Source organism: Lepisosteus platostomus, chromosome 5, assembly GCF_059453375.1.
Source record: "Lepisosteus platostomus isolate fLepPlt1 chromosome 5, fLepPlt1.hap1, whole genome shotgun sequence".
NCBI classification, from domain to species: domain Eukaryota; kingdom Metazoa; phylum Chordata; class Actinopteri; order Semionotiformes; family Lepisosteidae; genus Lepisosteus; species Lepisosteus platostomus.
In genome coordinates this window covers 61,215,069-61,286,925 of record NC_142615.1, presented here as the reverse complement: position 1 = coordinate 61,286,925, position 71,857 = coordinate 61,215,069, and the positions used below count along the sequence as shown (strand labels likewise).

The 71,857-nt window shown below is 42.3% G+C and overlaps 3 protein-coding genes and 2 non-coding genes across 5 annotated transcripts; 3 read left to right on the top strand and 2 right to left on the bottom strand.

Annotated features, from left to right (window-relative positions):
• Positions 1-22,684: 22,684 nt before the first annotated feature.
• Positions 22,685-37,407, top strand: LOC148670589 (uncharacterized). The gene is made up of 3 exons (XM_088632489.1): positions 22,685-23,072; positions 36,206-37,234; positions 37,319-37,407. The coding sequence occupies exons 1-3, from the start codon at positions 22,685-22,687 to the stop codon at positions 37,405-37,407; spliced, it is 1,506 nt and encodes a 501-aa protein (XP_088488615.1).
• A 9,179-nt stretch (positions 37,408-46,586) lies between these two features.
• On the top strand, positions 46,587-49,699 carry LOC148670588 (uncharacterized). The gene is made up of 4 exons (XM_088632968.1): positions 46,587-46,698; positions 47,329-47,523; positions 48,631-48,837; positions 49,028-49,699. The coding sequence occupies exons 1-4, from the start codon at positions 46,615-46,617 to the stop codon at positions 49,697-49,699; spliced, it is 1,158 nt and encodes a 385-aa protein (XP_088489094.1). The 5' UTR covers positions 46,587-46,614.
• A 3,489-nt stretch (positions 49,700-53,188) lies between these two features.
• trnai-uau (transfer RNA isoleucine (anticodon UAU)) lies at positions 53,189-53,282 on the bottom strand. Its single transcript has 2 exons — positions 53,245-53,282; positions 53,189-53,224 (listed from the first exon to the last, which is right to left on the bottom strand). It is a non-coding gene; the product is annotated as a tRNA-Ile (tRNA).
• Positions 53,283-54,293: 1,011 nt separating this feature from the next.
• Positions 54,294-54,366, top strand: trnat-ugu (transfer RNA threonine (anticodon UGU)). The gene has a single exon. It is a non-coding gene; the product is annotated as a tRNA-Thr (tRNA).
• Positions 54,367-67,942: 13,576 nt separating this feature from the next.
• Positions 67,943-70,844, bottom strand: LOC148670585 (uncharacterized). Its single transcript, XM_088632541.1, has 7 exons — positions 70,310-70,844; positions 69,968-70,102; positions 69,716-69,850; positions 69,406-69,471; positions 68,403-68,494; positions 68,157-68,281; positions 67,943-68,055 (listed from the first exon to the last, which is right to left on the bottom strand). Exons 1-7 carry the CDS (start codon positions 70,835-70,837, stop codon positions 67,943-67,945), a joined length of 1,194 nt encoding a protein of 397 aa, XP_088488667.1. The 5' UTR covers positions 70,838-70,844.
• Positions 70,845-71,857: the final 1,013 nt, after the last annotated feature.

Below are 71,857 nucleotides of genomic sequence, written 5' to 3'. Positions count from 1 at the left end.
GAGTCTTCTTCAGGTGTGAGAAAGACAGGGCAGTATGCAAGGATTATTATCCTTTTATCTTTGCTGACTGCAGTTTATCTTTGATGACAGCATCAAAGACGTTAAGGAATTTTTAGACCTAATAAACAGACACTTTTTTTTTAACACCCTTATTTACTGTTAGCAAAAGAGCTGACACGTATTATGTGTGGAAAAAAGTTGCTAAACACCTCGACCTGCTGCCCCCTCTGAAAGACACAGTCACTCATAGAATTATTGAAATGGCGGATTATATCAAAAGTACACTGGTAGAGTGCGTTAAGATGAGCAGATGCTTTTCATTGCAATTAGGTGAGTCTGTAATCGATTTGGCCAATTCGCTCATTTATGTTAGATATGAGTTTGAGGGTATGTCCCATGAGGACTTTCTGTTCTGTAAACCGCTACCATCAGGAACAGGAAAGCAAGAGCAATGAAAAGCTGCACAGCGCTGTGAAAGAAAATACAGAGAAGTGAAAGGCAGTCCTTTCTCTAAGGAGGTAGAATCAAACCCCGGTCTCCCACATGACAGGCAGGGATACTCACCACTATACTAACAAGGAAGACATCGCTCTCTCTGACCCCAGGCATCGTGTCTTGACCCACCGTGCTGGAAGCCGACGCGTACTGTGATTCCTTTACGGAGCAGAAATGACAACCGAGGAGCCGAGAGATCATTTCAGCATTTCATGTCTGAACGGAAAACACAACCGACCAACTCGGAATGACTTGCTTTTGACGCTTTTCAAAGCGTTCTTTGTGCACAACGACTGTGCCGCCTAGCAGATACAAATGGGTTGTACAACTTCGAACTAGCAAATGCAAGAGGGCTAAGCCCCCTCTCTTTTAGCCCAGGTTCGATCTGTCTCCCAGAATCACCAGGGCGCACGCACACACACACACCCATGCCGTTGAAGTGCTCTGCTTCATTTCTAAGGGCAAATCAACATTCACTCCTACCCTGTGAAAAGAAAAGACAGCATCCCCAGCAACAACAGCTCACATCTCTGCACAGGAGCTAAGCTGCCCTCATCTCCTCTGCTCTGCGGCTCCTGCGGAGTGGAGTCCTGCCTGGAGCCGTGTTTGCAGGCGGCGGCTCCCCGCGCCCTGTCTGTGCGTCGTGTCCAAGAGCTCCTGGGAGGAAGAGAGAGCCCTCCCACTCGGGGGCTTTTCCACGGTCTGTGTGAGGAGGGGCGGGTGTGTCCAGTAGCTTATCGAGCATGTTGTGTATCTTAATAAAGAACCTTTCTTATATGATTTAGACTATTTTATTAACTACACAAATCACGCTCTCACACCATATGTTCCCGCCTTCTACTCTCTCGTTCTGTTGTCTCGCGATGTCTATTCACTATACTACATCCCTTCCTTTGTTATTTTTAAAGTCTATAACTTTACCATACAATTGTAACAATTTTATATCAACTCACAGTAAACGGTTATTAACTATTACAACAAAATGTATATAAAACCTTTCATTTCTATTCAATACATTCATCTTTTTTTACAACAATTTCTATGCGTACCAACTGAAATTTTAGTTCAATTTCTACTTAAGTCACTTCTAAATATCACCTCATTTCTAGCAGTCTAAGCAACAACTACATAGATAACACAAACAAAATAGGGCAATTTAACATTTGGAGAGCTATGCAAGTCCTGTATTTTTAAATGTCTCTGTAATGAGCCAGTTTCCTGATAACCCTGCCACTAATGGTTGTTACTTTACTTCTGGGTAAAGTTACTGGCTCTCCTACAGATGTACTCTCCACTGTCTGAGGACTCGGCAATCGTCAGAAAGTCCTGTATTCTCAGCATTTTCTGTTTCTGCAGATTCAAAATCAAGATCCAATGGAGGAGCGTGTCAAAGATGTTTTACATTTCTCATTATTTTTGAGCCATCTTCAACATTCACTAACTCAAAAGAGTTACAAGAGGTGTTTCTCAATAATACATAGCGAGTGTCTTTGAACTTGGCATCCAATTTACCGGTGTCTAGGCCAGCCACAAACACTACGTCACCGACCTTGAAGTTATGATCCCTTGCTCGATGTGTCTGGTCTGCATATAATTTCATTTTGTGTGCATACTCCTCATGATGTCTATGGATATCTTTTGTCTTTTGAATGTCCCTTGGCTCTTCTTCTTTCTTTTCCACGTTTGGTAGTTTAGTCCGGATATCACGCCCAAAGATAAGATTAGCTGGGGTTTCTCCAGATGCCCTGTGTGGTGTTGATCTATAAGTCAGCAGAATCTTAGGGAGTTCCTCTCTCTCTCTTTTCCTTCTGTCACAGCTGCTCCTAAGGCCTTTTTCAGATATCTGTGAAATCTTTCAATTTTGCCATTACTTCTCGGATAGTAAGGTGATGCACGGATGTGTTTAATTCCACAATTAGTCAGAAATGATTCAAACAACTGTCCTATGAATTGCCTGCCATTATCTGTTACTACCTCTAGTTGATAACCAAATCGTGCAAAGATGTTAATCAGCTCTCTAATAACTGTGGCTGAAGATATGTCTGATACAACAACCGCCTCAGGTTAAGAAGTATAATAGTCTATGACAGTCAATATGTATTCATTCTGAATGGGACCTACCAGGGAAATACCCAATTTTGTCCAAGGCCTTGGTGGTAATTCAAGTGGTTGGAGAGGTTGATCCTCCTGCAATGGCTGATTCAACACACAAGTGGAACAATTCCTAATTAGTCTTTCAACATCACTGTCCATGTTGGGCCAGTAAAAGTTGCTTCTCAGGTACTGTTTTGTACGAACTACACCCTGATGTGTCTCATGTGCTATTTTCAGTGCTTGTCTGATTTTTGTTTTCGGTAACACAATCCTCTGTCCTCTTAAAAGCAGTCCATCATATGTAGATAACTCCAACCTACACCTGTGGTATGGCTGCAGTTCGTCTGGAATTGGATAAGGCCATTGTCCTTTTTCCACTATGGACATCAACAATATCAATGTGTCATCTTCATTTGTTGCTTGTTTAAGTTCCTCAAGTGTCAGTGCATGCAGTGCATAAGAGCTGATTGAAAGCACTCCATCAACATAGGTGTCTACATAACCAGTGTCTTCTGTGTCTGGTAAAGGAAGACGTGACAATGAGTCTGGGACATTGGTTTTCCCTACCTTGTGTTCAATTTTGTAATCATAAGGCCATAATCTCAATCCAAGTCTTTGTATCCTGGGTGGTAACAATGTTGCCTTTTTGGGATTGAACATATAAATGAGGGGTTTATGATCTGTTTGAAGTGTGAACTTGCCTCCCCATAAATATGTCCTAAAATGTTCCACTGCCCAAACACAACCCAAGGCTTCACGCTCTATTTGTGAGTAATGCCTTTCTGTTGGGGTAAGTGAGCGACTTGCATATGCCACTGGTTTGTTCTGTCCATCTTCTTGTCTTTGTAGCAATACTGCTCCAAGTCCTACAGGATTCGCGTCACTGATCACTACTGGTGGTGCATCTAGTTTGAAGTATGCCAGACATGGTTCAGTTACAAGTGCTCTTTTCAACTCGACAATGGCTTTCTCAGTTTCCGATGTCCATTCCCACTTCTGTCCTTTCCTCGTTAGTTTTCTAAGGGTTCTGATATATCTGCATAATTAGGAATTAATTTAATCAAAAATCCACAATTGCCTAAGAACGAGTGCAGAAGCGCAACATTCTCAGGTCTCGGTGCACTGCAAACAGCTCTCACCTTTTTCTGGTCTGGTTTTATTCCTTCTGCAGTGACCAAATGTCCCAGTATCTCGATCTCTTTTAGGCCAAAGATGCACTTATCTTTATTTAAAGTTAAGCCTCTGTCTTGGAATCTTTGGAATACTTGCCTGAGCCTCTGTTCAAGTTGTTCTTCATTTTCCGCATGTACTACCACATCATCCATATACCATAAAACACCTGGCATTTCACACAACATCGAGTCCATAGCCTTCTGATAGGCCTCTGGGGCACTAGACAAGCCATAAGGAACTACTCTGAAATGGTAACAACCCCTGTGTGTAGTAAGGTGTCTTGATGCCAGGGCCAACTCAACTTGCCAGAATCCTTTTCAAACATCTAACTTTGCAAAAACTTTGGCTCCTTGCACTGCTTGCAATATGCTGTCAACCGTTGGTACTAGATGTCTCTCTCTGATTACTGCTTTATTCACTTCTCACAGATCCACACACAGTCTCACATCCTTGGTGTCTTTTTAGGTATTGTAGTGGCAATGCTTGTTAGTAAGACAAAATTAAGTGTTGCTTTGCTTTCCCAAATGAGGCCTCATCTCTCTGTTCATCTCTGTGGTGCAGCCACAGAGAAACTATCCATGCAGGCTGATTTAAACATGTTTTCTTTTGATAAGGGATAGCTCCCAAATGGGGATGCACTTAGCTAAGCCTGGCTATCATGATCAATGGTCATCCATTGGCGTCTATCTGTCTAGGGAGTGCCAGATGGACATCTGGACTCCATTCCTAAGTGTCAGGAGTAAGTGACTCATATCTCACCTTGATCAACCAATCAGGGACTGGTAGGGCCGAGTAACCCACGTGGGACTCTGATGCCCATGGAACTTTCAGCCAATGAACGAGCTGAAGTTCCTCCAGGTAAAAACAGGCAACACAGAGGGCCTGAGAGAATTCTGTGGAATTTTCTAAAGGGAATTCAAAGGAGAATTCCAGGGCAGGACGGCCCAGGAGCAGAAGGCTCCCAAGGGCAGGACATTCTCGCAGAGCGCCTCCTGACCATCCTGAGTCTCAGCCCGGACAACCACGGAACGGCCAGTGTGTCCAAGTGCCAGAACTTTCCTTTGTTCTAAGAGTCTAGAGCGGAGATTGCCAGAGAGTAACCAGAGGATCCACCCGAGGTTAGCACCAGCAGCAAGCCTCGTGGACAGGTCGGAACTGTGGACAGCTGAATCACTATTCAGAACTAGCGCTTCATCAGGAACGAACCGGTCCTCTTCCTGACTTGCTGGGACCCACAGTCATCTTTTCTCCTGTGCACAAACTGTGGTAGTTAAAGCCAACACTAACTAGCCGGTAAGTGAGCATCTCCAGCGCACCATCGCAAGCCGCACAGCACAGCCTGGCACCGAGCCAGAGAGCGCGGATTGGACAGCAACAGCCTGCAACTGTTTCTTTGTGCCCGCAGGAGATCTGAATCACCAGAGATTGGATGAGTATTCAACTTCAATGCATTACAGCTCGAGAATTCAATTGTTATCCTAACCAGTTGATATCAATTTAATTCCTAAGAGTTATGTACTTGTTTTCAGTATCTAATGTAGAAGTTGTAACCAAGTTCAATGACGAAACAGTCTAAATGAATGATATACTGAACGTATGTCCTCTTGATATATGTAACTCTTTGTAACTGACTGAATATATACCTTTTGTATTCTGATAACCCTCTCGATAAGATCTGTTAGGTTTATATGCATATTCTATGTATTAATAAATGTATCCTCGTGTATTAGTACCTGTGTGTGTGCGTTGTTTGAGTTATATCGCATGGTTGGATTCTAAGGCCATCAAAAGTATCATTTTGTGATTTACTGCTACAATTAATAATTGTCCCAGTAAATGCCCAAACCCTACAGAACTGGTGCCTTCAGAGAGCACATTACAGTATTATCAGAATATTTTAGATCCATCTGCACCTTGATTCACTTGTTCAATAATTCCATCATCCAGGATTTTATCTAACTCCTGATTAACAGCTTCTATCACTGGATAGGGTACTCGTCTCAGACTTTGAGCTACTGGCAAAACTTTCTCATCTACTGTAACCTTGATCTGTCCTAAACCTTTAAAGAGTGACTCATATTCCTGTGCTAACTGCTGAAACCTCTCTGAGGACTGGTCAACCACATTGACAGTGTCTCCTACATTCAGAATCTTCAGATCAAAACATGCTTTTCTTCTCAACAACTGTTCTACATTTCCTTCAATTCCATAGGCTTTGTCCTTTATTACATTTTCCTGCCATTTCAGCTGTGCCTCAAAGTAGCCAACACACTGAAGTGGACTAATTTGTGCATAGGCATAGCATTTCTTATTAGTCTGCTTAAGTTTAGTTCTGTGTGCAAACACTTTCTTGAAACGTTCTACTCCAATGAGGTTTCTTCCACTTCCTGTATTTATCACCATTTTTATCTCTTGGCCATTTATTTGAACAGTTTCTTTACCTTCAGGGTCAATGGAATAAACAAATTCATCTGAGTCTGAAGAAGGTTCTTGAACTGTGCTCACTGGTTTATCAGTTTTTTTTAAGCTTTGTCCCTTCCTTATTTGTATTAACTTTCTTTTCTTTTTGGAAACTGATTTTCTTTCTACACACTCTGGTGCATAATGACCTGTTTTCTTACAGTGTAGACATTTTGCTACTTGTGCTCTGCATTCATCTGCTTTGTGCGTTGGTAGTCCGCACCTGTAATGTAATGTCTGTTCTTCTATGTCTGTAACTTGACTGCGTCCTGCTGCTCAGCTTTTGTTTCTAAAGTTTGAGAGAGCAACCCGTTCAATGTTTCTTTTGAAGTAAACATGACTCTCTGTAGCTTTGTCACTGTGGTTAGAAAGCATTTTCTTGATTCTGCTTGAGCTGCTTCATAAATTCTAGCAACTGTAAGAGCTCTTTCTAAAGTCGATCTCTTAACATGTCAGCTTCCAATCCTTCAAAGTCACATGATTTGGCCAGTTCTCTTAGTGCATTTACAAAAGCATCTCCTGAGACTGAGATCTTGTCACAACCGCCAGCCAGCCCAGATAAACTAACCAGTGCCAGCAGCGGTTTGAAAATAACAATTTATTTCTCTTTCTCAATTTAGAGTCTTCTCTTAGGGAACTCTACCTCGCCTTTCTTTGTACCTCGCTTACTATACTTCTCCTGGTTTCTGAACTATCCTTTTGGCCCTTGACCTTGAACCTTGCCTACTGATTTGGATTGTAATATTCCAAATCCGGAGCTCAAGGTTCAGTGGAAGCAGTGGAGAAAGCTGGGCATGAGCAAGGGTTCTTGGCGTGGCATCTTCCATGGCGCAGCTAAACCAACAGTCTGAAAATTCAAAAGTGTGGGTCCACCAGCAAGAGAACTAAAATCTGCAGTGTTCTGCTTGCTTTGAGTTCGTCAAGCACTCGTTTCTCGTCGCCATAAATGTTGTGTATCTTAATAAAGAACCATTCTCATATTCTTTTGACTGTTTTATTAACTACACAAATCACACCCTTATGCCATATATTCCCACTTTCTACTCTCTCTTTCTGTTGTCTTATGATCTCTACTTCATTACACAGAAGATGTTCATCATGAGACTCAATACATTCCCGTGTTTTCTTCGTGCGAGGACGAGGTGCATTTGAGGTGCAAATGTCAAAAATCAAAATCCTCTGCTATTAATGTCGCTTTTTTTCATAGTTTCTTGAAACCTAAGGATTAAAATTAAGGTTAACATGCCAAAATACGAAAATACATCTGTACAGTGCTAACCTTATAATAGTAACTTAGTAATGCTTGTCAAGTTCTTCAACAAATCTGAATATAAAGAGGGTTAAGGACAATGTTTATATCAAAATCCCAGAAATGCCTCTCTTGGTAGGTTTGATCCACCTACCTTTCGGTTAACACTCAAACATACTAACTGATTACGCCTTAGAGACTCATGCATGTGACAACCAGAATTGAATTTCATCTTCCTCAATGTGTATGAATTTTTGTGATTGTCCAAAATGTCACATTCAACACAACCAGACAGGAAGAAAGGCACCAGTGGGATTCAAACCCAGAACCTTCTGTTTAGTAGATGGGTGCTGTAACCAATTAAGCCAAGGCACCAGAAGGGCCTTCTCCTTATACAGCCCCTTGGACACACCGCTCTGAGATGAAAAAAAAAAATACCAGCACGATGCTCATGAGAGGGAAAAAAAGCGAAAGCACTTGAACATATCGGCGTAGTGGCAAATCTATGTCTTGTAAACAGAAGATCGCGGGTTTGACCTCAGTCCGTGCCATATTTGTTATTTGACACCTAATTTCTTTTTCAAAGTCTTCAAATAACTTTCAATCATTGTAGAGGTAGAAAATTCAAAGCCCTTACTGCTACCAACAATTCACCAATCAAGAGAGTCAATCTCTGTAAATTATGGCCAATGGTAGCCACTGTAACCAGGAATCTGCAGGGTTTAGCCAATCACATCTCAAAGAACTGAGAACAGCACATGTTTATCCAATCCCATGGGGATTCTGGAAGCTTTAGTCATGTTGAATTTCCTGTAAGTACTCCTAATTTTAATTCCTTGTATTAATCCTAATATAGGATGCGGTACCGAAGCGGTAATCCTGACATTACTGCTTCTTCTTGTATGTTACTTGAAAAGTAATACTTATTACTTTTGATGAGTTATTTCTTACTCATCACTGCTCTATAACTACATTACCCCCAGTTTTCTTAGAGCAGATGTAGGCAGTTGTAAAAAACTTTTAATTAGATGTGATTTTTTAAGGACTTCTCAAAGTGAGTGAATTGAGTTTAATAAGTGAGAGTACATTTTATTTACTGGTACAGCACCTCCTTTTTAGTACTTAATCAAGTGGAAGTTTTGTTAAATCTCACATGTACTGAAACGTTTAATGTCCTTTTAGGTTAAAATCGATGACTCAGGAATTCTCTGATTTCGGTTTCCAGTGCTTTATTTCAGGTGTGCTTTCATGATGACAGAGGCAAGTTCAGGTAATCCTCTTTCTCAGCCAGCAACGTCTGCTTTACTGTTACAAGAGAGAAGCTTTAAGATGTTTTGGAAGAAAACGTTTTTTCTTTGAATTTCAGTGCGACAAAGTCTTTGTTTTAAAGAGTTCATATTTTAAAATACCAAGAAATCTTTTACATAACAAATGTGAAATAGGGAAACAATATATAATTGTACAGAAAAAGAAAAAAGGATTTATTGACCAAAGGTAAAAGGTAATGCTACAATTGTGCAGAAAAGAATGAAATAAATATATAAAGTATAAATACAATATAAAAACCACTTTTATCATAATATTCTTATTGAGAGGAAGCAATCCAGTTGAGACAGCATTACAAGTAAAATAATAACAGCTTTATGAAAACCCTAAATAAAATACTATTATGGCAGTAGAGTGGGGGATATTAAGTATACTGCAAATATCAAAAACGCAAAATTAAGAAAAGACATGAGTATCACTTAAAAGAACATATAAAAAACACTGACAAAAAAAATAGTTAATGAACTCCAAATTCTTGGTGATAAAGTAGTGAATGTCAGTAATCACTGAAATTTACAACTGAAACAAAACAAATGCAGTAACATATTTTACAGAGGGAAGATTTTCATTGTGTTTTTTTAGTGCCCGAGCACCTGTTCCATCTTTATTGGAGTAGGAGTCTTTGTCTACTAAAAGAAGGAAAGACATATTTGCTTTTGATTTTTCATCAGATGTTTTCATTAGTCTGTGTTTTGTGATGTATTGACAGGTACAATTAAGGTATAGTATGTACAAGATAGAACTCGGTCTAGCTAAGTATTGAAACTAGCTAAATTTCAATAACTAACTAGTCTGATACAGTTTTGTGATGCGCCGGAGCCGAATGGCATCCATTGTGGGGTTTGTAAATTGTTTAAAGGATAAAAATTGTAAGTAAAGGACAAAACTTATTGGTGAGATAATTAATAATTTGTTGACTACTATACTTACAGATTAAAAAGTGGGAAAACGTTTATCTGTGTCCGTGAGCCTGCTGTGAATATGTTTTTGGTTTATCCACTCAAGCAAGGAAAAAATTTGCTTTTTAATTATTTTCAATTTGATCAATGATACATATAAAAATATAACAAAATCACAATATACTAATCAGCATTCATGTTTACATTCATATTAGCATTGATTGAGATAAAATGATCAAAATATTAAAATAAAAGTCTACAGTCCTAACTTACCAATGCTGGCATTTCTGCTTGTGAAGTTCCCAAATAAATCTGCTTTATAATTTTAAAATAATTTTTGCTGAGGATTCCATGGGAATATAAAAAAATTCTCCTGCCGCCCATTCGATGATCAGATTCTGTGATCGTGGAATATATTTTTTTTGGAAGTTGCCGATGTTGGTCATTATTGGGCACTGTAGGTGATATTAACTTCCATACTTATGTGTTTACTTTTGTTGTAGTTCAGAGACTGACACTTCGGATTTCTTTATTGAAAGTTTGTTGTTAAGAAACAAAAAATCGCTAGCATTTCCTTGCCAGCCAGCAATATTTCTTCTGCACTGATAAGCAAGATTTCCATTTCATCTTTCATCGGAAGGTCGATGATTGTCTTGAAAAAAATGTTGCAGGAAGGAAATGCACACTTGCATTAAAGTAAATCAAGACCTGAGTTGCTCTCCATAATGGTAAATTCTGTACGACAAGACAGGAAAAAAAGCACCGCTGCGACACAGACCTAGGATTTTCTGTTTATTCGATAGGGGCTTTCATCAACTAAGGCCAGCGCTGGTGTCGTGTCGAATTGAGAATGCCATAGAAATCTGTATACCTTTTCAAAGTGCGCATGTGCACTGGAAATCAGAGGAATTATTTGTCTGCCTGCTTGTGTACACATTTCGTATTATCTGTAGGAAATGCTCAATTCTAAATTTCAGGTTTACATAAGTATTACAATTATTTGCATCTACCAAACAAAAACAAAAGACTCACACAAGCATTGTTTGCACATAGTAAATGGGCAATTACATCTTCCTATGACTTTAGTTTTAATGTGCATTACACAAACTAACTCCTGGAGAGGAACCAAAATAAACATAAAAAGACAGTTTGCTTTGTTTTTTTCTTTGCCTGAAATATTTTATGGGTAGGCAGAAAGATTCACCTTAGCCATGTTATCTGCATACACAATAGTATCCCCTAATTCGATATTGCACAGGCAAAACCCTCTGAAAAGACATTTAAAGAAATTGTGGTTGCCCTGCAGAATCATTTGAGCTGAAAGTCATTGATCATAGTGGAGAGATGTCCATTTCATAAATTAAACCAGTGAAAGACTGAAAGCATATCAGAATACTTCGCAGCGCTACATAGATCATCAGAACAGTGTCAGTTTGGCTCCAGGCTTTCAAATGCTTTGATGGACAGACTGGTGAGTGGGTTGCACACAGAATCAATTGTAGTGTCCGCTATGAAGTGGCTCCCCCTTGGGGGCACTGTTCTGAACTGCAAGCTGTAAAAGGTGGGAGGAAGGACTTGTGTGTTGAGTCTAGGTATCGGGGTTTCACCAGTCTTTAAGGGGACTGTGTGTGTCATTAGTGAGGCGAGCACCAGCTTAATCGTAGGCTTGGCTGGCTTGAGGGTCTGCCGAAAGGGCAGAGTTTCCACTCATTCTCCTTGGCTGTACCCTTCTATTGCCTTTATGTTTTAATGAAGCTTGAGTTATGACAGTTATACTTTGAGTGGAGTGTCAAGAAAAGCACTCTATTAGTAAGTATGAGCAGTTATTAATTGTTATTATAATGTCTTACTTTGAATTTGAACGTTCTGAGTGTAATTAAAGCAGCAGAAGGGTTATTATGGAGCACTAGCTCAAATCTGGGACTCTGAAACGCAAAAATAGCGATGATAGTGACAGCGCAAGTGCGAGTAAGATGCAGAATAGAAGTGAAAATGCGAGTGAGGTCATTTGTGAACCATTCCAGCAGTGCTGTAATTTTAATTCCAACAGCGTGATAAATGTGATGTGCAAGGAAGCAGAAGGTGTGCTTGATTTGATGTTTTGGTCTGCTTCCGGACATGAGACTAATGTTGTTCAGCTTAGATCCAGACATCACTTCTCCAATTTCTCAACAAAACAGCTCCATTCTTCACATTAACTTTTTAAGTAATAAAAACATTTGCAAAATATGCAGCTTTGATTGTAAAAAATATAAGTACTTTTCATAAAATTTAATTCAATATTAGTTATTTTTAGTACATTAATAGGTGATGATTTTTACAGGGGAAGAAGTGGACATAGGCATAGGTGGTCCATGGAATATAGAACTTTGAGAACCACTGCTTTAAACTACATACAGTGCAGTCACGGTTGATTTGAGTTGTTTAAAAACAGGGGAATAAGCGACTAAGGGTGGTGTTCTGATTATATGTGATTTTGGATATACAGGCTTTGTCAGAGGTCTAGAGGGGACTCTCTAGGCAGGTTCACCTGTGTGGTACAGAGCGGAGCTCAGTCACTCCATACAATTAGTAAAGAGAGAGGTGACATGCGTTTTGCTTAAAATCAAAAGAAATACCATATGTACAGAAAATGAGGCGTTCCTGTGTGCTGTCTACATCCCACCCTCAGAAACGGCAGTGAAGTGTGGGGTCCCCTCATAGACCAGGATTATACTCAATGGGACAAACACCCCACAGAAACTCTGCACATGGAGATCTGTAGACACATCCTCCGTGTGCAGAGAAAAACACCTAGCAATGGGTGCAGTACTATTGATAAACATACAGAAAATAATATTAAAGTATTGGCTACACCATAAAGCCCTGCTGAGCCAAGAGCTGAGCCCAAAACAGAGCCCCCTGAGCCAGCTGGTCCTGAGGCTCACTGACCTGAGCCACACCGACACTAACCAGCCTCAGGACAGCACTGCTAGAGCACCACAACCCAGACTCAACCACATCACAGCACAGATCAAACAGCAATATCTCACACACTGGGACACACACACACAAACACAACATAAACTGGAATGCTACAGAACCTTAAACAGACAATACACACTAGCTGAATATTTGACCAAAATAAAAGATAACAAATAGAAACAGACCCTGACGAAGTACAGGCTCAATGACCACAGCCTGGCCATAGAAACTGGGCAACACAGGCAGACCTGGCTGCCCAGAGAGGACAGGCTATGCTCCCACTGCAAGCAGGGAGAAATAGAGACAGAGATGCACTTCCTACTGCACTGTGACAGATACTCTGGGATTAGAGAAACATTCTTCCCTAAATTCAGAAATCTAATCCCATAGTTCCCACACCTGCCAGAATCACAACGGGCCCCAATCCTACTGGGAGAGGGCGAAGGGAAATAGGAATTAGGGAATTAGGAGTGGAACTTGCAGCCCAGTATGTGATCTCCTGTCACAGCCTGAGGAACAGTGAGTCTCCTTCCCAGTAATGCTCCTTCTGTCTACATTATATGTAAATATTTTATGTCTTTGTTGTAAATGTCTGTAATATGTCTTTAGATTTTATTTTATTGAATTGAATTGAATTGAAAAGCCCACGGGCATTCTCAGAGCCCTCGTTAGTCTGGAGGTGTGGAAATTCTGACAACAGTTGATTTGAAGACGATCTGTCAAAGTGCAGTGAAATACAATATTGTTGTTGTTATTGTTTTTTTTATCCTGTAAAGCGCTTTGGGAAGCCACCTTTAAAGGCGCTATATACAATAAAGTTAATTATTATTATTATTATTGTTAATTTGCTGGACAGAGAGGTGAACATTATTACGCAGAAGACAAAGGTAGTGATTTACATTGCATTGTGCTGCTGTAATACAGTTTAAAATAATCAAAAGTCTAAACAGTATCAACTATCAAGTGGTATTGAATAAATACAGCTTTTCAGTATGGATTATACTTTTCTGAAATGTATTTTAAAAAACTCCCATCTTCTTTAAAACACAATAGGCCAATGCTTGGCGCATTAGCAGGTTAAAGCCATTCCATAGAGGAGCCGGGCGCAATAATTGCTTCGTTCCTTCATATTCTGATCTGCAAGGCCCTTTGGCTACAGCGAATGCGAATTCTGTCCGCCATTGCCAGATTTTGAAAAAATAGCTCTTTCAGAGAAAATGTTTCAGGTGTGAAAAACACAGACCCCTAGTGCAATTTCAACCAAACCTGTCCCCACACACCCTGCCCCCACTACGATTAGAATATACACAAAGCACTGAAATCTTTCGAGCAGATGATCAAGTGTTTTGCAGACGTAGGCATAGTACGTAATTCAGGCTTTATTAACTCACACCTGGGATTCGATTAATTAGGGTTATTAATTATTAGAGTTCATCAAGCCTGAACCTGTTTTTATTAGCTTTTAAAGTCGTCAGCGCAGCGACGCCAGGGGTGTGAAGACGGCGGGTCATCTGCCACCAATGTGGGGAGAGTTCCAGGATCTGCCCTCGATGAGGCAGGGAAGCAATAAGCCCCGGCTGTGGCCAACCCTTCCCACGGCAGCAGGTGGGGTGAAGCGCTCCTTCTGGCTTTCCGGAATGGGGGTAGCATCGCTCAAGGACGGCCTTCCCCCTTTAGGCCACCCTGCTCCTGTTTCCAGATGGCCTCCAGAGTCCCCGGGGCTCCAGCGCCTGGCACTCCTGGGCGATGTGCTCCCTCTCCCCACAGCGGTGGCATATGACCCGCCGTCGTTGCTCCCCTGGCGTCGCTGCGCTGGCCGTCTCCTCCTCCCCTTGTGATTCCCCATGCGTCGCCTCCGCTGCCCGGCAGGGAGCGCCCCTCCATTGGTGCCCACCGGTCTCTTCGAAAACGGCATCAGCCTGCTCAGCCAGAGCCAGGGCCTGCTTCAAGGGGACCAGCATCACGTGGCGCGGCACCTCAGTCAGCACCAGGGCCCGGAGGAACACCTGGAGCTCTGTCTCCCAGTGGGCCTCCTCCGGGAGAGTAGGGTAACCCTGGCGGGCTTAGTAGGCCACGTCTGCAGCGACCGGACCCAGTGGCTCTCCCGCTAGGCGGCGGCGTTGGGCCAAACTCACCCACAGCAGTCCCAGCACCTCCCCTATCCCACCGAAATGCCTCCGGAGGGCCAACGCCAATGCCGTGTAGTTGTACCGCTGGTCCCTGGGTACATCCAGCAACACCTGGCAGGCCTTCCCCTCCAGGACCGCAGTGAGGTGGCCCACCATCTCCACCTGAGACCAGCCGTTTGCCCAGGCCACCATCTGGAACTGGGCCTCAAACATTTGCCATGGGATCTCCCCATTAAAACGGCTCGGTCTCACCAGCGCAGGCTGGAGCAGGGGTGGCAGTCTAGACCCTGCTGGTCTGGTGTCTCCTTCCCGCCACACAGCCTGAGGTGACCTGGGAAAGGGCCCCCCTTCCACTGAGTAGGTCACCGTGGGGTAGCCCTGATAAGGGCTGTGGCCCCTGGCGGCTGCTGCTTGCCCCCAAAAGGCGCTTTAGGGAGTCACTCGGCTGCTGGGGGAACTGGCGCTTCTCCGAGCCGATTCATTTTTTTATGGTCCCAAAGTCACTTGTTATCTGTTGTTGAAGCTCTGTAAGCTCTGTGACTTTGAGACCACTTGTTATCCTAAGTTATTTGAATCACCACAATTCAAATTGAGAAAAAAGAGTTGACTGACAAGATTTAAGATGTGGCACCATAAAAAAAATGAATTAAAGAATGTGTAATTACGTTTTTTTGTGCCTGAAAGATTGTCATCATCACCATTTCACCGATTCCCAGTTTTAGGTGCTCGGGGATATGTTCACACATAATCAAGTTAGAAACCCAAAACTATTCTCTGAAGACATGTTGGCAGTGCACAAAATGTTGTAGCTAAAAATCATTTCTAGCACTCACGAGCTGAGAAGTATAACATGAAATAGGTGAGTATCTAGATCTGCATTTGTTCTGAAAGTTAATGCTAATTGGCATTAAATAAAATGTATTCCTTTGTGTTTTTAGAAGCATTTTCAGATACATTTAGTGTTTAAAACTGTTTTAAGTGTTTTAGTATTTAAAACCTTTATAAATTTATGCAGGTTAATAATTGCTATTAGGAATGATTTTTTAATCTATCAACATTAGATTAAAAAAAAAACACATTGCCTGATGTTAGAAAGCATCCTGCATTATCTTGCTTGAAAAATAATGTTATTTCGAGAGACTGGATAAGTAATTCAAGTGTTTTTTAACTTCCTGAAAAACAAGCCAAGCTATGAGTCATCTTTACAAGACATGTTAAGAGAAGAAATCATGTTTTTGGGTGTTGATGTAATGTGATTGGAAGACAGCAAGTGAAGTAAAAAATATGTTTTTTTCACATTCTCTGACGAGCCTTGTTTTGTCAAAGAAGCAGAGATCATCTCGCTTTCAAAAGACTGCAAAGATAGACTTTCAAAAGACCGCAAAGATACTAGCAAAAGTTAATTGCACTATGAACCACATAAAGAAATGTAAAATTGTCTTCTTTAGGTGTGAAGGCAGGAGTGGATAGCAGCAGGAATACACAGCAAATAATAGGAAAACAAAGAGCAGGGCAGGTGAGAAGAGTATGTGTGACAAAGTGCATGTTATTTTTTCTTTCTGAATGTGAAATACTCCAATACTTCCCTCTACCCTTCTGGTATGTTTGAGAGAGTGTATGTGATACGAATGAAGTGTGAATGATACTTACCCTTTTTGTTGTTTCCCTAAAAGCACTGCAGTGTTTTTCCCCAGTGTTCCCCATTGGAGTATTGTGTTGTGTTGGACAACATGGCCACCAGTCACCTTTCTGTTTGTAGTTTGTAGTTCTCCACACTGCCACATCAGCAGTACTAAAAACACAGCTGATCTTAAAGGGAAAGGCTACTAGTAGGCCATCTATAAATAATTAATGTATGATTATTTGTTTGGTTTAAATGTATAAAAGCTGTTGCATGACTTTGTTAAACTTTACAGGTTACACTGGATTTGTATTAAGTACTTTATTTGCTTAAAATTTGTCCACCAGATATGAGCAAGTCCCTTTAAGAGAGGATGGCCCTGGGATAGGAGGGGCTATAAAAGGGACTGGGAGAGCTCAGTACAGAGAGGGTGCCTTGGAGGAAAGGTGTGGAGAGTACTCCTGTGAGGGGGTTTTATTTTTGTTATCCCTATTTTGATGGCAATAAATCCAGTTTTGTTTGCATTTGAAGACTGCTTGTGAGGGTTACTTTCCTTTTGAGCCAAACCTGGTCACTTGGCCGGTGATAGTATTTAAACAGTGAGTGATCAGAAAAAGGAAACAATTGTTACGCCCGGCTTTTCAATGCAATTTTTTTTTAACTTTCTAATGCGTCAAACACATTTCCAGGCGTATTGTGTTTTAAAGAAGATGGGAGTGTCTTTCCCAGGTATTAGCTCATCAGTATAGTACATGTTTATCTGTACCATACTGTATACTGGTACAGACAACAAGCTGCACTACTGTATAGCTTTGGTAAGGAGACAGACTATGGCAAAAATCATGAAGACTCTCTCACACCAAATAATGAAGATGAAAAGAAATGGGAAGTCAACACGAGACATTGTACAGCATTTGGCTTCGATGGACATCTTCGTTTGTGAAAGCACAGTGAGACGGCATTATAAAGGGGAGAGGAGGCAAAGAGAATCTAAACCGAGGACGATTCAAAGGTAAATAACTTTCTAAAAATACTTTTCTTGCATGTAAATACAACTACGCACATTATTTTTATAACTAACTGTTGATCTCTTTTTTTTTTTTTTTTTCTTTTCAAGTTCTATTGTGCGAGCCATCGACAGACTGACGGATGAAAACGAGCTACCGGCGATGCAAGTCCAAAGACGGCTATGGGCTGACCTTGGTGCGACTGTTAGCCCGACATCGATAAGAGTGTGCAGGAGGCTTGGATGGAGATACAGAAAAACCAACACATGCCCCATGATACGGCTAAAAAACAAAGAGGAAAGACTCAAGCAAGCGCTCCAATGGATTGAACAGGTGGAGGCATTTCAGGACGTACTTTTCACCGACGAAACAACAGTGGCTCTGGAACAGTTTTCAAGAATGGCATTTTGCAAAAAGGGGAGACATGTGGACAAGCCAAAGCCCAAACATCCACTGAAGGTTCACGTCTGGGGGGGTATATCTAGAAGAGGCCCGGGACCACTTCTTATTTTCGAAGGAATTATGGAGCGTGTATTCTTTGAGGAAGTCGTGGTCACACAGCATGCCTCCCCATATATCAGGGAGCAGTTTGGATCAAGGCACCGTCTCTTTCAAGACAACGATCCGAAACACACAGCATTAAGGGCGAGGCTTGTAGCAGAAGAAGTGAACTGGGTGAAAACTCCAGCCGAATCCCCAGATCTAAATCCGTTAGAGATGGTTTGACATTCGTTGAAAGACTACGTTTGGAAAACTGTTAAGCCTGTCACAAAGCAGGAACTGATCGATGCGATCTATAAATTCTGGGAGGAAGAACTGTCCAAACAAAATTGTAACAGTTTTATTAACAGGCTGTTTCGTGTTTTTCCTAGGATTGTTGACCGGGGCGGGGGACATTCGGGAATGCGAGTCTGTCCACAAACAAAACATTCCTGTTAGACAAGAGGAATGTTTAAAAAAAAAAACAATTACTTTTTGTCAATGAAAACCTGTGTGTGTGTGTCTCTCTCTGCTGGATGTCTCTCTCTCTCTGCTGAATGAATAAAAGCATTTTATTAAAAACGCGTTTGTGTTTTTCTGGGTATTTACTTTGTAATCTGTGGTTTACATCTACTGTATGGCTTTGAGATACCACTTTTAAAGATGATATGTAAAATAAAGTTTTTTATTATTGTTATAGAGAAACATGATCAGATTTTCCCTGGTTCAGAAAAAAAGATCTAAAGTGCTACACCTAACTTTCTTAATTCGATGTATTTAAACCAGTGAACTTCTGTAAGTGTAATATAACATTCAGAAATACAATCGAGAATAGTTTTGTGGTGTTTGTATAGATGAAATGTTCCTAAAACGTATAACGTAACAAAATTAAAGACGATTAAAATCTGTAATCTTTCCACTTGTACTGTGTGTCATCGGAAAATACACGTTTCTGCTTTGTGTACGGATGGTATCAAAAAGTAATCTAAGTGGCGAGAAAGCTGTGCTCAATGTATTTAAGGGACTTAAAAGTAAAAGGAGATGCTTCATATTGCTTGACTAATTTTAAAAACTAAGTTATAAATGCAGACGCTCCCTCGGTGCCGCGCTGGGTGTAAATATCTAAATATACATTTGTCCCGGGCAGAGGCCGAAGAGCGCCAGGCTGGGGTGCGCGGTGAAGAGCAGGACAGGAGTGAAAGTGGTCAGGGCGGGGTTTAGGAAGCCCGCCGACCAGTGTGGCTGTCCCACAGTGAAGCGGGCGTACAGTCTGGGCAGGTATAGGTTAAACTTTTCTAAAATGTATTTGAAAAATAAAAACGATTACAATCTAATCCTTCCACGTTTGATCCCAAAATCCCAAGAAAAATAAGTCTAAACGGGGAGAAAGCTATGCTGAAAGTTTATTAAGATACTTAGAAGACAAAGATACTGTATCAATTTATGTTGCATTTGTCTAATTATGATTAAAAAAAACACATATACTTAAACATGCGTTTGCGATTTAAATCAAAACGCGATTTAAATCAATATAAATGTTTACTGTTCAGCCTCCATTTCTCTATAAAAATTTACTCTATTACAAATTTACAATTTGTTGATAATAGAAATGTTAGGTTCTCTAAAGCTTTGTGATAGTTGACCCACCCAGGCAGCAAAAGATCAGCTGCAGTGGTAAGATGCGACACCGAAGATATGATTAATAACCTTTTAAATCTGAAGGGAGATCTGAAGGGATGCCCCCCCGCCACACACACACACACACACACACACACACACACACACACACACACACACACACACACACACACACACACACACACACACACACACACACACACACACACACACACACACACACACACACACACACACACACACACACACACACACACACACACACACACACACACACACACACACACACACACACACACACACTAGAAGCAGGAAGCAGAAGCAGGGACCGTTGTCAGAAGGGAAGAAGGTGACTATTCATTGTTTTCAAAAATGACTTAGATTCGATCGTGTTGTAATATTTTGAAATATAAAAGTCAATTGATTGTCCATAATATTCATTAATTCTATTTTTTCAAAGAAATGTTTGTTAAAAGAAAAGTCACAGCACCATCAGGATTTGAACACACAACCCATGAGTTGGTAATCAGGCACATAGACCAGTGGGCTACAAGGGAAGTCACATGAAGAGAGAGGCGAACAGCCCTACACAGCCCTGTCGCAGTACACGAATATAATCATATTGTTATTAAATTCTTTGGATACGCGATTCCATATTATATTAGCAGAAAAGCTTAAAACTACCACTTTTTCACACGCTATTTCACATGTTAATTAAATACTTCGATGCTTAAAATGTTTAGGGAGAAATCGAATACCGGTGTATTTTTTCTTTAAAGTACCGATTCCTGGAATCTGACTGGCTGACACTCTTCTGACGTGGTTCCATAATATCTGGTATACGGAAAAGAAAGCGTTGATAAAAAAGCCTGGATTCTCATGTATCTGATACAAGTATCTTTTAATACAGTCTTTGTTGTGCTCTTGAGGATCCTTGTGATATTTTGAGCTCTAGTTGAATGATAAGTGTCGCATTTTAAATAATTTTCGTAGTTAGAAATTATGAAACGCCCTGTTAAAAGCAAGGGAGTTTTTATGTCCGTTGAAGTAAAAGAAAATGCCTGACAAAGTATGGCTTGGACAGATTCCAAGTGCTTGTACAAATGTGCTAAAGAAATTATACTTTGAGTATACAGCTTGTCCAAAGTCATTCAATTTTAATACTATTAGTAATATCTTCGGTAACGGCTTTGATGCATAAATATTTCTGATAAAGGTAGGTTGTGTACTTTTGTCCAACTGAGCAATCTTGCTTTCATAAAATATACCAACATTTTAATGACTGATTAACATGCTGTAATACACAGTTTAAATTTAAAAGCTCAAATGCTGTACATGAGAGGTTAAGCTTTATAGCCTCCTCCTGGCGGTTTTACAAGGTGATGCCATATACATTCCGGCATAACGTCAAATGACGCGATTAACCCCGTGATACTGCGTGATACCGCGACACGCCCACCGGTGTATACCTGTACCTGTATATCTGTACATGCTGTAATTTGATACATGCAAAGCATTTGCATTTCCTCCAATTATCGATAAAGTCAATAATGTATTAAACATTACATGCCACTTCTTCCCTAGATGATGTTTATGTTGGATCAGTGAGAAAGGCATGCCAGGTTGTGCTTGAACCAGCACCTTACTATCATTTTAGTCCCAACCTGACCGCACTAAGCAATTGTACCACAGAGACCCAAACGGGTCAGTTTTCTCCATTTACGTTTTTTGGGAAAAAAATCATCTGCATTTTTAAGCAAGATTGTATTTCAAATTTCACAAATTGTAAGTATTTCTGGAAAAACGCTGTTTCAGAAAGAAACTGAGTAGACGGGAATAGCCCAGTCAGTAGAATATCGAACTTTTCATCTCAGGGTCCCTATTCAGGCAGCTGATTTTCTTGCAACTACTTATTCCATGCTGAAATGAGCAGGAAACAACGTTTCAGCAGTGGAGCCTTCTTTGGGTGTGATATAGAATAAACCTTTATTTGTTTCTTTCAAATTAATTTAAACTTCATCTCCAGCACCTAAACTCGTCAGTTGCTTTCAGTAGCTAAAGACACAGGCCATACTACTCCAGGTGAGGCTCAAACTCACAACCTCGTCAAAAGTCCTGTCAATTAACAGGGGAGAGCTAGCCGACGTATGTCTTCATGAAAACTCTCTTTAAGGCGATTACAAATGTCTTGAACAAATCTGCGTCATATTTTTAAAATAGTTTAGCTCAAGATGCAACGGGAGTATAAATGAATTCTCCCGCCCTCCATTCCAAGATAAAATTCCATGTGTGAATCTTATTTTACTTGAAGTTGATGATGTTGGTCATTATCGGAAATTGCCCGGTGACGGCCAACACAAGTTTTAATGTAGATGACACTGTAGCAAAAGTGGAACTTTATTTTTCTTATTTTATCAACATTGCTGTTTTTTCTGAAAAATGAAACAAAGGATTACTCTAAATTGTAGAAATAATCAATTATAATAAAACTAACCTTTATTATGAATATAGATCTAAAACTATCTATTGTAAGCAAAAATATAATTTGTTTAATTAATCAAATCCAATAAAAGCCCATAAAATTAATGGCTGCACAGAACATGTTGTATGGTGCACTTAGATTATCAGAAGGCTTTTGACCTACTTTCCATTTCACATTTTATGTTTAAAAATTGATTTTCAATACCCGATCTCTTGGATTTCTTGGAGATATCAAACCAATTGGCAACATTACCGTCTATTAGTAAACATTGTTCAGATATGGATCTATTACATTGAAAGTTTGATCCCTTTATTTCAATATACGTTTAAGTATTGTTAGGTATTTCATTACAGGCGAAGGATCTGGAAACGTACATTTATTTGTAAACAATGCTAAATTTATTTTTATCATTTAATTTAATTTGTATATTCAACAAGATCCAACACTCTGAAAGTCCTTTACGTGAAGAGCATATCAACCATCACTAAGGAAGTGCGTCATGTGGCAGGATGTAGGAGGAGTGATCGCTCAGTTCCTGTTCCTGTTTCAGGTGTGAATTCAAACCCTTGCAATAATATAGACCCGTAGGTGCGGAAGAGACTTAGTGTTTGTCGTTTCAGTATCAGCACAGCAGTCTCTCTGTATTTTTGATCATCTTGGATTAAATATGGCAATTTTGCTGTTCAGTCTGGAAACTGAGCTTCACTCTTTCATGGAGGTTTTGCTCAAATCGATCGTGTATGAAGTTTCACATGTGTTCCGAAACAGGATGTCTGACTCTGAGGATGAGATTGAAAACAAACTCCGTAGCGTCTCCCAGACTCTGGTGAGATGGTCTGTGTTTAAAATCACGCAGTGTGTGGAGGACAGTGCCGGGAGTGAAATGGCGCAGCTGAAGAAGGAAAACGAGACCCTCAAGTGGAGATTGCAGCTGTGGGAGAAGGAGTCGGGAGCAGGAGGAGATCGGGGACAGACACATCATGTTGGATACACGCTTCCGTGGGAAGTCACTGCAGGAATAAAAGAAGAAATGGACACGAAACTGGAGCTCTCAGGTCAGTGTGGTGACTTGTATGAAGTCAGTGTGTGTATTGTAGCGTTGCAGGTTCTTTCTCAGAACTAAAGAACAGTGGAGACGCAATTAACCAAGCACTGACTTTATTTTACAACCACACCAAAACCAAACACAGGATCTACACACACATGAGGAGACTGACGAACACGTACACACATTTAGGGTGGTAATTACCTAACAACACACTCTACTTTTACAGGACTACACAGGGCACTAGAATTACTAGGACATTATTTACACAGGTAGGGTCAGCCGCTGGTCATCGTGCTGACCCTCAGACTCCTCCCGGCTACCACTCCCATCATGCCCAGCGGTACTACGAGCGCCTAGGGGCGCTTCCTCCTCACCACCAGGCGAGGGCGTTACACTGCCCCCACCTGAAGCGTCTGGCGTCTCGCCGACGTCGAACACCCCCCTCAGGCTGTACTCGTATTCGGCCAACTGCTGCGGAACCCTGCGTGAGCGGCCGCTGCGCCGCGGTGACGGCTGGCGATCCACGGACGCCCCACTATCGGCCGGCTCCGGCCCCGGCTGCTCCTCTGGAGCCTCCCCACACGGCTCCTCCTCCCGGGCCCGGTAGGGAGCCAGGCGGTCTCGGTGCAGGACCACCACTCTCCCCCGTGTTCGCAACCGGACACGGTAGCAGACCTCGCCCACCACCCCGAGTACCTCAGCGGGCCCCTCCCACGACGGCGCCAGCTTAGGACTGAGGCCTTTGCGGCGCCGCGGGTTGTACACCCAAACCAAGTCCCCGGGCTGGAAGGCAGGCCCCCTGCAGCGCAGGTCGTAGTACCGCTTCTGCCGGACCCCCGCCTGTGTCAGGTGGGTCCGTGCAAAGCTGTGCACCCGCTGCATCCGCTGCCGCAGGTCCCACTCGTAGTCCGGTCCAGCCGGCGGTGCCGACCCGTCTCCGGGCGGCGGGCCGAAGACCAGGTCCACCGGTGTTCGCATTTCCCGGCCCAGCATGAGCGAGGCCGGGGTGCACCCGGTGGATTCCTGGACCGCGGTCCGATACGCCCAGAGCGCAAGGGGGAGGTGGCGGTCCCAGTCCCGTTGGTGCCGGGACACCAGGGTGGCCAGCTGGGTGGCGAGCGTCCGATTAAACCGCTCCACCAACCCGTCGCTCTGGGGATGCAGCGGGGTGGTCCGCGTCTTAGTAATCCCCAGGCGCTGGCACACTCTGGCGAAGACCTGGGACTCGAAGTTACGCCCCTGGTCACTGTGTAACTCCTCCGGCACCCCCAGCCTGGCAAACATCCCCTCCAGCAGTGCATCGGCCACCGTGGGGGCACTCTGGTCCGGGAGGGCGTAGGCCTCCGGCCACTTCGTAAAGTAATCCATGGCCACCAAGACGTAACGGTTCCCGGCCTCGGTGCGCGGAAACGGGCCCAAAACGTCCACTCCCACCCGCTCCATAGGAGCCCCCACCTGGTGTTGTTGGAGGGGGGCCCGAGAGCGCTCGGGGGGACCCTTCTGCGCCACGCACACCGCACACGTTCGGCAGTAACGCTCCACGTCCTGGTGGCAAAGACCCCAATAAAAATGGCCTCGGAGACGCTGCAGGGTTTTTCTACCGCCGAAGTGCCCCACACCCGGTTGGCCGTGCACCGCTCGGAGCACCGCCCCGCGGAGCGACCGAGGCACCACCAGCTGCCACCGTACCTCGCCACTGGAGGGTACCCGCCACCCCCGGCGCAGCACCCCGTCCTTTACCTCCAAGGCCTACCACAGGGCGCAGAGGGCCTTGACGGACTTCGGGTGCGGGGCGAGCTCCTCTCGTGTAGACCGCACTCCTGCTGCCCTCCAGCGCAGCACCGGGCCCACGTCAGGATCAGCTGCCTGACGCTGCGCCAGGTCTGGCAGGCCCACCCCCAGCGGCCCCTCCCGGGCCGTGGCCGCGGCGCTCACCCCCGCCACGGTGCGGACAGCCTCCTCACGCTGCTCCCGCCGGGCGCAGTGATGGCAGTCCGCGGCCTCGCAGGGGCGCCGCGAGAGAGCGTCGGCATTGAGATGGCGAGACCCCGCACGGTGCACGACAGTGAAGTCGTACTCCTGCAGGATCTCTATCCATCGCGCCATCTGTCCCTCTGGCTCCTTAAAGTGGAGCAGCCAGGTGAGGGACGCATGGTCGGTCCTCAACCGGAACCGGGTCCCGAACAGGTACGGCCTGAAATGGTGGACCGCCGCCATCACCGCCAGCAGCTCGCGACGGGTCACGCAGTAGTTCCGCTCAGGCCTAGTCAGAGCCCGACTATAGTAAGCCACTACGCGCTCCTCATCCGGCCCCTCCTGCGCCAACACCGCCCCCACCCCCGAGTCACTCGCGTCGGTGTCGAGAATATACGGCAACCGCGGGTCGGGGTAGGCCAGCACGGGGGCCCCCACCAGAGCTTCACGCAACCGGCCAAAGGCAGTCTCACAGCCCGAGTCCCAGTCAAAACGGCGGCCCTTGTCGGTGAGGCGGTGCAGCGGGGCGGCGATGCTGGCAAAGTCCCGGACGAACCTCCGATAGTACGAGGCCAACCCCAGAAAGCTGCGGAGCTCCGCGATGGTGCGTGGAGTCGGCCAGCCCCTCACTGCGGCGACCTTACCTGGGTCCGTAGCCACCCCTCGCGGTCCAACAACATGTCCCAGGAAGGTCACCTCCCGCCGCAGGAGCTCGCACTTGCGGGGGTTGAGCCTCAGGCCAGCACGGCGGATGCAGGCCAGCACCGCCTGGAGGTTCGTCAAGGCCTGGTCGAAACTCCGTGCATGAACCAGCAGATCGTCCAGATATAACACACACTGGTTCCGCGGGACCGATGCCAGCACCCTCTCCATCAGCCTCTCGAACGTCGCCGGGGCATTGCACAGGCCAAAAGGCATGACAGTAAACTGCCAGAGGCCCTGGCCGATGGAAAAGGCCGTCTTCGGGCGAGCATCGGGAGCAAGCGGTACCTGCCAGTAGCCGCAGCGGAGGTCCAGGGAGCTGAACCAGGTCGACCCGGTGATGTAGTCCAGGGCGTCATCTATCCTCGGCAGGGGGTAGGAATCTTTCCGGGTGACCTCGTTCAGCTTGCGGTAGTTGACGCAGAACCTCCACGAGCCGTCTTTTTTTTTAACCAGTACGGCTGGCGCCGACCACGGGCTCGCGGAGGGCTCAATCACCCCCGCTGCGGCCATCTCCCGGATCTTTTCCTCGGCGGCGGTCCGCTTGGCGTGGACCATGCGTCCTGGTGGGATGCGGATGGGCCGAGCGTCGCCGGTGTTGATCTCGTGTTGGACCAGGGCAGTGCGGGTGCAGTCCTCATCCCTCGCCGCAAAGAGGTCTTCGTTCTGGGCGAGTAGCTCCAGGAGCCGCTGCCGCTGGTCCTGATCGAGGCCCTCGCAGCTCCGCTGGAAGAGGTCCTCAACGGCACGCTTCGCTTCCACGAAACGCTCGGCCCCCGCCGTCGCCTTGTCTGGCCCCCCGGCCGACTCAGGGGCAGGATCCGGCACGCTCGCTCCCCGGCTCGCAGGCCTGGTCTGCCCCGGCGACTGACGCCGCCGCCGCCGCCGCTGCCTCTTGTTCCCCCGGCTCCGGCAAGCCCGCGTCCCTCGGCCTTCGCCGGACCTGCCCTCCACCAGGTGCAGTCGCTCCCCCTGCCACACCAACTCCTGCCGGTCCAAGTCCAACCTGGCCCCCACTCGCTGCAGTAGGTCCAGCCCCAGAATGCAGTCCTCCTGGATGGGTGCAAGGTAGCAGGGGTGGCGGACCGTCGCTGCACCCAGACGGAAGGCAAGCACCCGTTTCCCCCGGACCGCAGCGAGCTGTCCCGTCACAGTCCTCAGCCGCAGGCTGGAGGCCTCCCATCCTGGGGGGTTGGTGCCCTCGGTGTCGGGGAGGACGCCCGGCCGAAGTAGGGTTACTGATGAGCCGGTGTCGAGTAGGGCCAGGCAGGGTTGGTCCTCAATCCGGCAGTGGAGGTACAGGCCCCGGCTACAGCCGACTCGCCCCACGGTGGCGTGAGGGGCGCCGGTTTTTACAGCGCTCTCCGGAGCGGGGGTTGAGGTGTTCAAGGGCGGCCTTCCCCGCGCTGAGCCGCCCCGTTCCCGTTTCCCGACGCCGATCGGGGAGAGCGAGGTTCGGGTGCCCGGCAGAGCCGGGCTCGGTGTCCTCTTTTCCCGCAGCGGTCGCAAATCAGCGTGCGGGGCTGTTCCGCGGCGGTCGCTGCACGGGCTGGCTCCTCTTCCCCCTCGCTGGATTCCTCCGTCGCCGCCTCGGTCAGCCGGCAGGGCGCACTGCGTCTGCTGGCGCTGCCAGTCACCCCGAACACTTCCTCAGCCCGTGTAGCAAGGGCCAAGGCCTGCTCCAGCGATGTTGGAGCGGCCAGCTGCACGTGGCGCCGCAGCTCCTCGGGCGAGAGGGCCTTGAGAAAGGCCTGGAGAGCCATCTCCCGCTGCGCCTCCCGGGGGAAAGTTGGGTATCCTCGGCGGGCGAGGAACATGACATCCGCGGCGACCGGGCCCAGTCGCTCTCCTGGTCGGCGCCGCCGCAGGGCCAGCCTCTCCCGCATCAAATCCGGCGCCTCCTCTACACCGAAGCGCAGCTGGAGGGCTGCTGCCAGCGCCGTGTAGTCGCCTCTGTCCTCCTCCGGGACGTCCAGGAGCACCTGGCAGGCCGTTCCTTCCAGCGCCGCCGCCAGGTGGCCGGCCATCTCCGCCCGGCTCCAGCCATTCGTCCGGGCCGCGAGCTGGAACTGCGCCTCATAGGTCTCCCAAGGCGCCTCACCATTGTAGCGACCTGGTCGCACCCGCGCCGATGGGTGTGGGAATCGCTGATCGGCTCCGGCAGGGAGGGCATCCTCTCTCCGGGGCGGCCGCCCCAATTCTACTGGCGGGACCACTACTGGGTAGCCCTGGTAAGGGCTGTGGCCACCTGTCGCACCCAGGAGTTGCTCAGGCTCCCTATGTGCGCCGCCGATGGGTTCTGCGTCTTCCAGCGTCAGCCGGCGCTTTATGGAATCGGGTAGTGTCTGCCACGAGTTGTTCATTCTGCCCGCTTCTGACACCAATGTAGCGTTGCAGGTTCTTTCTCAGAACTAAAGAACAGTGGAGACGCGATTAACCAAGCACTGGCTTTATTTTACAACCACACCAAAACCAAACACAGGATCTACACACACATGAGGAGACTGACGAACACGTACACACATTTAGGGTGGTAATTACCTAACAACACACTCTACTTTTACAGGACTACACAGGGCACTAGAATTACTAGGACATTATTTACACAGGTAGGGTCAGCCGCTGGTCATCGTGCTGACCCTCAGACTCCTCCCGGCTACCACTCCCATCATGCCCAGCGGTACTACGAGCGCCTAGGGGCGCTTCCTCCTCACCACCAGGCGAGGGCGTTACAGTATATAAAAATGGTGTCTTAACTTCCTCACTGGTGAGAATATAGTGGAGAGATGCAGCGTGAAGCGGGAAAGACTTGTGTGATGTACCAACGGGATTCTTTACTGGAAACTGAACTGTTTTGTCCGGTTACGGTGGTGAAAACATCTCGTTAAGATTCAACAATTGTTTCACTGAATCAGCGAATAATACAACGTCATTAGATAAGAAAAGTTATATATATATAGTTTTAACGTTGTATTGGTTTATATTTTATATTTATACTAATGATTGTGTATATAAAATAATTTTAAGCATTACAGTCCTCCAGAGCCTGTGTCTATATTAATTCCTCTCAATGCAGTCTTTATGTACTGTAGTGTCCAGTCCGTCAGTGTGTCTGTATTAACCCCTCTTTTTCTCAGTGCAGTGTTAATGTAAATATTATGTACTTGTGATATTATTATAGTAGACTTACTTTTTGCGTGGTAGTTAGATTTCTGACATAACTTGTATTTCTAAAATTGCATATAATCTGAACACCCCCTTAGACCCACTTATTCCCCTGTGTCTAAACAATCCAAATCGATTGTGAGTGTACTGGTACGTGCATGTACAAATGCAGCCATTCAAAATGAGCGATGTACGTTGCGGTACAAAGCAATGGACGTGTCACATTGAACGCGTCATACCGCAGGTATTATAATAGTATCCGGAATCACTACCAGGTGGAGCTAATAAAGCTTAACCTCTCATGTACAGCATTTGAACTGTCACCAGAAAACACATGGTTTCAAATCCTAGTCACTGCTAAAGGACAGTCTTTTTCCAAATAAGAATTTAAGTTGTATACTCTTTAGACTTTAAATTTTAAACTGTGTATTACAGCATGTTAATCATTAAACATTAAAATATAAGGTATATTTTATAAAAGCAAGATTGCTCAGTTGGACAAAAGTACACAACCTACCAACTTTATCATAAATATTTTAATTATGCAGATTTATGCATCAAAGTTTTTACTGAAGATATTACTAATAATATTAATTGTGAATGACCTTAGACAAGCTGTAAGCTTAAAGTAGTAAGGTCCACATTCTTTGCAACTGTCTTTGTAAATGAAAATACTTTATTTTTTCAGATATTGATCCAATCACTTATTCGTTTCCAATCATAGAAAGTAAGTTTTGAGAATCTCCGGTTCACCATGCCTTTCACATGCACATAAACAATTTTAATTTAGGAACATAAACATATTATGTAAACTGTATATGGCTGGTATTGGTATTTTAAAGAACAAATACATACCAGTATTCCATTTCTCCCTAAACATTTTAAGCATCAAAGTATTACATGTGGTTATTTTGGAAACATTTTTATGTGCTCCTTCTGACCATATTAAGTTTATATACTTTGTGAAAAGTGCTAGTGTTTTAACCTTTTCTGTGAATTTGCTCATTATCTGTGCAAACAAAAGCATACGATTAATTTGATTAACAGGGAATATAATATGGAATTGTGTATCTAAAGAAATTAATAATGATATAATTATATTCATGTACTGTCTGGCGGAATAAACCAAAGAGTTAGTTAATGTGACACAGAAGATAGTATTAATAATGTAGCACATTCAGGCTCACACCCTACCAGCTGGGGAATTGAACCCAGGCCTCCAGTGTCACTCAACAGGGAAGCAGCCAGTCGAGCTACAGTGAGATCTGCCTTCAACCCAGGTCCCTTCTATTCATATGAAAGGCAGTGACATCACCGCGCTGGCAAGCCCTCAGTCACCTTACCAGCGGATCGCTGCATCAGAGTAATCTAACCCATTGCCCTCTACATTCTCAGAGTAGAATGGGGGAACCTCTTCCCCGCATGGACAGGAAAAGTGCCCTTTAAACTTAATATAAACTTATTATGCTCAGAAGGAGCACGTAAAAATGTTTCCAAAATAACCACATAAAGTGTTTAGGGAGAAAGTGGAATACTGGAGTGTATTTTTCTTTAAAATACCAATACTAGCCATATACAGTGTAGTGTGCTCTCACGAGGCACCATAACAATTGAATTCTCGAGCTGTAATGCAGTAAAGTTGAATACTCATCCAATCTCTGGGGATTCAGATCTCCTGCAGGCACAAAGAAGCAGTTGCAGGGTTGTTGCTGTCCAATCCGTGCTCTCTTGCTCCGTGCCAGGCTGTGCTGTGCGGCTTGCGACGGTGCGCTGCTGATGCTCTCTGAAGACCGGCTAGTTAGTTTTGGCTGAAACTAGCAAGAGTTTGTGCACAGGAGAAAAGATGACTATGGGTCCCAGCAGGTCAGGAAGAGGACAGGTTCATTCCTGATGAAGCGCTAGTTCTGAATACTGATTCAGCTGTCCACAGTTCCGACCTGTTAACGAGGCTTGCTGCTGATGCTAACCTTGGGTGGATTCTTTGGTTACTTGGGGCAACCTACGCTCTCGACTCTTAGAACAAAGGAAAGTTCTGGCACTCAGACACACTGGCCATTCCGTGGTTGTCCGGGCTGAGTCTCAGGATGGTCAGGAGGCGCGCTGCGAGAAGGTCCCTTGGGAACCTTTCTGCTCCTGGGCCTTCCTGCCCTGGAATTGTCTCGCACCCCTGGAATTCTCCTTTGAATTCTCTTTAGAATAGTCTTTCAGGCTCTCTGTGTTGCCTGTTTTTACCAGGAGGAACTTCAGCTCGTTCATTGGCTGAAAGTTTCATGGGCATCAGAGACCCACGTGGGGTTAACCTGCCCTACCAGTCCCTGATTGGTTGATCAAGGTGAGATATGAGTCACTTACTCCTGACACCTAGGAATGCAGTCCAGATGTCCATCTGGCACTCCCTAGACAGATAGGCGCCAATGGATGACCATTGATCATGATAGCCAGGCTTAGCTAAGTGCATCCCCATTTGGGAGCTGTCCCTTATCAAAAGAAAACATCTTTAAATCAGCCTGCATTAATAGCTTCTCTTTGGCTGCACCACAGAGATTAAGAAAGAGATAGGGCCTCATTTAGGAAAGCACGGCAACACTTAATTCTGTCTTATTAATTAGCCTCACCGCTACAACAGTGTGTAATGTAGGGATTTCTATATTTATTTAGTGGTTAAATTAGTGCAGTAGCACACTTCTTATGGGTGGTCGCCCAGGAGTGTGCTGGGAGCCAGACTAGTCAGGGTACATGCCAGAGACCAGCCCAAATGTAGACTGCAGGAAAACCGGTCCAAAAAGTACAGTAAGTGGCAGCCTGCTTCTAGTGGACTGGAGTTACTACAAAAGTCACAGCAATGTTTGGCTGTGTCGTTTTTACGCCATTTTTTTGACTACGCACAAATATTCTTATGTCTATATATTTGCAAGGGAAACACAGAAAGCCTTCAAACCAAACGCATTTTAAAGACCTCTACTTGTCAAAAAAAATCTCTTTTTGTAAACATCCGGTTTTTCATCGATGCATAATTATGAACTAATTGGAATCCTGTAAGCATGGGAATAAAGCTTTGTTTGATTTCTGAAACCCTCTCTGTATATCCTGTTTTCATTCAGGTAAAGGTCAACTATATACACAATACTGTTGACAGCAGGAAAATTCCTATTTTTTGCTCAGCAGCTTATTAAAAACAGCACTAATGATGTTCAAACCGATTTTTTACACAGAAGACTGACACAGCTTTGCAATGTGAATCTCTTTTTCTAATACACTGGAATAGGGGGGTCTTCCTAATGACTCAATAGCTTTTTGAGCATAACATTCACAATTCTGCAACCAAGTGTTTTATACACTAAGCAGGCCCTCTTATTTTTCACTGTCATGATTTTGAATGTGAATCCCTTCCAGAATATTTTATTATTTCTGTAAGATAGCACCATTGGACAGGCAATACATGGGGATAGGGGGTCGCTGTTCATGACTCAATAGCTTTCAAACGACAACACTCACAGTGCTGCGACCAAATGTTTTACACTGTAGACAGGCCCTTTGACCTTTCACAACCTTGTGTTGGTTTGTGAATCTTTTCTGATCCTTTTCTTTTAGATTCTTAAATTAATATCATTATTAATTTCTTTAGATAATCGATTCCATATTATATTTTCTATTTAGTGGATTCTAAAAATTATTTCTGTATTTCTGCTAATATGCTCATTATTGGAGTAAACGAAAGCATACTTTTAGAATTAGAATTTGATTAATTAACAGACGCCTCAAGCCTTTGAAAAGCTTCTTTGAAATAGGAAATATTATGGACACTATATTGACATATTTAGAATTTGATTAATACGGAATATAATATGGAATCGCTTATCTAAAGAAATTAAAAACGATATAATTATATTCATATACTGAAGCTTAAATTCTGCTATACTAACAATTAGACACAAGAAGAGTATTATTGGACTATGTTGTGAGGCTCTGGTGAAATTTCTCTGTAAACTGAAGAGTTCAAGAGGAGACGCGTTGTGTATTGCCTCTTTTTACACTTGTAAAAAGGAACATTCCAATGTTAATGCGACATTAATAATTTAGCACTTTCAGGGTCACGTGGGTTTGCGCCCTACACCCTGCAGGACCACTGTGTACATACAGTATGTTCACAATGCGAGAAATACTGCTCAATACGAGTTCATGCGAACAACCCGCATTGGTGATATTTAAAGATATATATTGTAGTATTTTCGGGTTCGGCGAGGACGGACAGAGTAATTCAGACAGTACTCTTCTTGTGTCTAATTTTTATATTAGCAGGATTTGTGTGAAAAGCACATTGTTTAAATGGGATGACTTTACCCACGTTTTATTACTGTACAACACTAACTACTTTAAGGCTGTGCCGAAAAATAAAGCACCGTTTTTCATTCAACAAGTGTCTGAGTCACTGTGTACATCCTCATCGAACCCGAAAATGCCACTATATCATAAACGCTCTTAGGCTGGGCAAACCAATTTTTTAATTTTTAAGAAAGAAATCAATAATGAGATAATTATGTGTTCCTGCTTAACTTAGACATAATTTTAAAAGCTATAAAAACAGTTTAACTTTTTTCTCTTTTTTCACCCACTGTGATTCAGGCACAGAAGAGTTAAAAAGAAGTCAGACAGGCAGAGGGAAGGGGGAGGGGTGAAACTGTTACCTGTCCTGAATAAAACGGCTAGAAAATAGGTGGATTTACACCTGTGAAAAGTGTTCCAATTTTAATGCAATACAGAAGATATTATTCATAATAAATGATCTTGGATGGTCTGTAAGCTGAAAATTATAAAGGAGACACATTGAGTATCTTTTTACACTTGGAAGAACATTCCAATGTCAATGCGACACTGAAGATATTATTAATAACCTTTTAAATCTGAAGCTGTTAACTCTACTTCAGACCTGCACACCTCATCACCTGCATGTCAAGATCATGGTTCCTCATGCGTGAATGAGTCTAATTAAAAATAAAACGTGTTAACAAAGAAAGTGAAATACAGTAATCAGCCGGGGATTCAAACCCAGGCCTCTGGTATCACTGCTAGCTGTGTCAGCCAGTTGAGCTAAAGGGCAATCTCTTCTCTGCCCACCGGCTGAGGTCCCTGCTAGCTATTCAGAGGAAAAGGCGGTGACGTCACCGCGCTGGCGAGCAGGCACAGCCTATAATGTCGGGTGTATGTGTTAAATATGTTTTGATTTTAAATTAATATCGTTATTGATTTTTTTTAGGCTCACAACACTGTCCAATAATACTCTTCTTGTGTCTAATTTTTAGTTAAGCAGGATTTGAGCCACAGACCATAAAAAACAACAGGATTCCCTTTTTTCACATATAAAATATTCACATATTAAACTTAATATGGTCAGAAGGAGCATGTAACAACGTTTCCAAAATAACCACATGTAAGACTTTGATGCTTAAAATGTTTAGGGATTAAGTGGAATACTAGTGTGTATTTTTTCTTTAAAATACCAATACAAGCCATATACAGTTTACATGATATGTTTACGTTCCTAATTTAATATCGTTTATGATCATAAGATGCGTTATGCTCCTTTTTTTATGCTCAGCTACTAAAATTTCCCTTTAGTTGTAAAATTCCATATAAATATTAAGTGGATTAAAACATGCACAGTAAAGAGATTAAATGACTAAATCTTTTCACTACCAACCAATGAATCACGAGTGCCCATCATTTTGGCCATCCAATCACGTACCGCGGTACGTGATGTAGGTCATTGTGTGCTGTACGGGTTCTTTGAATGGCTGCATCTGTATGTAGTTTAAACAATAATAAAAACAGTGATACAACTTAACTTCTCTTGACTTGCCTTTCCTCTTTGTACTTGTCATATTGATGGTGATGCTGCATGAAAACTACTGACTAGTTTCCAAAGAGGAGCTCAGCTGCGTGCTGTATAAGAGATGAATTTGTGAAGTTTCCCACAGTATTTAAATTATTTACAATATTTGATTTTTTTTCACGGCTGACTGGCTATACATGAATTTATGTAAAAATACATAGCGTAACATACGTGTCTGCTGTATTTTCAGTCTCTTTTCACGTTATCTGTGTTCAAAGAAATGAAGAGTGTGTGAATCTTTGATGTATATCAAGTTTGGAAAATTATTTTTTAAACTTCATTTACATGCAACTAAATAATATCTTAGCTATCTCAAATTTAAATTTTAAGATACTTTTTGTGTGGGTGTTGCTTCCTTTTGAGAAGTACTTTATGCCCGTGTTAAAGTTCTGGGCTAAGTACTAGACCCCTTACTTTTCAGTATTTACATATTTCCACTTGGTCATTGTTTAAGATCACATGGCCTCAGCTATCATTACTATGCTGATTTGGCTGTCTCTATTCTAATTGCATAAAAACTAGGATGACTCAAAACTTCCTTCATCTTAATTGTGACAAGACTGAAGTCATGCTTTTTGGCACCCCCCATCAACTTTATAAAGCCAGTCCTGTAAACCTATCTGTAGATGGTTATGTACTTGAGCTTCAGTAATTTTGGAAAAAAATGGGGATGATATTTGACTCACATGTGCAACATATCGTCAAAACATCCTTCTTTCACCTCAGAAATATAGCTCTACTACGCCCTATATTATCACTAACTGTGGCTGAAAAGTTTTGTCTTCTTCCAAATCGACTACTATAATGCTCTGCTCTCTGGGGTTTCTAAATCCACATTGAACAGACTCCAGTATGTCCAAAATTCGGCAGCCAGAATCCTGACCAGGTCTAGTGCAAGTGATCACATTACTCCCGGAGTCCTTGCATTGGCTTCCTTTCATGTTTTGTGTCGATCCTCATGCTCACCTATAAGGCTCTTCATGGCTTGGCACCTCAGTACCTGTTTGTGTTATGATCATTATTATCTCTCTACTCCCCACCTCGCAACCTTCGCTCTTCTATTTCTGGTCTCCTATTTGTCCCCCAAGTCCATCTACACTCTAAAAGTGTTATGCCCCAAGCTCTGGAACTCTATCCCTAAAGATATCAGAGAGATATCACCTTCTCTAAACTCCGTCAAATCCAGACTCAAGCCCCCCTCTGCTTTACCCCTCTGCTCCTACTGTACTTGGTACCACCATTTACTGTCTCCTCTAACAGTGTATTCTCATCATGCTTATTTTGTGTTTTTTGTTGTTGTTGGCATTCTGTAAATCCCTTTGAGAAGCCACCTTTAAAGTTGAAATATAAAATAAAGTTTATTATTATTATTATTATTAAGGTCTTGATTTCCTGTCCTGTGTTTACAGGCTCAGAGGCCAGTGCTCTCCCTGATGCTGGGGAAAGGGCTCCTCTTGAACAGCAGCACAATGAGGAGGAGTGGGGGTCCAGTCTGATGCAGGAGACAGAGCTCACTGCTGCAGAAGGGAAAGAGAAACGCAGTGAGCAGCACACAGAGAGCAGACAGAGTGTCGAGGATCTGGACTCTGTGCCCATGATGAAGATAGAACCTGAGAGTGAGACACTTGGACACTTAATATTTACAGACAAGATGAATCATCTGGATACCAAGAATATTGCAGAACATTGTAATGAACTTGACTGCGTCTCTATACAAGAACTTAAAGAAGAACTGAGTGAGTTTAATCTTACAGAGCAGGACATAGAGCCCCAGTTGATTGACCCTGCAGAACTGGAGAAGGAGCCCCAGGTGATTCACACTGCTGAGCAGCACACTAAGGGACACAATGGGGAAAACAAATCTCAGTTTCAGTACACAGAGCAAGACCATTCCATGGAGCATTTGCAGAATAAGAGACCCCAGCACGATCAGAGGATGAGGAAGAATCACTCAAGGCTTTGCTCAGATGGAGTGGACAAACTGCCATTACGGCACAGGGAGGAGCAGCATTTCTGTCAGTCTAGCATTTCAAAACCCTACCAGCACCTTCACACAGGAGAGAGACCATTCAGCTGCAGTCAGTGTGTGAAGAGATTTAGAGACTCAAGTGCCTTAAGAGTCCACCAGCGCATTCACACAGGAGAGAGACCATTCAGCTGCAGTCAGTGTGGTAGGAGTTTTAGTCAGTCAAGTCACTTAAAAAGACACCAGCGCATTCACACTGGAGAGAGACCATCCAGCTGCAGTCAGTGTGGGAAAAGTTTTAGTGCTTCAAGTCACTTAAAAACACACCAGCATATTCATGCAGGTGAGAGACCATTCAGCTGCAGTCAGTGTGGGAAGGGTTTTATTCAGATAAACCACTTACAAACACACCAGCGCATTCATACAGGAGAGAGACCATTAAGCTGCAGTCAGTGTGGGAAGAGTTTTAGAGGCTTAAGTACCTTAATATCCCACCAGCGCATTCACACAGGAGAGAGACTATTTACATGCAGTCAATGTGGGAAGAGTTTTAGAGACTCAAGTACGTTAAGAGCCCACCAGGGTATTCACACAGGAGAGAAACCATTCAGCTGCAGTCAGTGTGGGAAGAGTTTTAGTGACTGAATTACCTGAAGAGCTCACCAGCACATAAAATAAGATCACTTTATTGGCCATATTCAATTTCTTATTTCGTATTAGGATTTTGTCTTTTCACAACTTGCTCTCCATGAGGCACACAGATAGGGAGAGAAGCCTGGGGTCAGAGCGCAGGGTCAGCTGTTTGTACAGCACCCCTGGAGCAGCTGGGGTTAAGGGCCTTCACTTAGGGTCCCAACAGAGTAGGATTTCTCTGCCAGCTGTGGGGATTTGAACTGGCATCCTTCCACCCACAGGCAGCGATCCTTACCTACAGAGCCACCAAACCGCCCTTAATCACACAGGAAAGAGACTTTTTAACTGCAGTCACTTTGGGAAATGTTTTAGTGACTCATGTACCTTAATAGCCCACCAGCACACTCACACGAGGCCTTCAGAGTCCACCGGTGCAGACACACAGGAGAGAGTTCATTCAGCTACAGTCAGTGTGGGAAGAGTTTTATCCAGTCATGTGACTTAAAAATACACCGGTTTAGTCACCAGTTTTTGATTTAATCATAGTCTTAGTCTTGTCAACTGAAATGTCTCTTAGTTGAAGTAGGTAGCTGCATCAACAAGTGACATCCGTAAAAGGTTCCACAGCCGACATATAGTGTTTTCTTTCTTCTCTTTTCAGCATGAAATAAACCTGGACTTACAGACATGTTTGGAACAAGTAATTCACTTTGTAGTCACCCACTTTTTATTTAGTCTATAATTACTCTGACTTTTGATTGATTAGAACAGAATTGGTTCCAGTCATGCATTTTATGTTACGTGTATAATAAAATGTATAAAGTTTTTAGTTTTATTCAATTTTAAAATGAACTAAGTCTAAATTAAATTATGTATTTCTTTACAGTCTTTGAATATTAAGTTTAGTCCTGTTTATTTTTCAATTAAGACTGTTCTCATTGGATAGGCTTGTAATTGTGTAACAGCTTTTAACTTTTAACCATGTTAAGAAAAAAAATATATAAAACGTGTTAACTGTCACACATCTGATTAAATTTTACCAAAAACCTCAAAGTTTGTTGTACAATCTAAATTTGATCAAATACAATACATTTTTATGCAATAAAGGGTAAATAATAAGGAATCAGAGATATATTGTATGAATTTCTCTTGATACGAAAATCTATTTTGGCACCTTTACTAATCTTTCCATATTTTTTAACAGTTTTGTTTTTCAATTATTTTAGACCAGACAGGACAAACAAATATATATATATGCTTTAACAGCCACTTAATGTTTAATTGCATTTAGTTTATTAAACATTATTTTCTGATGACCTAACATGAATATGATTCGCAGTTCCTGCATAGCCAGAACCTATGTCATCTAAAAAGTCTCAATTGAATCAATTCTTTGTTTCTTTGTAGTCTTGGGATGTTAAGTTTAGTCCTGTTTAATTTACAGTTAAGACTGTTCTCACTGGATAGGCTTGTAATTGCTTAACAACTTTTAACTTACCATGTTAAGCAAGAAACATATATAAAACAGAACAGGATCCTTAAGTGTCACAATCTAAAATGTATTTATACCAAGAGAGGATAAAAATGAAATACAAGAAATATGAACTAAAGGGGGAAATAATAAAGAATCAAGAGATATTGTATGAATCTGTCCTAATAAGAAAATCTATTTTGTCACCATTACTAATAATTCCATATTTTTAAGTTTTTTTTTTCAATGCAACTATTTTTTTGTTTAATCTGGACAGGACAAGCAATATATATACAGTTTACCAGCCACATAAACAAAATACAATTAAATATTATTTCCTGGTAACCTCGTAGGAATATTATTCACAGTTCCCGCATAGCCAAAACCTGTCATCCCCACAAAACTGTATTTTACTGTTCGTGGCCCGGTGCCAGGCAGTGCTGGTCCGGCATGAGGTGTGGGAGAAGGAGGGAGAGATTCCTGCTGTGGCATGCTGGCAGTGGGCTCTCTGAGTTTGTGTACATGAAAAGTGACTGCAGTTCCGAGCAAGTCACACTCTTTAGACAGGAAGAAGACAGGTTTGTTCCCAATGTAGCGCTAGTCCTGAATACTAAGATTCAGCTGTCGACAGTTCCAACTGTAGTTTACTTGTTGATCAGGCGAACATTCACAGTGGGTTACCGCCGGTTCACAAGGCTGTCAGCTGGGCTAACCTCGGGCGGATCCTTTGGTTACGCACAGGCGACCTCTGGTCTCGACTCTTAGAACAAAGTAAAGTCCTGGCACTCAGACACACTGGCCTGACCAGAAAACAATCATTTTCGATTGTTGACTCTGAAGAAGTCCTCTATTTGACTTGGTCAATGCTAATCCCTAGAGGATTTCGGAAGGTTGAATCAAAATGACACGTGATTCTGGTGGGACTTGAACCCACAATTTGTGTATGACTTAATTCTACCAACACCAATTGGCAGTGAGTGGCCGGGTGTCTAAGAATAGATACCACTAGGATTCGCAACCATGATCTCCCGGTTTTTAGCTCCATGAAGTTAGCCCCCCTACAAACCGCACAAACAATGAAGCGGTTGATTTTGCTTTTAATAGCAGTATCTTCTGTGCTTTCATGTGATCAGGAAAATTAAAACTTTTCAACAATATCATACCCTAAGCAGAACAGTTGTGGATGTAGCCTTAAAAGGTGAACATTAGCAGTCAACTGCATGTTCTTAGAAAGAGGCTTTAACTAGCACCTCTCCATATTTCGCATCACGTTACATCACGACCCCGAAAACAACAAGGCGCTATATCTCAGAAACGAAAACAGCACAAACGCTACTTTCAGCAGCACAACCCGGCACAAATGTAGCACTAATGAATAAGGCTGGTCTTATCGTTTGTGCTGTCTGTAGGGTGCCCAACTTCACAGAGCTACTTTAACCAGCTAAGCCATGGCACCAACCTTCTACAGCCTCAATGTACTTGTGAGAGCTATGTTTCCTGGCTCAATACGTTTCTGTTTGGAAGTTTGATGTGTTTCATAAGCAGCGCTGGGTCTCGCTTGCTTACAAATCAAATTCATTTCTTAGTCAGATCTACTCAATCACAATTTTTGCTGAGCACTGTGTTTGATAGCTTTTTTTGTATATTGCCTGTGCTGTTCAACTTCCCTGCTGATTTAAATTTCTTGTTTTGTCCAAATCGGAGAGAGACACTACAACAGGTAACAGCCCGTGCGAAACATCACAAGCATCTGTAAAACCTCTCTACCTGCCCATTCCTCACAGAGACTTGAGTGACAAGGGTCTTAAGGGACATTTTGAGCCGTAGAAACATTTTATCATTCTGTACTTTCCTGTGCAGTCTGGCCAGTTGTACTTCAACTAGGCCCGACAACAGAGGTTGTTTTGAAAACGCAAGAGTAAAGGGACACTGCACGTCTGCACAACATCACGTCAGTTTATGGACAGTAACATCAGAGATTGGAAGCTAGGGGGTTTCAGGTCTGTTTTTTTTATTATAGGTTCATGAAAGTCTAAATACCTTTGCAAGAAGTATTTCAGAATCCCAGTCAAATCCAAATAGCATTCTAGAATTTGAATACTGTATTCAAATGTATGTCCGTTGAATCAAACACGCTGCATAAAGCATGTCTAAAACAGGAGAGAGCGTTTTGGAATGCGTCTTCCTGTAAAAATAAAATGACTTCAAGGGCGCTATATATATATAGGTGTTAAAGCTTGCTTCACAGAAGAACTATAGCCAGAGATGCCAAAGAGGTCGAGATTTCACCATGTGAGAGAAAGCACCTCAGACAACGAAGTTGCGGTCATTTCCACGCATTATAAAACCACTAGGTCAGACAACAAGTGCTGAAGAGCCGCTGTGGAGAGTAATGCGGCCAAGCGGTCTAAGGAGCTGGATTAAAGCTCCAATCTCTTGGATCTGTTGGAGTCACACCGCTGCAGCATATTTCCTTGTTAAGAATCCCTTTTTTGTTGTTGCTGCCTTCAGGCGATTTAAACCAGATTCAGAAAAAAAAATTGAACAGCAACAATAATAATCACATTTGAGCGTGTTTTATTTCTCTTCTTGCAATTTATCCTCAAAGGTTTATAGTTTTTGGTTTATATATATAGTTTTTTTGTTTTTGAATATAGTTTTATAGTTTTGTTTATATGTCACCACTTTGCTTTAGCTTCTAAGTCTTCAAAAAACTGGCAATGTAGGAGTCTCAATAGTAAGAAAAATTAACTGTCGCCAGTGATTAGTATTCGTGCATATCCTGCCTTGCTTTTTAGTCGACAAAGCTTGTCTCTCTTCAAACCCAACTTCAGAATGATCGTAAGTATTGGGAAGGAGCGTGTTTTTGGTACAGCCCCCACTCCACGGTCTGATCACAAACAGATCGGGTGAGCTGTCAGTCTAGGTTGGAAGTACCATTCGAAAGCACTAAAAATCAGACTTAGGAACTTTTTAAAGGAGTAAACGATAAAATAATATAAGTAATGGGACAAAACATTGCCTGCCTGGAAGACTATGTCATGCTAAACGCCACAAATTGTGTTCGTCCAGGCACGTAAATTGTTCTAAAGTTACAGAGAAAATCGGATGCAAATGGTGCATTCAGCACACCTTTCTTCAGTGCTTCTCAGGATGGTCAAGTCATTTAAAACGCCAGACTAAAGGAGTCTATGTCTTCTGAGCTTTGTGTTCTGGTCTCCAAATAGAGGTGCGGTTTCAAATCCCACACCCAACAGTCAGGCATTTTTACCTGTCTTACACCTGTCTTTACCTGTACTCACTGACAATCACAACAGGAGGAAAACGGAGAAACTGCTTAACAAGAACATCATGGACAGGAAAAAGCTTCATGAACACTTGAGTGTGATTAGCAGCAGTAAGGTATGCATTCAAATGTTGAAACCTTAATTATAAAAGCAGCATAGGAAAGGTGCAGCACAATGCAATTTGTGAGAATTCACAGGTTTTTATGCTGCTTGGACTTCTTTCAAGCCTATGAAGTGACCCCCGTTTCATTTTCATTTTCAAACCTCAGAACCGAATAACAAAAAGGTTTCATGTGTGTCAGCAACGCGAACACGAATGAAATATTTAAGTGCTGGCTCAAATTTCAGAAAAACCTGGAAAAGCAACGCTTGGAGTAAATGACAAATTTAAAGTGTGTAGTCAGCATGAACAGGACAACTCTGTAAAAACAATCTGAAGCCGCAATTACTCTTTTATCTCGGGCAGTTCATTCCGATACGATGTTTCCGCAGAATAAATGAAATACGAACTCCAAACATGTTGTTGCCATTATTGTTACTCCTGCTTCTGTAGTTTTAAACTTTAATCAGTGGTTATGTAATGTTGTATAGGGGCTGGACTACTTTGTTCCATCCACATTTCATTATGTGAATTTATGCTTTTTTAATATAAGCATTAGCAATACAATGCGAGCTCAAAAAAACGTTACTTATTAGCTTAAGAAGCGGCAGTGTTTTGACAAAGTGTGGTATTCGAACAGTAAATGCTGAAGTGTTTAATACTTGCTTGTGAGCAGATCTCCCTCAGTTTAGACAAACTCTTGTTCGGCCGATGATTTCAGATCAAAATCTGAATCAAGTTGAAAGAAAGCTGAATTACGCAAAGGTCATAAGGCACTGGGTATCACTGTTATGCCATCAGGTCATGCTAGGAGGATTGGGGGGATCAAATTGACACAGAGGGACCCAATGTGGGGGCTGAACCCACAGTTCTGAGATTAAGAGATTCATGCTCTATCGACTGCGCCTATATAACTCTTGTGCTACAGCAGTAATGTTTCTGGGTGTGGATGAACATGACATAATAGGCTGACAGCAGGAACACGTGGCCCACAGGCAGTGATAGTATCACTATCACATTTGGCTGCAGTATATTGTGTTGGGAGCAGCAATAACTTTCCTGCAGAGATGGGAGTGCCTTTAATACAGCTCTTTCAATCGGATAGAGTAACAGGAACCGAACTAAAGTTTCGGCTGTGGATCCATCTCCACATGGGGTAGAGAGACAATAAAACAGTGATGAAGAAACAGAAAGAATTGTGCTCGCTGCAAAGTAGGAAAGAAAGAGATGTTAGGACACGTAAAACAGCTTGGCGATAATTTGCAGCGACAGTTTTATGTTATTTAGTACACAGATTTCTCTTCATGTTCCTTAAGATGTGTAATTTGTATGTTGGTTGTATGAGAACAGTTTCTTCTAAAGTCCTGTCAATTGACAGTGGAGAGCTAGCTGGTGCACATCTTCAAGAAGACTCTCTTTAAGGCGATTACAAGTTTCTCGAACAAATCTGTGTCATATTTTTAAAATAGTTTAGCTAATGAGCAACGAGAGTATAAATGAATTCTCCCACCCTCCATTCGAAGATAAAACTCCATGTGCGAGTCTAAGTTTCCTTGAAGCTACTGATGTTCGTCATTATTGGACATCCCCGGTGATATTGACTAAGGAGCTCAATTTTTACGTGCTGTAGTTCAACATGCTCAAAACACTCGTATTCCCTGCAAATATCAGCAAGGTCAATGATATTCTCAACAATTCGTGCCATTGCAATTCATGCAATTCGTGCCATACTTTTTTGCAATGTATTCTGACAAGCCAAGATCAGAGGGTCATATTTGAAAAATGGTGCATTAAAATGTCTTGTACTTCAGGATTTTGATAGTCTGTTATATTGTCTCTCACACCTCGGTGTCAGAATTGTGAGACCTTTTCATAATCGGGGGGGAGGCCATAGAAATAAGCAGAAAGTGCTATCACCTTTTTACCAGTGTAAGTCCGTGTTGTGGTGAGTTTTTAAAATTGGTTTGCGATTTTCTAAAATATATTCCATACAAAAATATAATTTGGACAGTCGCTATTTGTTTGGATATTCCCTTTCACTGAAGTTGTCTACAGTATTCCAGCCGGATTAGTACTGATCGAAGAGAGCCACCTACAGGCGAAAGGCAACATAACATCACAGCCGCTGCATTTAAGGTGGAACGAAAAACTCGCATAAGAAGCTGGCGAATAAGAAGCCAACTTCAGCCTCGTAGCAGACCCTGGGAGGCATGCTCAAAATAATCATCTTTCCCAGTACTTCAGAGTCATATTTAGATTGCTTTACTGCAATTTTATGTGATCGATGGAAGATGTGAAGCTACAAATAATCTGCCAGGCTGATTTACTTGTCCGACCACCTCCCTCCGTCCCCCTTTGCTGTTAGCACAATTCTTTCAGTTTCTTTTCTTGTATTTTCCTTGCTATGTTGGTGTTCCCCATGTGGAGATAGACCCACAAACAGAACCATTTTCAACCTGTGTTTCTGTAGCGTCAGTCTGTATGAGGAGCACAATTCGCACAGCTCCAGTGGCGCAATCGGTCAGCGCGCGGTACTTATACAGCAGTGCACATGCTGAGGTTGTGAGTTTGAGCTTCACCTGAAGCAGTGTCTTCAGCTACTGAAAGCAACTGTCGAGTTTAGATACTCTTTGGTATTTGATGGAGATAAACTAACATCAAACGAACAAGTAAAGGTTTATTTCGAGTCACAATCAAAGAAGGCTCCACAGCTGAAACATTGTGTTTCCTTCTCTTTTCAGCTGGGAATAAACCTATACTTTTTCCTTTGAAGCCCACGCATGCTGACGCAGCTCCCTACTTAAATTACCATCAGCTGTGGACCTCCAGCTGATCTATGCACGGATATATGAGAGAGGTCTACTGAGAAGAGAGGAGCACTGAAGACTTGATAAAGCTCTCGCATTAGATTCTGTGTTTTTGTTGTTCCCCAGATTTGTTTTTAATGTTCTTTTTCTTTTGAAGTTGTTGCGTTTGGTTGTTTTTTTATAGTTGCTAGACTACTACAGGGATTTACCTAGGTTCCCGGAAGACTTCTCGTTTTGTGTATGTTGTGTTTTCGGGTTACAAGTATTTTTTTTTCTATTGATAGGACCCCACGCATTACTGTGGAACTAGTTAATTAAGTTCTTACATTGTACCTGAAATTACCACATAAATTACTACTCTGTTTTCCTTTTTTTTTTTAAAAAGGCAAAACTAATGTTTGTTTCTCCTTGCTGCTGATTGGTAGCTACAACAGGTCAGTTGCAACAAACTGGCTGCTGAAATTTGTCAGCAGTTCTGTACCAAACCTGTTCTCAATTGCAACAAACCTAAAATAACAGCTGCTGCCCATTAGACGTTACTAGAGTGTGAGAATGTGTGTCTGTCAGTGTGATATGTCTGTCGTACCAGGTGTGTGTCTGTTAGTGTGTGGTGTGTATCAGTGTGTGGGTGTGTGTCTGTAAGTATAGTGTATAGTAGTAGTGTCTATGTGTGTGAGTGTCTGATTGTGTGTATAAATGTGTGTGGTGCCTGCGAGTGTGTGTTGTGTCTATGTGTGTGTCTGTGAATGTGTGTCTGTGAGTTTGTATCTGTGAGTGTGTGTGTGAGTGTGTGGCTGTCAGTATGTCATAATGTGTGTGAATGTGTGGGTGTATATCTGTCATTGTGTGTGAATGTGTGTGTAGGTGGGCTTGGGCTCCAATGCTGTGTCTGAGAGAAGTGACCCATCAACAGGTGTTGAGGTCCAGAGTCGCTTGCAAATTTCTAGAGCACTTTAGAACTTTCTAGGAGTCCAGACCAACAAACAGAAATCTGTGAGTGCTGTGTTTTTATCACTATTAGAGTATGTGGTGTCTGTGGGTGTGTGGGTGTTTGTGGGTGTTTGTGAGTGTTTGATGTGTGTGGGTGTGTGTCCATGAGTATGTGTAGTGTCTGTGTGTCTATGTGAGTATTAATGATGATAGCACTACTGAATACTATTATTCAAGTGAGAATTAGTGATGATAGAGCTACTTTTAATTTAAGTTTTAATGCTAGTATTCATGTTAATATTAGTGATAATCATAGTGTTAGTGTCAGAATATTAATACTCATTGTCATGTTAGTTCTTTTGATAGTATTACTGTTATTAGTGGTATTATTAGTGTACTACTATGTTTGTGTTATTGTTAGTAATAATGATACTGTAAGCCTTAATTGCAGTGTTACTGTTGTAATATTGGCCGTATTTGTGTGTTAGTTATAGTGTAACTGTAGGTAAGAGTGTAGGTAAGGCCCCGGCTGCCCTGTGGTGGCTCAGAGAGGGCCTGCAGGTCGAACTGGAGGGGCTGCTCTAGGTTGAGGAGAGCCGGGTGCGGCCCAGGGCTCAGAATGCGATGTCTTCCATCCAGCTGGACTGCCTGGAGTTGTACGATGAGGTCCTGGCCAAGTTTGGATCGGAGGCAGCATATGTGGGATTGGTGAGTCCCTGAAACCCCTCCCCTTGTCCAGCTTACACTGTGGTATCAGGGTGGTAGAGGGGCTGGGGTGACTCTCCTGACCCCTCAGCTTTCCAAGATATCTGCGTCACCCCACTCAACCTGGAAATCTCCCAGATCCAAGGGGAGAGAGACAGGAGCTGGGCTGGGACACCAACCTGCTGTTATTTCAAGTGGGTGGCTGAAAAACACATTGCTTACAGATCACCACTAGGGGGCATCATAGAGTGGGTGGTGAGACTCTTGGTCATCGATGGCAACAGCGGGGTGACACCCCATCTCTCTATTGGCTCTATTAACAGTGGGGTGACCCCCCTCCCCCTCTCTTTTGGCTTTAGAGATATCACAGTTCTACCCCTAGGTTGCATCTCCTGTCTGGCGCTGTGGAGGTATGATGATGATGATTCACTGTCTTTGTTCTCTCTCTCTGGTACAGGAGTTGGTACTGAGTTAGTGAAGTTTCACAGAGGATATGATAAGAAATTTTACCAAATCCCAAAATTAAAACAGTGAAGACAACAGACAACACAAGCTCATATAATGGAGGTTTGGTTTGACGACTGCAGACATGGTCAGGACATCTTGCCTGATTCTCTCTCCCCATTTTCCTAGGATTTTCCCTTCCAGGGCACAGGAATCATGAAGCAGGACAACTACGAAGAGGCGGTGGAGACACTGAAATCCTACTTTGAAAACACGAAGGTCAGGTGTGAGTTCTCCGAGGTGAACAAGTGCTTCCACCAGGCTGCAGCCAACATTGACGTTGACCTCATCCTGCAGAATTACCTGGGAGTCCCTGTAGCTGAGGTCTGTGAATAGCAGGTTTATTTTTTCTCTTTGTAGTAGTCTTAGGACAGTTTGACCTGTTGTGGGACTCGGCCGGAACAGAAAGGTCTTCTGTGTCTCCACAACCCAGGAGACGCACCATCCAGGTGGGCGAGGCTGTTGACGAAAACAAGCTGTCCATCCCTCCCTCTCCTGGATCTTGGTGCCCCTGGACCCTCCCTCTTCGATCACCTGTGACCCCGCTGAGCTCAGAGAAACCCCTGTTGACTGCGCCATGCTGCCCCCATTAAGTTCCCTCCTCTAAGGAATGTCAGAGCTCCTGTGCTTCCGGGACAGGTGAGAAGCGAACAGAACCTCTGTCCTTGTGTGGAGTTACCTGTACAGACTCTTATGGGACACACTGTATAGACTCGCCTATATGGACTTTAATTGGACACACTGTACAGACTCACCTGTACAGACTCTTATAGGACACACTGTATAGACTGTATAGACTGTACAGGCTTTTATTAGGACTCACTATATAAACAGACCTGTTTAGACTCTTATTAAACACACTGTATAGACTCACCCCTGTACAAACACTTAAAAAAACTGTACAGACACACTTGTCCAGGATCTGACTGGACAAACTGTGCAGACTCACCTGGTGAAACTCAGTACATGTGGACCTTATAGTGCGTACAGAATTAGAAGTGAAGGGTGTCTCCATTACCAAGGTCTGCTGTGTGTCTTCAGCCTCCACAGCCCATTATCCAGGTGGACGAGGCTTTCAAAGAGAACCAGCTGTCCACCCCTTCCTTTCCTGGACCTCGGTGCCCCTGGGCCCTCCCTCTACACTCACCTGTGACGCCGCTGAGCTCATTAAACTCCCTGCCGACTGCTCCATGCTGCCCCCTCTGTCCTTGTGTAGAGTCAACTGTGCAGACTCTTATTACAGTCACAATGCATGTACTGAGGGTATATTAAGACTAAGAAGAACTGACCCCAACAGCAAAGACCTGTGTCTGTCTTCAGTGTCCAAGTGCAAAGAGTCCAAGTCAGCCCTGAAAAAGATGAAGAGGACAACATGTCCACCTCTTCTAATCCTGACACTGACCTGCCCCAGGTCACTGCCCCACTGTCCAGCCAGCTGCCTGTCCCCAGACCCCTCCCATCACCTCCCAGGAGAAGACTGAGGTGAAGAAGACTAAGAAAAAGAGGAAGAAGAGGCAGAGGAATCAGGAGAGTCAGGAAGGTCCAAGTCCTGAAGACAGGCCTCCAGAGTTGCTGAAAGTCAGAACACAGGTGCTGAGACACCTAGAGGACCCTGTAGCTCCTGTGATTCTAGGAGAGGTGAGGAGTGAACCTTTACTGTAGTGTCCAGTCAGTGGGTCTGTATTAACCCCTCTCTCTCTCAGTGCAGTGTTAATGTACTGGAGTGTCCAGTCAGTGTGTCTGTATTAACCCCTCTCTCTCAGTGCAGTGTTAATGTATTGGAGTGTCCAGTCAGTATGTCTATATTAACTCCTCTCTCTCAAAGCAGGTCAGCTCCTCCCATTCATTCACCAAGATGCTGTGCTGTTCCGGGGTCAATGAGGATAAGAGCAATACTACAGAGCTGAAGAGATGGAAGGAGCCGCAAGGGGGCAAGAGGACAACGGAACCAGTGGAGAAAGTCAGGAGTGTCCGGGTCCTGAACACCCAGGAGCAGGGTGAGGAGAGGAGGCGGAAGCAGGAAGGGTGGTTGATGGATCGGAGACAGGAGGTGCAGAAGGAGAAGGAAAGGAGGAAGCTGGAGGAGGAGAGGATGAAGGTGGAGGAGAAGAGGAGGAAGGTGTTTGAGAAACAGGAGAGAAGATGGGAGAAGGAGGGAGAGAACTGGAAGCAGATGCTGGAGAAGGAGAAGAGGAGATGGGAGAAGGAGGAGGAGCAGAGGAGGAAGACTGAGGAGAAGCAGGAGAGGAGATGCACCAAGGCAGCAGATGCAATTAGGAGGACCGTGAACAAGGAGGAGCGGAGACGTGCCCAGGAGGCGGAGGAGAACAGGAGGGAGCAGCAGAAGCAGGAGGTGAGATGGGAGAAGAAGGAGCAGAAGAGGTGGAAGGCCTACGCTCGGGGGCTGGAGAAACGCCTGCAGCAGGAGGAGGAGAGGAGGCAGAAGGAGAAGGAGGAATGGAGGCGAGCTCAGGAGGAGAAGAGGAGGAATCAGCTGTAAGAGGAGAATAAGAGCAAAGGAGGAAAAGGAGAGAAGGATATTTTGGGAAGAGGAGGAGAGGCAACAAGTAAAGGAGAAGAAGGAGAGGAGGAAACTGTTGGAGACGCAGGAGAAGAAGCAAGCAAAAGAGGAGAAGGAGAGGAGGAGAGTTTGTGAAAAGGAGGTAAAGAAACAGATGAAGAAGGAGGAGAGTTTTGGAGAAGCAACAATTGAAGGAGAAGATGGAGAGGAGGAGAGTTTTGGTAAAAGAGTGTGCCCCAGAGTCCAGACGCTGTCAGGTGAGTTATTATATATAAGATGCAGGAGTACACCCTGTACCAACCTGGACTAACCTTTGTCATTAGAGATTAGTTTCAACCTTATTTCACACCAGCAAATAAATACTGACTGGGAGAGAAGAGGTATCTGACAGGCCAATCTGTGTCAGAGCCATTACTGACCTGCTCGTCTGTTCACAGGGAGACTCCTCTCTGATGAGACGCCCTCTGGATATAGAGGTGCAGGGGACAGTGAGGGAGACACCACTTCAGGTAAAGGGGACTACAGACAGGGGACTCAGTGTGGGTGAGGTAGTTCAGGGATGGGATTCACACTGACACTGTGACCTGAGTCCACTTCACTCCACACTCTCCTCAATGTCTGTATCTGCAGCTTGTGTTTTACAAAAGGGAACATACAATTTCTTTCTTCTTTCTACAATTTGATGTTTCAGAAATAAGAAATGAAACCATTCATTGATGTAAATTCTGAATGTAACACTTTTGATGGGAACAATTTTTAATTAATTTTATTGAAGTTTTTTGCAAGAAACATTTTAGAACCATTTTATGTGCTTATAATGTCTACTTAATTATATTAAAACTATCAATTAAAAATGAAGGAGCTCTTGGCAACTCACAATGAAAATATCAACCCCAATGGAAAGGGAAACTTAAATGTTTGTTATCAATATGTATACATTGGACCACACAAAGGAGAAAAGCCACTGTGGACAAATCCAGACACAACATGAGACATCCTGACTGTTATTTACATTTCCCTACAAATCAAGAGAAATTAAGGGTCCTTGTCCTGCAAGAAGGGACGGCTCGTTGAAATATACAGCATCGCTACCTCACTTAGAACTGCAGAAATGTTATAGCTACAGATTGTTACAGGCGTTTGGGTTCAAATGACAGGAAAGATGAAAGTTCAAACAATTCACACTTTGACAGGTGTGACAAAATGACATTAGAAAACTTATGATCATGAAATTCACTTCCTAAAATGATATCACAATGTTTTTGGACTGTGGGAGGAAACTGCAGCACCTGGCGGAAACCTGTAAAATAAGTATACTTCCAAAACAGCAGCATATAGTGTAAATCAATATTTTATAAACTTTCAGTCTGGATCTTTAAAAATTCGTATAATTTTTTGTCAGCTGAAAATGTTAGGCTGCCTGCTTTTAGGAGGGAAAATAATTTTTCAAATTTACATGTAGATATTAAAATAACATATTTTCACATATAAATACATTTATAATAAAATATACAAAAAAGCCTTATTTTCTTACTAATACTGATACAGTATTGTACAAAATGGTATGATCTGAAGAATCGCCAGAGCACAATGTATCAATTTGGGTTACACTAACAGAAGAGGGACACATCATGTAAATTCACAAGGTTTATTTTCAACAAAAATGTGCTTGAAAATAATTTGACAAGGAGGAAAATTTTCATGTATGGATACCAGTATTTCCCCAGTAGGTTTAAATGCAGCAGGGAACAGTATAACAGAAGGTCAGTGTCACTTGATATTGCATCACAGAGGCTGATCTCTTCTTCATCATATCCACCACTTCCAGAAAGCCAGTACACATAATTGTGAGGGTTTAAATTCAGAGGGAAAAATAATTCTCTAAATTAAATTTTATGCTGAACAGAGAGTCTCACGTGTATGTGTAGCTCAGTTGGATTGATTGTCGTTCTAATAACTCCACGGTTGTGGGTTTGATCCCTTACAGGCCAGGAGATCTCCTTATCTTTTGCCAAAACCATTTGACCTTTCAGTCCATGGTGAAATATATTGTGTTGAAAAGATGCCACAAACTGTAGACAAATGCTAGTGCTGCAAGTGAAGAGGAAAGCATTCAAAGATTAATGAGTTTCTTATGTGGAGCGAAGATAAAGTGTCACCATTTGCATGTGTGAGGCTTCCAAATCGGCTCTCTGTAAAGACACTCAAATCCAGCCTGTTAAGTAAAAAATATTTTAGCTGGGGATCCTCAAATCAGGCGTGTAGAAAAGAGCACCGTTAAACACCATCAGGAGTGCAGAACATGTGATAAAAGTGTTCTTTAAACAAAAAGTAAAAATAGTGAATTTGTCTTTCACTTAGACATTCATCGAAAGCTCAGTAAACGATAAAGCGTGTTTACTGAGCGAGAGACTTGTGTTCTGAATTTTCATCAGATTAACCGGTAATACAGCTACTAATAAAGGTTTACATTAATCTTAAATATTAATAAATTACACTACGTGAGTGGTGAATACTGTATGTTCGTTACTTTGTGACCATATTATTTCCACTACATTCAGAACAGTTCAAAAGCGATCAACTGTTCCACTACTGAGCTACTTAAACCCTGTGAAGAGGTGGTTTAAGTTAGTCTCCTACATCAGTAAGATCTTATGGGCAGCAGATGTTATTTTAGGTTTGTTGCAATTGAGAACAGGTTTAGTACAGAGCTGCTGACAAATTTCAGCAGCCAGGTTCGTAGCAATGACCCATTGTAGGGTCATTGCCAATCAGCCACAAGAAAAAAAAAAACATCATTTGTGCCTTTATTAAAAAAAAGGAAAAACAGAGTAGTAATTCATGTGGTAATTTCAGGTACAATGTAAGAACTTAAGTTAACTAGTCCCACAGTAATGCGTGGGGTCCTATTAATAGAAAAAAAAATACTTGTAACCCAAAAACACAACAACCACAATGCGAGAAGCCTTCCGGGAACCTCGGTAAATCACTGTAGTAGTCTAACGACTACAGAAAATAAAATAAAAAAATACTTAAGGGAAAACAAAAAGAACATTAAAAACAAATCTGGGAAACAACAAAAACGCAGAATCTAATGTGAGAGCTTTTTCAAGTCTTTGGTACCCCATACTTTGGCTTCCTTAGTCCCAGTAGACCTCTCCTCTATCTATCTGTGTACAGATCAGCTGGGGGTCCACAGCTGATGGGAATTTAAGTAGTGACGTGCGTCAGCTGCAAAGGAAAAAGTACAGGTTTATTCCATGCTGAAAGGAGAAGGTAACAACGTGGACCCTTCTTCGGGTGTGACGTGGAATAAACCTTTATCTGTTCCTTTGATGTTAATTTAGACCGGATCTCCAGCAAATACCTAACAGGCTACAATCCCGTTAGATAAGGTGTTAAGGACGACCTATAAGTAGCAGTATCTAAAGTGGACGGTTGCTTTCGGTAGCTAAAGACAGGCCACACTGCTCTAGGTGAGGCTCGAACTCACAACCTCGGCATGACTCCACTGTGCACTGTTGTATAAGTACCGCGCGCTGACCGATTGCGCCACTGGAGCCACGTAGGTTTCTTTCCCTTCACACACTGACGTTGCACAAACACAGGGTGAAAACGATTTCGGCATGTTTTCCGTCTCTCCGTGGGAGAAAGGGACAGTAAAAGAGCGAGGAAACTACAAGGGAAGAAAATGAAAAAATAGTGCTCACTGCAAAAGAGGGAGGAGAGAGATGGTCAGACACGTAAATCAGCCCGGCGGATTTACACTACAAATTTGTCATTTGTAGTGACATTTATGAGTCTTCATGTGTCTGAAACTGTCCAGTTTGTATTTTCGTTTAAAAAATCCAGTAAACTTGAATAAGACCAGAAGGCACACTGCACATCTGCGGAACATCACGTCCGATGTTTACAGTGACATCAGAGATTGAAAACGAAGTCGTTTTTTATTAAAAGTTCAAGGAAACCTGAATATTGTAACGCTTACGGCCGACAGGCACTGTGTAAGAGCCGGCGTACCAGAGCAGGTGATGTCACCGCCCTTCCCTGTGACAGCAGGACTACAGCTACTGGGCTATAGAGAGATCTCTCTTTAGCTCACGGGGCTGGGTCGCTGCAGAGAGACGCGGGAGTCCCGGGTTCGAGCCTCCAGTCGGGATGGGGCTGACCAGATGCGGCAAGGGCGCCCGCCTGAGCCCCCGTTGCGTTACAATATGTTTGCTAGAAGTATTTCAGAATCACAGTGAAATGTAGTACGATTGCTGCAGAGATCTGCAGTCTGCAATTAGAATACGGTTTGTGCGTTTCTAAAACTGCAGATACATTTCGGAATGCGTCTTCCTGTAAAAATTAAATATCTATTTTATTTGACGGGCGCTATAAGCAGAGTCTGAAGCCAGCTCCACAGAAGAACTATATTCAGTGGGCCAAAAAAGTGAGTATTTCACTAAGTGAACAATTACTGTACATCATAATCATATTTGTTTTACTTCTCCTGCCATTGAAATTTGTGCAGTTTTTTTATTGATTTTCAAAATGTATTAGCCTTGATGGGAAAGGAAATTAAACTGTGGGCGCGGTGGCCAAGTGGTAAGGCGTCGGTCTTGTAAACCGAAGAGCGGGGGGTTCAAACCCCGTCCGTGCCTGGTTTGCTTACCATGACTTACCTTTATCTAAATCGTCAATAGAAATCTCTGAAATAATAAGAAAAGAACTGTCAGTAGTAGTTAATAATCCTTCGACAAAGCAACGGGCGCATTCACTGCTTCTCAGGATAGCTGAGTGATCTTAATCTCAATCGTGTATAGTGACAGTTGTTATTCACAACCCAAATTAAAAAAAAACGCGCTATGGTATCTCAGAATTCCGATTTAGCAACTCAGAATTGCGACTTAGTAACTCAGAATTCCGACTTTATATCTCACATTTGCGACTTCGAAATAGCCCATATTTCAATGTATGTCCTTTTGTTATTGTAACGGATTCGGGTTCTAGGGCTTGTGCCCTCGCCGCTCCCACCCTAGTTCGTGCCTCACTGCATTGGCTCGAACCCAGGTCTTGCCAGCTGAGCTAAAGAAGACCTTTTTTAAGTAAAAAAAGACATACAATGAGATACCATAGCGCGTTTTTTTTTTACACCCTGGCGGAAACGGGCTTCCATAGATTTCCCTTCATGTTCATTAAGATGTGTAATTTGTATGTTGCTTATATAAGAACAGTTTCTTCAAAAGTTCTGTCAATTAACAGTGGAGAGCTAGCCGATGTACGTTTTCATGAAAACTCTCTTTAAGGCGATTACAAGTATCTTGAGCAAATCTGCGTCATATTTAAAAAAAAAAGTTTAGCTCAAGATGCAACAGGAGTATAAATGAATTCTCCCGCCCTACATTCCAAGATATGGAATCTTATTTTTCTTGAAGTTTCTGATGTTGGTCGTTATTGGAAATTGCCCGGTGATATCGACTCAGGTAGTCAGTTGTTACGTGCTGTAATTCGATACATGCAAAGCATTTGTATTCCCTCAAATTATTAATAAGGTCAATAATGTATTAAACATTACATGCCACTTTTTCTCCAGATGATGTTCACGGTGGAACAGTGAGAAAGGCGTGCCTAGATGTGCTTGAACCAGCACCTTACTATCATTTTAGTCCCGACCTGACCGCACTGAGCAATGGTACAACAGAGACTCCAACGGGTCGGTTTTCTCCATTTACAGTTTTTGGGTAAAAAACAATCTGAACTTTTAAGCAAGTATTTTATTTCACATTTTCCAAAGTGTAAGTTTTTCTTATAAAACGTTGTTTCAGAAAGAAACTGAGTTGACGGGAATAGCCCTGTCAGTAGAATATTGAACTTTTCATCTCAGCTAGTTCTTCTGTGGAGCAGGCTTCAGAACTCTACGTACAACGCCTTTGATGTCATTTTATTTTTACAGCAGACGCATCCGGAAAGTTTTTTTTAACTTTTTATTTGAACAACAAAATAGATTCAATATAAACAAGAGCACTTATAACATCAGTAGAATCGTCAGGGGTACATAAAATAATACAATTACACTTTCTGAAAACGATTAAACTAGGTAAATGAAGATAAGGTCCGCACAGCTCTCTTGCAAAGTCTCTTGCAAATGTATTTGGGTTTGCTTGAACCTTTAATAAAAAAGTGATCTGAGACTTCCTACCTCCCAGTCTATAATCTCACTGTAACTAAACTAGGATGTGATGTTTCGCAGATGTTCAGTGTGCCTTTACGCTTGGCATGTTCAAGACTATTCGTTGCGTGAGCTCCTCACTGCGTGTCCTGTACTGTATTGTGATTTCGTTGAGATTATCTACGAGGAGTACAGCGACTAGAACGCCTTGAACTTTTATTTCGGTATATAAAAGAAAACGCTAAAGCACATACAAAGTAACTAACATTTCCTATATGTAGGTTTTCTGATTATGTCTCTACTTATCTTTCCACTTAAATTCCTTAGTGACAGGCGAATTCTTTCCGATATTTGTTTTTATTAAAAAAAGTAAATTTATCATAACCTATATGATTTCTTACCAGCGTGGAGCTCGAATTCACAACCCCGAGATTAAGTGCTTGGTACTAGTTGCGCCACAGAAAAAATGAAATCTCTTATTTATATTAAATACTGCGGCTCCTGACCTTTTCTTCTCGTCAGAGAAGAGGTCGGTCTGATCTCCAGATTATCAACTATAAGATCAGACCGTGCTCCTTTGTAAAGCAGTGTTGGTTCACATTGCTTATATGGGGCAACACATCAACTCGATGATCGTTCGCTGTACACGCATGCCCCCCCTTCACTGAAATAACATAGACGAAGGAAGCTCTCTTGTCCTGGGCTGCTGTCACCCGGATTCAAAGCGCAGGTATTGCGGTCACAGCACAAAGTACTGACCACTATACCATCGCGGCGAGCTGGGACAGACTATCGTTCATTTAATTCAAATGCTCACAGTGTCTTTAATCTGATGGATTCATATACCGTGCTCATGAGAAAGTCACAAACCTGTCATCTACACACTGTTCCCAGATAGGTGATTCCAGATTCTACAGCTCTCTAGGAATATTGGAAATCAGGCTACAGAAATGGAGAAAATCTCTTCAAAATGTGGAAATATATTCCCGAGACGAGTCCTTTCTCAAAGGTCAACTCTGCTTGCAAGTCACCCCTCCCCACACCGCGCAGTGTAGCGGTTATAACCTTCTATTAACACACCAAAGGGCTTCAGTGAGATAGCGGGCAGAAACAAAGCGATCTCTTTCATTTATTCGTTTTGCACGCCTGACGGGGTTTTACGGTGCTCTTTTCTACACTGAACTGATCATTTGGACATCGTAAGGCAAGAGAGACACATTTATATGTAATCAGGAAACCAGGAATCCCAAGCCTTAGCCCGTTAGTGCCACAGAGAAAAAAAAACGTTTCAACGAGATAAAATTGCAGGAGTAACACATTTTTTTCTTTTTCGTAGAGCTTGTGTTTTGTTTGATTTAGCAAATTGTATACACTTTATTTCTGACACATGACTAGAGTATATTTAATACAAGAGCGCTGAACAACAATTTTCATCTACCGTATTGTAATGTTTATATATATATAGATATCATATAATGTTTTTGTATCCACGCAAAACCTCGCATTAAAGTGAAGTTGATAAACTTTGCTTGTGACATATTTAACATATTTAACAAGGCACAGTGCCGAACTATTAAAATACATCAGAAAAGTACCCGAACTCATCTAATTTATGTATTTGAAACGAACGGATGGGAGACTTTAATATGAAATTCACTTTTAGGAGTTTTCGGAAGTCTGGACTCAGATATACAGTGAGGGAGGAGTGCTTTGATTTCCTGCTTTCAGCTCGTGCATTGTTTCTACTTGTGACCACCAACAGAGAGAGCTTTACCGGTTCACAGAAACGTCCCGGGAGTTTTCTGGGTTAAGAGGGAAGAATAAATGTAATAAATGGAGATGTTATTGCCGCTGGGGAGTATGAAGGCGGTTTAGCGAGGCGGTGGCGTGTAGAGGGAGGAGACGCGCATTCCGCACGGGCAGCGCAGAGCAATGAGTCACACCTGCTGCGCGCTGAGTCCTGTCCTATATAACCGCTGAGCCCGGACACACAGCCTCTCCAGCCAGTGCTGGAGATTTTAAAAGGGTAATTTTTTTTTTAAATAATACTTCAGAAGGTGCAGAAACTGACTCTTTTGCTCAGTTGAGACTATAGGAATATGTGTTTCTTTTCAGGCTGTCAGGAATAGCGCTTATTATATTTTTTTCTCAGACTAAACAGTATCATTGGGTTGAATTTCAGTTAAACGCCTATTTAGGAAGATCAAGAACGAGTTAGGGAAGACGGAGGTGGAGACTAATGGAAGTTATGAAAGCCATAAATGGGTTGTCTCTGCTTGAGCTTGATTTAGACCTTAGTAGTGCAAAGTCTAGGGGTTAATTGCAACAAACTGAGAGTGACGTACTAACAGGCGTTCAACCCGTGTTTAGTACGCAGCTGTGGTCTGAAGTTGTGCTCCACCTTAAGTCCAATTGCAACGAACTTTGCTGCTGTGCTTAGTCCACAGCACTGTACTAAACCTTTTCTCCGTTACAACGAACACAAATTAATAGTTGTTGCCCGCTAGAAGTGACTAAACTAGTGAATTATTTTAAACCACCTCTTAATATGGCTTGAGCAACTTAGTACCATACTTGGTGTAACGAAGAATCGCATTAGAAGGCTCCAGAATATAGTGGAAATAATATCGTTACCACGTACTGAATTTATGCATCCGTCGCTTGGAAACATTGTAATATTTAATTAAAATTGCTTAACACTCAAACCACATTTATTCATAATGAAGTTGATTTAATGTGGGTATTTACGAAAGTGACATTTACTAATTATGTTGAATGTTAATCATTACTAGTAGCTGTGAAGTTTAAGGTGCTAGGGAGTGAAGAGAACAGAACCTAAGCTATTATTTATAAAAATGTAGCATGAGCCTTTTATTTGTTCTATAAAATTGAGGAGTCAACTGGATAGATTTTGTTAAATATTTTAGTGATGCGTCTCGTATTTGTGGTTATCAGAGGAAAGCAGGGATGAGGAGGAAATAGGTTGCACCCAAGCATGTTAAAGGAAAAAACTCGGCATCTTAAGTGATATATGATGGTTTACAGTCCCTTTTCTGTCCTGTGGCTGTGATCCAATGACTGTGTTGAAACAGCCAGGGTTGTGCTATCTCTTGATGGACTGGTATGCAAACCAAATGACAGACAAGCAAAGCGTTGTTTTACAATTCTGAAAGCTCGTTCAATGTGGCTTCTTGTGTTTTTATGATTCCTGTTATAGTGCTGGTCTTGCAATGTTGTTGGATTGTGCACAGGTGTCAGAAGATACCTTCATAAAGGATAAGCATGAGTTAGCAAAACAACACGCCAGCAAGCACTTCCCCACTTTGAAAGGAAGATGTTGGAACTGATTAAAGAGCTTAATCTGAGCTGACACAGGAGAGAGAGAAAATCTAAATTCTGAAAAGTAAGCACAAGGCACACCCTGCTAAAGAAATGTATTGCCTTAAAAAAATGCTTAGAAGGTCAGAGGAACAATTGTTGTTGTTGTTGTTGTTGTTGTTGGTGGTTTTTTTTTTTTTGCTCAAGTATTGATCCGTCCTTCGGATGAGACATAAAACCGAGGTCCTGACTCTCTGTGGTCATAAATCCCAGGGCGCTTCTCGATAAGAGTAGGGGTGTAACCCCGGTGTCCTGGCCAAATTTCCAATTGGCCCTTACTAATCATGGCCTCCTAATAATCCCCCTCTATGAATTGGCTACATTACTCTACTCTCCTCCCCACTGATAGCTGATGTGTGGTGAGCGTTCTGGCGCACTATGGCTGCCGTCGCATCATCCAGGTGGATGCTGCACATTGGTGGTGGTGGAGGGGAGTCCCCATTACCTGTAAAGTGCTTTGAGTGGAGTGTCCAGAAAAGCGCTATATAAGTGTAAGCAATTATTATTATTATTATTATTATTATTATTTTTATAAGTTTAATTTCCAGTTCTGTTAAAAATAAAACTTAACTTTACTGGTTATTAGTCGGTGTCTTTTGTAACGATTTAGCTATAATGATGTCTGCTTATTCATCTGGAGTGTTAAACAAAATTAATGCTGCAATTATACAGTAGTGTTTAATTTCAAATGCACAGCTGCGATTCTCATTTGTTTCATGACTAATTATAATTGGGTATCTCATTAATAACTATGTAGCCTCATGAGATGAATTGTAGCCTAAATGCAATTCTTAAATTAAAAACTAACTGATTTGTCAGGAAATTGAGTTTGAATATAAATGAGAAACAGAAAAGTAATTGAATATTAACGTGACCTACATATTATTCTACTAATCAGAAGTGTTCTGATGTACAGTCCTCTCCAGTTCGGGCTAATTAGTACAACAAGGCCGAGCCCTTGGAACCGGATTAAGCACAAGTTGAGCTGAGCTCCAACTTTGTTCCACATGTTTTTTGCTGAAATTGAACTCGGAGCAGGAGATGATCTCCACAATGTACCATACTAACTTAGTACGCGGCTGTGTTTTAACTCGGGAAGTCCATTGCATTTGACCCTATGGGTTTCTCTGCATACACTACCATAAGGGAGGAATGGTGAGTTAGAGGGAGGGCACCAGTTTGGTTTATCAAGAATTCACCAAACTGAGTAGAACTACAGATCCAACCATTCAAAATCTGCAAGGTATGCTGCAGTAAATCGCAGTGCTCGTTCCGCAAAGAACTGTAGGATACCGCATGATGTATCGAAGTAGGGTGGAATATCTTGTAAAACCACCAGGTGGAGCTATGAAAGCTCTCATGTGCAGCATTTGGGCTGTTGCCAGAAAACACTTGGTTTTGAATCCCTGTCAATGCTGAGGGACAATCTTTTGTCAATTACAGAATTAAACAGTCTAAACGGTATATCCAATTTAATAAGTTTAAGCTTTGTATTGCATTGTTAAACATTAAACTGATTAAAAAGTACACTGGAGTGTTATAGAGGACACAAATTGTGTATTGCCTCTTACATTTAAAAAAACATTCATTTTAATGTGATATGAAAGATTAATAATGAATAACATTGGATAGGCTGTAAGCTCAAAATATTACTGTAGTCCACTTTCTTTCTAAACATCTGCATCAATTTGTCTCATTCGCCCATGATTACTTAAACATTTTGCCTGCCCTTTTCAGCTATAGCTTTGTTTGAACCTAGCTCCTGGCATGAGTTTTCCTTTAACAAAAACATTTCTTTGAAAAACTAAAATAGTAAATTATATTGATTTGTTGCTATTTCTAAACATCACAACATGTTCAAAGTTAAGTGATTTATTAATAACAACAACTAATAATTTCAAACTGCTTGTATTCTAAAATTGTATTTTGTTTGGGGTGATTTGTCACTGTTTTCACAAACTTGAGTTTATTAAACATCTGAGATAGGGTGTTCTATACCTCTGTTTACTTTCTGAAACTCCATAGATATTTCCTGTTTTCACACAGATAAGAATAAACTGCACGTGCAAATCTTTTCACAGGCGAAAAGATGTTCTGTGCTCAATAGCTCTTTAACACAGTGCGCATTATGTCATATCTTTAAGCATCAGTTGAAGCATTCTGAAGTCTGACAATCGTAAAAAGTTACCAAATAGTATTGGTGAAACTGTTACCTGTCCTGGATAAAGCGATTAGAAAATAGTTGGATTTACACGTGTAAGAAACTTTCTGATTTTAATGGGATACGGAAGCTATTTAATAATAAATGACATTGGATGGTCTAAATGGAAAATATATAGAGGGGACATGTTGAGTCTTTTCTTTTCAGCTTGAAATTAACTTTTGCCTACTACTGTATATTCCATTGCAGCCAATTTAATGCGACGCAGCTCCATACTTCTCACAAAGTCTAGGCTAGGTGTTACATCCCACTGTGTTTATGTAGATTAGACAGTTCTACTGGGGGAGGGGAATGAACTTTCAGTTTTCTGGTGTCATTGTTGGCCTTTAACATAACGCAACCAGCAATCAAATGTCCTGTTTTTTCTGTGTGTGATATTGTATACTTTTAAAGCTACTACAGTATAGCTTGTGGGAAATACATTTGTCCTGTATCAAAGTTTAACTTGTTCAGAGCCCCCTACATTACAAACTGAGTGAATTCAACAGTATCGACGGCTAAAAGCAACATGTCAAAATGTTCCCAAAATAAGAAGTGAACGAGTTGAGGATTCGATAATAGAGTAATCATAACAATAACTCCCGAGTTGTTTCATACAATCCAAATGAAAGAAGGACACTTAAATAAACATGAAAAGACTATTTTTTCATTAACGAAAAGTAACGTCGCACTCTCTGTTTAATCTGATTGTTTCATTGCTGCACAGACTAAAACCAGAGAGAAGCATTTTGTTTATCCTATCATGTATCGGTTTCGAATCATACAAAGTAAGTTTTGGGAATCTCCAATTGACCATGCCTATGCGTTCGCGGAGAATGCAAGGCAAGGCCCTTTTGTCTCTGGACCAGTCGACATTTATGGATGTGGTTCACTCCTAGTCACAAAATTACAAAACAGAAAAGCAGCGTAGTGGTTGGCTCTGGCTGTCCCCCTGTGCCGACACACTGCACATTCAATCCCCCCCTCCTTTTCTTGACTGATGGACAAAAGGTGGACATCTGGGAGAACTGTACATGGCATTGGCATCTGTGAATTCTGCTGTGTAGATAGTGCTTCCTGAGGGGAGAGAGACAGTGGGGATGGCATCAGCCAATTCCTGGGTGGTGGTGAGCAGAGAGGACAGGATGGAGTGTCCTAAGGTGGTGTGTGCTCTGCTGGGGGTGGAGGGCTGTGTGGAGATATGCATTGCACCGGGCACAGCAACCTGTGTGGCAGGGACGGGCACTTTTCAGGAGATGAAGTTCTGTTTGGAGACCCGCTGCTGTCGTAAACACTCCAAACAGGTGCTCTTGCTTTTTTTACAAAACTTTTTACTTGCTCTTTTTGAAAACGGAGACCCGCAGCCTGTGGCAAAATAACGGAATCCATGTAAGAAATAACGTCACACAGGAGTATTCATCAGTTACGGAAGAGATGTCAAAATCTTTTATTTTCATCCATCTTACCGCTTTCTTTTTCACTGTTCCTATAGTCTTTGAAGATTGTTTAGTGTGTGCGAGGTTTCCTGAAGAAGAGGCTGTGAATAAAACATTTATAATAAATTATACGTTCTAGCACAACAAAAATACCTTGGATTTTGAAATACAATCGGGTATTTCAAATGAAGCCCCTTCGCACTTTGCAGGCCAGAGCAGCTGAAGCACGACGTCTCTTCCTGTAAAAAGTCTTTACCAAGACTCTAAATATCTGACTTTCAGTTTGAAGCGGTACAGCGGATTCCAGGGCACATTCATTCTTGATTCAGGAGATATATATATATATATATGAGTGTGCTAATGGTTAAAACTGTGTTTACATGAGGAACAAGCGGTAACATTTTCATTCCGAAAGAAAGCCAGTCTGTGCCCATTTCTCAGCGTGCACATTGTCAGGAACAACAAACCCACAGTGCCAGCAAACCTATCAATAGCCTGTAGGTACTGTCATTGAGCAGAGTAAAGTTAGCTTGAAGTTTGAAAACTATTTGGCACACCTGCAGCATTTTCACAAAACCTCTTAGGGTTATGAAAACACTTGCTTAGTGTGCAAACTACATTGTGACCATTTTCACAGCCTTCACGATGTCATTTTTAAGCCATCAAAACGATTAGTGAGCTAATTATCTTTTTAAACCTCTGGTTTTTCATTGATGTGTAACTATGCACTAACTGGAACCCGGGGGACTGCTGTGTACACACGTTCACAATGCAAGAAATACTGCTCAATATGGCTTTGTGTAAAAAAAACAGTATATCACCATAGGAAGCAGGACAGCGCAGTCTCCAATTACCCAGACTGTATGCACAGGAATAAAGCTTTGTTTGATTTCTGAAACCCTTTCTTAATGTCCTGTTTTCATTCAGGTAAGGGTCAACTATATATACACTATAGTGCTGACAGCGGGAAAATTAAAAATATTCTTTACTCAGCAGCTTAATTAAAACAGCTCCAATGATGTTCAAACCGATTTTTTACACAGAAGACTAATACAGCTTTGCATTCTGAATCTCATTTTCTCATGCTTTTAATTAATGTGGCATTCTGCGCTGGGATAGGGGTATGCTGTTCACAAACCAATAGCATTTAAACTACAGCACCCACAATGCTGCAACCAAGTGTTTTACACACCAGACAGCCCCCCTCACCTTATACAACCTTGCTTGGGGTTGTGAAACCTTTTTTTAAATTATTTTTTCAATACGGCACCATTAAACATGCATTACACTGGGATGGGGGGTGCTATTCATGAGTCAAAAGCTTCATCACAACATCTGAAAATTTTAGATTTGACATTCTTTTTATTTCACGCTTTCTTTTAGTTTTTCCTAATTTCACATTTTAAATAAGCTGTATCTGTAGCAAATCACAATGAAGGTGTGGTATGCAGATGTGACTGTGTAACCATCAGGCATGAAGGAGAGAAAAACAAAAAAATATCTGGGGGTCCAAGGCCTGATGATTGACCTCCCCTCCAGGTATGACAAGTAGTTACTAGAAACAGTTCACATGCACCACCATGCAGATTGACACGGTGAATTCTATTTCCTGTATTATGTCAGGCTAGATATTAATGTTGAGTATGTCCCATCCACTGGGTTGAGCAGTACAGGATCTTGAGTTTTGTAAGGACTCATATCGGCTGGGTTCCTTGCTTCAGAAATCCAGGAGGATCCCTTGTCATGGGGGACAGAGCTCAATATAAACCAAAGGCACCGAAGAGAGAACAGTGGCAGGCATGGTGTGGAGAAAAAAAATGGGTTAGACACAGAAAAAACAATTGCAACGTGGTTGTCTACTTACCCACCTGATATCTGTTTCTGCACTTCCTAAAGAATTAGATCACTCAGGATCAATAAGACTACAGAGATGATGTAGAAGACTATAGCATTGTTAAATATGCTTGTAGGTATGGGGCATCCTTAATAAGGTCTGACATATTTCCACAATTTAGGGGCTGTGTGCTTAAATGCTCTGCTACCTGCTTGCTATTATTAACGTAATCTGTTCATTGATCTAGACGGCATCCTGCAACTGCCATAATCTTACTGGAAGAAAAGGATCACTTTGGTGTCTAGGCTTTTTTGATGAGTCTCCAAGCCTGGAGATGTACACGGTATGATATTGAAAGTCAGTGGGGTTCAGACTTCGATGATGTGATTGTGTTTTATTGTTTCGGTTAGAATCCTTTTAGTAGTGTGTCCTGTCTGAAAGGTACTGTAGAGATGGTACTATTTGGGTAACCTAATAATAAGGAATCACATTAGATACACCTCTGTTGGATAGAAGCCAGTTTTCTTTGATCTTTCTTACATCGGAGTGGAATAAATCATGTCATGGTGACATACTGTTGATTTAGAATTCTTTGCACTACTACTTTGATGTTAACACTGTGTAGTAATCATATATAAAAGGGACTGTGTTGTGTTATGATGAACTTTTTTACCGTTTTCATAATACTTTGTTTGGTTTCTGGCAATAGATAACAAATGGTTTCTAGTGATTTTTTTGTGTTCTAGTGTTTTTCATTATTTTTTCGCAAAGTGTCTGAAAGTTTACTCTTACCCAAGAGATTTTTGGGGGAATATTGAAACTTGTACTTACATGTCTTTTGGAGTTGAATTCTGCTGAGAACACATTGACAGTCTTCTTGAGTTTCCAGCATGTCTTTTATGTAATGCTTGGGAGTAGGGGGTGGTTGCTCACTCATCAATAGTGCCTGAAATATAAAACCGTAAGAAGGGTTATGAACTGCAAAGAATCCAAAGAGTATTAATGGGTCACAGATCAAGATCTAGGTATTTGCAGAATTTAACAGATCTCTCTTGATCAAACTCCTTTTTTCTTACTTTGTGTTTTTATAGCAAGACATTATATTGTTTCTGTGCTAAATGGCAAGCTCTTTAAGGTGTTCATGTTCGTGCCTTTGTTTCTATATTATTGGAAAGAAACCTAGTAATTGATTTGATGCATCCATATCTAATCATCAATCTGATTCACAGTAATTCTATCTTCGAGATGCCTGTGTCATGTAATAAATTGCAAAGATTATCAATAATCTTTTATGCCTTTTTATGCCTTCTTTGGAGTGTTTTTTGAAAAGGTATCTCTAATTTATAGAACCATTAATGCCAGAAGATAACCCTGAAATCCAAACTTCCTAACAATAACAAACAATTATAACATCCACTGAAAAATGTCATCCTATGTTTCTGTTGAATCTAAAACTACATGTCCTGCTTAAAAAACCCTTTCATAGTGATAGTTTGCATGCAGAGCATACTCACCAAACTGGGGTTGGCAAAATGTACATATCCACGTTACTTCATTCTTTGTGCTTTCATACTCTTCTTTTGAGATGCACAATTCATGGAACCAGTTTTCACAACTGTCACACTGGACCTACACAGAGTAAACCTTATATTAGTTCAGCTATCACATTTCATTGGCATGTTTTGTTATTATGTGCATACATTACACATAATGTTACGACCCCAGGTATCTAGGGGGTAAAGGGGTGTAACATTTAGAATAATTCTTTTGGAAGCAGGTGGGTTCTGGTAAGTGACTAGGAAGCACGATAACAAAGGTGGGTGTAAAAGTGATGATTTTAAGTTAAAAAAGTGACTGGTAAGACACAATAACACACAGGGGTAAGGGAACTAGAGTGGTGCCAAAGAAAAGAAAATAACCAAACAAAATGGAGCTGGCTAAAAAAAGTGAGGGAAAGCTAACCTGACTGCAAAAGAAAACCCGAAACACACGGTCTTCTGCGTCTTCAACACCCTAGCTAACCTCCCCTGACTACTCAAAACCATACAAGAAAAATGGCACTCACCCGTACTTAACTAGTGTTACTAATACAAAATCATTTAAGTGTGTAGAATGTACCCAACAACCTGAACTAACCTTATACACAAAAGTTTACACAAAAACACAAGTGAACTAGGAATACAAATAAGGGAAAACGAGACTAATCGACAGGAACAGGGTACAAAAGAACATAAAGGTTGAACATGTAACATGTTAGGGCAAGATAATGGCAAAACAAGGACAAACACAAACAAACGAAAGTACAAAGAAATGAACAGAAAACAACAAACCAACAAAGCCAAAACAATAGCAAAACAAAGCGATAACCACAACTAAATGAAGCAAAGCAAAACCAAGCAGGACCAAAGTCAAACGAAAGGCTCTTCCTTCAGAAAACCTCCATGTTATATAGTGAATAAGATTCACGCTGGCTGAGAAGCTAATTGATCATGATGTCATACAGAACAGTGGTGTAATGGTGGGCCAATGGGGGAGGGAGAACAATCAAAGGGTCAGCAGTGTGGAACATAAAAAAACACAGACCACACACTGGGACGTAACAATTACACATACAGATAGAGATGATGTTCACTTTCCCAGTTTGTCTGCCGCACCAGTGTTTCTCCACACATCAGACACATGTCCTGGAGAGGAGCTATAATAAACATGCCAAATAGACTGATTTCTCCAATGTTACCTACAGATCATTGTTGCATAATTGAAGACCATTTGATAGAGACCTTTTCGTATGCACTTTCCTGATTAGGTGTTCTACTGCTTCTTAAACCGCACATTGTCATGTCTCAGAATACTCCTGTCAACACCTGTTACCCTTTTTTTGTTGCTATGACTTTAAGGGGGCACATGATAACACAGCCATGTTCAACCAGTTTGTTTCACTATGGGCAATCAAGACCCACACTTTTCCCAGACTGTGGTTGTGTCAACCACGACGAAGGCCAAAGTGTCATTGAATTTTAACTGTGCGAAATGTGATTTAATTAACTTTTCATCTCTGTGTTATATAGTACAAAAAGAATACCCAAATGAGTACTGCATATAAATAAATCGAGAATCTTTTTTCATTCAGACTTGTTACATAGACAGAACATGCTTCAGGAAAACAACATACACCAATAAACGCAGGCAATGATGATCAAATGGTACAATACCTGAAGCTTCAAGAATTCTGATTGACAGGTCTTCCCGCAACTTTCTTATTTCTTTGGCGCTGCTGTTCATCTCGATGTATGTTGGAATATCCAGGAAATTGTTCACGATGTCTGCGCCCATCTAACAGGTGAAGGTTTTTCACAATTATTATTTCCCTAAAAATCTCTCATACAATAGTTTTGAGACAGTCCAAAATTTCTGCATGGAAAGGTTATGCTGACCTGCATCACAAAGACCCCACAGCTTGAGGCATCTGCTTGCTTGGTGTGACCAATCACGCTTGGGTGCCAGATGATATTCAACCAGTCTTCTTTTCCTAGGACGTTCCTTCGCATCTTGAAAATCCCTGTGAATCAAAATAATAGGTTATTGATAAATGAGGACATATTTGTCATGCTGAATTTGAATGTGAAATGCATGTGTGCCCGTGCAGAGTTTCACCACGAAACCAATGCTTGATTTCTTACCTGAAACTTTTTGCCGCTGCAGTGGGGTCTGCCATCTCGTCACTCCCCATAGGGTCGACCACAAAGACTTTCTGGGATGGAGCACACAGATACTGCAAGAAACAAAGGGCACATCATCAGACATGAAGTTGCATTTAATGTGGGGCCAGACACACAGGCAGTTTCAGGAGTTTAATGTTGTGGAAACAAAAGTTTTTAATATTTAAATATTTTATTTATATTTATATATTATTTAACATGTAATATTTTGCAAACCTCAGCAAAGACAGTCAGAAAATGACCTAACAGTACTTTTTTTTTCCTACATGACACTTTGACCTGCTTGGTGTCACGGAGGGGGTGACTGCGGAGGATAGGGATTCTATGCGGAGCTCTTCGGAAGGGTAACGATAGGCGAAGGCGTAGTCGGAGAAGTAGCTAAGTCCAAAATCCGGGTAGTCGTAGTAGGAGCGTCGGTACAGAATCGGTAGGCGTGGGCGTCGTCTGGAAAGAAGAGCAGGGTCCAAAATCCAGGAGAGAGTAGTAGGCGCGTAGGTACAAAGTTGGGAGGCAAAGACGTAGCAGAAGAACAGCAGGGTCAAGATCCAGGAGTCAAAGAGTAGTATCACAGAATGTAAACTAGGAACTAAGCTCAGGGAGAAGATCTCAATCGTGAGCACTGAAAGGGGGTCTGGCGAGGGTTTAAATAGAGGAAAGATTGGTGCGTGCACGTTTGGGATGGGAGGAGCTCGTGGGAATGCATGACCGCCTGCCTGCGGGGGTGTAATTCATGACACTTGGTTTTCTGTTTATTACACAGCAGTATTCACAATAATATTTTAGGAAAAGTGCACTGTCACTATTGCCTTGGATACTCACTATCCATGTCCGCCTTTTTTAACAGGAGAGGAACCAATACATTGTAATTTTTTTAGATGCAACAGGGATAATCACTTGAACTGTGTTATGGTTCCAAGTGTAATTATAAACCTACGCTGTTTTGGATTACCTGCACCACACTTACCAACAACTTCCAATGGACACCACTGTTAAAAAAACTAATTATGGCTTCATAGTTTTCAAAGTTGACCTGTAATGAAAAGAATGACGAGATTAGCAAGACAAGCTCACATGGATGGTGTGCTACCTTTGAATTTTGATTTCTGACTATAAAGGTAGTTTCTTTAGGCAGCACCATGGGCACAGTTGTGACCTGTTTTGATTGCTTGTAGCTCTCCTTGTTTCTCTATTGATAAAACAATCATCAGTTAGTGAAAAACCATGTTTGCCTCTCACTAATGTAATCCATCAACATTTGTGTTTGATGTCCTTACCTTGGACAAACGTTGTCTAGCCATGTGCTCTCTATTCCCACTTATGATTACACTAGTTGTGTAGTGGTTCATTAGGAAAACCTTCTTCCCCAAGTCCATGGATTCTTTCACTACTTGAAAGTAACACTCAATGGTCTTATGGAAAAAGCAAATACAATTGAAGAAGATATGATTTCACGCACTCACACACATTTGATTACACAAAAGCTCAGAAACCTTAACAAACCTTGCAATCAAACACTTTCATCTCACCTCGCCTATGAGCCACTCATCTGGTTTCAGAGACACAAACTCCGAGTGTCTGAGAATATATGTGTCTGCACTGTGCATGGATGGCAAAACTGCAACCACTAATTCACTCGGATTGATGTTCCAAAGGGCGTGAACCTAAAAAAGATTTATCAAGCCAAAAGCATACACAAGAGATCACTGGAGCTAACATAACGAAAATTGAGATTACACACCACTATCAACAAGTATAACAAGTTAGAGAGAAACGACAAAGAACACCTACAGTAGTAGAAGATGACATTCATAAGCTCTGAAAAAGAAGTGAATGTCCACACAGAGAAATATTTGAAATACAAATCCTACCTTCTTTCTGAAATCTGTTTTCTCTTTTATAAGTTTTGAGATGGGGCGTGCATCACAGTGTGGTGTGATCACTTCAGTCATGCCCACGGCAGCTTGCTTGGGTGACACTTTCCCTTCTTCTTTGTGCTGCCATTCTTTACATTCTATGGTTCCTGCTTTCCCCTGCTGTACTTGCAGGCCGTTGCTGTCATCTGGCGACTTTTCACTTGTTTCAATATTTCTATTGCTAACTTTTTTTTCCTGTTTTCTCATTTTTTGGGGGATTGGAATTTTCTGTGGTGCGCTGTAGAATTTATTTTTTGTTTCTTTGCCTACACCTGGTGCTCTCTTTGCCCATTGTTCCTGTGCATGTTCATGACGTGTTTTAGTGGTGATCAATGGTGCCATCAAAACCTTTTTGGGGAGATCATTTTGGATTATATGTTCTCTGTACCACCCTAGAGGGATTTTCTCATCATCGTAATAAACTCTGCTGGCTTCAGTTTCCTCCTGTGCTGAAGTATTGATTGCTTGACAACGCCAAACCATGTCTCAACATGACAGTTAGTGGCTCTTGTTTGTGCTACCTCTGACATTGATATGTCTTTTTTGCTGTCTCAAGCATATCTTGTCAGGTCACCCAACAAAATTCCACTCCACAGTGGAAATAATGCCATGTATCTTTGCAACAGAAATCTTATTATGTCTTCACAGAAATAGGGGTTCACATTGTGTTGTGTCCCATAGTCATCATGTCCTTGAACTGATATGCTGTCTTCATAAATACCTTTGAACTCCACAGCGAAAGGAGAGCAGCCCAGGCTGCCTCTCATGTTTGGGTACAGTACCTCATCTGTGTCTTTGACTTCTGCTTCCTTTTCCATCTGGTCTGGTGTGGTTGTTTGAGAAATATAAGCGTTAAGGAGGCAGACACTAGATTGGACTTCAGTTGTGAACCTCCTGCTTGAGAGTACAATACGCATGTGTTTGAAAACATTTCTGGCGACACTCAAAGTTGTGCTGTTTTGCAGGATGGCAAAGGAAAATGTTGCAAAGTCTCGCAGTCCTTTGTCTGTTGTTTTTTTACTAATTGCTTGAGAGACAGCCTTTATGACATGGGCAGAGCAAAGGTGCAGAACAGTGAACATCTGAAGTTCTGTGTACTTAAGTTTGCCTTGGCAGACTTTCATTGCACGATTTAAGTATGCATGGATGGTGTCCCCATTGAAGGCAAAAAAACACTGTGAATCAGGGCCCAGCAGTAGTCAGTTTCTACATGCTGCACTCTCTCGGTAGTACATGTTGAGATGTCAAACGTGGTACTAAAGATGTGCTCCACGGTCATCTTAGTTTAGATGTACCTTTTAGAGGTGCTATTTTTCTCCATTGTTCAGCCTTTAGACATACTTTGAAAGTTTTAGGCACAGACATAATCTTTCTTAATCCCCTTTTATCCTGAGGTGACGTCCCAGACGAGCTTGCCCCCTGGGAATATTCACTGTGCTCTTCAGGCTTTTTTTCTGATTCTACACAGATTTGTTTTCTCCCTCTAACATGTCACCACTGTCT

Coding starts and splice junctions, on each gene's coding strand:
- LOC148670589 (XM_088632489.1), top strand. CDS start 22,685: ATGGCAATTTTGCTGTTCAGTCTGGAAACTGAGCTTCACTCTTTCATG. Junction 23,073..36,205: donor CACGAAACTGGAGCTCTCAG/GTCAGTGTGGTG, acceptor CTGTGTTTACAG/GCTCAGAGGCCAGTGCTCTC. Junction 37,235..37,318: donor GTGTGGGAAGAGTTTTAGAG/GCTTAAGTACCT, acceptor AGAGTTTTAGAG/ACTCAAGTACGTTAAGAGCC.
- LOC148670588 (XM_088632968.1), top strand. CDS start 46,615: ATGTCTTCCATCCAGCTGGACTGCCTGGAGTTGTACGATGAGGTCCTG. Junction 46,699..47,328: donor AGGCAGCATATGTGGGATTG/GTGAGTCCCTGA, acceptor CCATTTTCCTAG/GATTTTCCCTTCCAGGGCAC. Junction 47,524..48,630: donor TGGGAGTCCCTGTAGCTGAG/GTCTGTGAATAG, acceptor CCCACTGTCCAG/CCAGCTGCCTGTCCCCAGAC.
- LOC148670585 (XM_088632541.1), bottom strand. CDS start 70,837: ATGGTTTGGCGTTGTCAAGCAATCAATACTTCAGCACAGGAGGAAACT. Junction 69,851..69,967: donor ATGAGTGGCTCATAGGCGAG/GTGAGATGAAAG, acceptor TTTTTCCATAAG/ACCATTGAGTGTTACTTTCA. Junction 68,282..68,402: donor GCAGCGGCAAAAAGTTTCAG/GTAAGAAATCAA, acceptor TTTGATTCACAG/GGATTTTCAAGATGCGAAGG.